This window comes from Octopus sinensis, unplaced genomic scaffold (genome assembly GCF_006345805.1).
Source record: "Octopus sinensis unplaced genomic scaffold, ASM634580v1 Contig15579, whole genome shotgun sequence".
NCBI lineage: Eukaryota > Metazoa > Mollusca > Cephalopoda > Octopoda > Octopodidae > Octopus > Octopus sinensis.
Window position 1 is genome coordinate 5,442 of NW_021833807.1, and position 72,089 is coordinate 77,530.

The 72,089-nt window shown below is 34.7% G+C and overlaps 3 protein-coding genes across 3 annotated transcripts; 2 read left to right on the forward strand and 1 right to left on the reverse strand.

Annotated features, from left to right (window-relative positions):
- Window positions 1-23,383: 23,383 nt before the first annotated feature.
- LOC115230450 lies at window positions 23,384-24,994 on the forward strand. The gene has a single exon (XM_029800637.1). It carries the CDS (start codon window positions 23,384-23,386, stop codon window positions 24,992-24,994), a length of 1,611 nt encoding a protein of 536 aa, XP_029656497.1.
- Window positions 24,995-39,472: 14,478 nt separating this feature from the next.
- Window positions 39,473-40,881, reverse strand: LOC115230451. Its single transcript, XM_029800639.1, has 2 exons — window positions 39,970-40,881; window positions 39,473-39,886 (listed from the first exon to the last, which is right to left on the reverse strand). Exons 1-2 carry the CDS (start codon window positions 40,879-40,881, stop codon window positions 39,473-39,475), a joined length of 1,326 nt encoding a protein of 441 aa, XP_029656499.1.
- A 1,042-nt stretch (window positions 40,882-41,923) lies between these two features.
- LOC115230452 (60S ribosomal protein L30-like) lies at window positions 41,924-42,244 on the forward strand. The gene has a single exon (XM_029800640.1). The coding sequence runs from the start codon at window positions 41,924-41,926 to the stop codon at window positions 42,242-42,244; it is 321 nt and encodes a 106-aa protein (XP_029656500.1).
- The last annotated feature ends 29,845 nt before the right edge of the window (window positions 42,245-72,089 follow it).

Genomic DNA, 72,089 nt, shown 5'->3' on the forward strand with positions numbered 1-72,089 from the left:
AAACATGAAGCAAATAAAAGTGTAAACAATATAATTTTTATGTTTAGATATCTATGAAATCAATAATGAAAAATATTTCCATAGAATGCAGATAAACATATGATGGACTGGTCGCCAAATACCACAAGCAATACCTAAGACAGCTGGGTGTAGATAAGTCTCTACAGGCTTATATGCAGTCAACTGTTCTTAAGATAACTCTGGAGAGTATCTCGTTTGATGCTCGCCGATCCAATCCTTTCCTACATTTACTCAATGAGATGCGCTAGACTGCACTTTCTCGAAGATCTACAGTGCCATATGTCAATTAGCAATCAGAAGCACATCACACCGATTCAATTCTTCTCGAAAATTGTTCCCCGTCCGTTCCGCACTTGCGTTGGGTCCAGAGTCCAACATCGAGAAAATCTGAGAAAGACCTTCAGGATTGTTGGAATCACCTAATTAATTACTCCAATTAACTGTTGGTTATTCTTGGGTTAAATAAAAATAATCAAATCATGCATTTTCAAACAGTGTACTTCCTGTTATCTTCGATGGTCAACGGTGAGTGGGTAAAAACCATTAAAGTAAGCGTTCATTCTTTTGGAAAATTACTATGGAGCTCGTTTCTACATAAATTTTATAAAAATCTCCGGTGTGAGTAAGACACCTGCTTTATATTGGAGTCCGAATAATTGATTTAGTTCAATTTATTTTTAAGGAGTATCATCCTAAAAATGATATTTGTGTGGCCTAATTTATCTGTCAGGTTCGGAGGACTAGATAATATCCTACCTGAACTAATAAAGTACGCGCCAATGAAGCTTGCTAGAACCACCCGGTAAGACTGAGTGATATTTTTCCACTATAGTCGCGAAATCTTCCTCGTTGGCGTTGAGGTTTATGATCTCACATTTTGAAGGGTTCAACTGTAATCCAATTTTGTTCAGACTTACAGTCTGTAAATTATAGTTCACTTACATAATTGTCTGGAAATACTACAATTATTTTCTTGACTATAATCAATTCCATAATTTTGTGTACAAGAATTATTGCAGATGCTTATTGATTATATTATTAGTCAATTATTAAATTTCAATGTATTCTTTAAAAAAGTGATTTTAGCCAAAAACTCAAAAAATCAATTTACTAAACTACTAACTCAATTCGAGCAGATGCAATATAATTACTCATATAATTAAAAATGACTTGTTATGATTGCCATGATTTTGAAAATGAACTTAAGTGATTAACCCAGTTGGTACTATTTACTCTCAAACAGCCCGATTGGAAGACGCCTGTTAAAAACTGTATTTTCAGTGGTTAGATAATCATACTTTGGTTTTAGCTTGGTATTGAGTGGTACTTAAAAGTAGGTTGGATGGTTTGCACTAGGAGTCGGAAATGACTTGTTTTTATTAATCTCAAATATATTTTATTGTATTTGCTAATCTGACTGTACTCCCCTGCGGCGTCGCTAAAAACCGTATCAAAGAGCGATTTTCAGCGTAGACACCGCTCTAACATTCCATTATATAATTAGCGTAGTTATCATTACTGTTTTTAGTTGCTGTCCCCGCATGGAAGGTCAACTGAAATGTACCAAATGTAAAGAAGTAATTTATACAAAAAACCCACATTTGCGTCTTATGGACTCATTTTATCACACTAACTGTCTTCAGTGTTCTTTGTGTTCTCAAGTACTCACAGATCTTTGTTACGTGAGGGACGAGATTTACTGTTTTAACGACTATACAATGTTTTATTAAAATCTTAGTTTGTAGGAACTTTAAGTTTTGTCCGTTGTGTAACGTCCAAATTGAACTAAATACATTGGTGTATACCATCAAGTCACATATGTATCATGTTCAATGTCTCAAGTGTCGGTGTTGTAATAAAGAACTCAAAATTGGGGACTTCTTTTCCTATGCTGATAAATCCACACTTTACTGCATGGACTATTGTCACAAAAATATATGTTTGGTAATCGAGTTATTTTTAGTAAAAACTGAAAACACTGCGGAATCAGAAAGAAAATCAAAGTCTTTTAAATATTGTTCGGAAGCGAATGGGAGTCCTGAAAAGCCTGAATCCATTAGTGGGGAAGTTCAAACCAAGCATGAAGCCAACAATAACCTAAAAAAGGCAAACAACGAGGACGGAGGACATCAATCAAACCACACCAAATTGGGCTTCTTACAGAATTGTACGAAAGTGAAAAAAAGCCATCGCGTTATACATTGGAAGAAATGACCAAATTGACTAGACTACCAATTCGCGTCATCCAAGTCAGGATAGGGGTCTCTAGTGTTAGGTCTGGTTTCAAAACAGGAGGTCCAAGGAACGGAGAAACAACCCGAGCAACTCTAGCCTCCTACCTTCCAATCCACCTCCCAGTAACACAGAATTTGGGGTCTTCAAACATCAGATTAATCAAAGGCCACAAATCCTCCAGAATAACACATCTGGAAATAATTTTTTTTCGTCATTTGTTACAGATGATCAACATTATGGGCATTATCGAAACGAATATTACCCAGAAAGTATGTTGAGGAAGCCAATAAATCCAATGCTGTTTTCTCCCTCAAGGCATTTCCAAACTCCTGATCAGACATTCCAGTACCCTCCCAATATGCATTTCTACAGAAATCTTAATTTTTAACATTCTGCTAGTCTAATAAATATAGTTGTTTAAAATGTTCAGATTGCACTTTTTCTAAGGTTTAGTTTTAGAATTGTCGACCGAAATGGTTCTCATTTCTCTCCTACTTTCCTAAACATCCAAACAGTGATTTCGGGATACGCTTCTTCCAAAAAATCCAAAATACAAAATAATCTTCTTTCCAGAAGTTTTTTTTAGAGATTAAGGCATGATCTGCTAACGAATTCCAAGAGATTTTATTTGAGTTCCTCCGTGGTAATAACATAAGTTGCTTCCTCAACAATTATTTTATTGACTGTTTAATTAAGTACATAGACAAGTCTGAAATCATAAGTGACAATCAAAAACTCATCAAAACGACTAATCTCGGCGTCTTTGGCTAGGCTCCAAAATCTGGAAATTTGGTGAATTTTTTGTATAAAAAACTAGAAATTGACAAAAAATAAAAAAAGAAATTTAATTTAACTAAAATTAGACACGTTTATTAATTTCTCTCTTGTTACTTTGATGTTTGCTCACTTTTTATAGCTAGATAAAAATATATGTTGTACCTTCAGCAGTGTTTATGGTAATCTCCAAGTTTCGACCATTCACTTCGCACTCCTCCAACGCGATACCCACACCAGACCGGGTGTCGACCGAATATGGCAATTTGAGTGGATAGAGTAACCGACTCCTCACCATTCTCCTCAGAAAAAGTTACTTTATCCTGCCTTAGACAGTCCTTCAGTCACAGAGACAGAACTCCGGTCCAAAGATATTGATAGTTACTGACATTCCACGATGAATAATTTGCTATCAATTCAGCAGTCGTCTTTTGGGAATCTCCTGCAAAGTCTACCCCTCCCTCTCCAAAGGCAGGGGAGACAGCTGTAGCCGTAAATACCTTAATTAATCGCGAATGTGAGTGCTAAGGGAAACGCATCTGCGAATCCAGCCAACAAAGCATCGCCAAATTGTTCAATTTTTAAGACCCCATCTGTGTCTATCAAATTAATTTTGAGGTGAATACATTTTTTGATCATTTGTTTCGTTTTTCTTGTTCTTCTAGAACAAATCCACGAAAAAAATTATTGTTGAGATAATGCTCTTTGCAGAAGGAGATTTTTTGTAATCAAGCAAAGCATCATTTGTCAAGTCGTAAGTGAATGCAATATATGAAGTTTGCTCTGCCACTGAAACAGTAGGACGATTCGAGCCATTTACCTAATGAAAGATTTCAACTCGATTTAATTGATCTTAAAGTTTGTTAGTTTTTCTTTTTTTTAACAGAACTAACCAATTTATTTTTTTGAATAAAAATGCAATATAACAAAAAGCGCATATAATTAATTCGCGGCTGACGACATAATCGAATAGGCATTGCCGCGAACAACGGCCAGTTATTATTGTAGAATAAAAATGATTGTCTTTAGGATACACATATTCAAAATTAAATGAATTGGGTCAAAAAAATACACGATTTCATTATAAAAGTTATAAAAACTATCAAAAATAGTGATCATTATAAAACATGTCAAATTAAAAAAAGATAGGCGTTTAAGACTTATTTGCCCCACGGTATTCTATCATAACAAAAATTATGAAAAACAAACAGAACAGACCATTGTCAGACTCTCCAATTTTGATTATGAGCCGGTTTTATTGTCTTTTTTTGATTGCATTTTGCAGCGGTTATTTCTGATTGGCATTGTCGGCATGTCTCCAAACAGATAATGCGACAAACTCTTCCATACGCTACCCTGCCCCGCTGGAACAAGGGTGGGACCAAGCGACCCTACCCGTTAATCTGGGCGGACTGGGAATCCCTTCACCGAAAGATCTAGCTTGCTCCGCATATCTATCCTCTTTTGACTCCAGTCGACTGCTGATCAGGATAATTCTTCAACTTCAAACAGAATCATCTGAAATCACAGACATGAAGCATTCGCGGGGGATGATGCCTGAGCAGAAAGATCGTTAAAGGACCATCTGAGAGGATAAATATGAGAGGCTTCTGAACCAATCAAACCAACACAGACGTCTAGTGACTGGAAGATGCGAATCGAGTGGAGCTTGGATCAACGCACTCCCGTTGGTAGTGTCGGAACCCACCTTGACGACGATACTGTCTGCATCGGAATCAGTACCAGACTTGGACTGGAGATTTGCCGGACTCACAAATGCCGGTGTGGCGTCACCGTCGATTGCTATGCCCTCTCTTGTAGAAGAAGTGCAGGACGATTCCCAAGACACAAGGCGATCAACGAAATTGTCAAGCGAGCCCTGGATCGCAGTTTATAAAATTTTCTCACAAAACCGTTTCATATTCATACCAATGATACGTAATTACCTTTGCATTGTGGATTATTCTCAGTTCACTAGCAAGCATGTCGTACGTATGGCGCTTTTCTACCTCAATTTTCTTTAAAACGATTTATCTCATTTTGTCGTGTCCGGCTTGTTATTCTCAACTTCTTATCTGTATTCATTGTCGTGAAAATACGAATCTCCACATAGTTATTCGCAGCCACTGACTTAACAAAATAAGTTTAAAATTTCCTATATTACTTGTCACGCGCCATAAATGAAACGCGTGCCTAAAGTGAAACGCCGTGACCTTGAATTTAACCTTCAATTAAGCTCTTGACAATTATCAAGTCAATATTAAAGATGATTGCGCACTTTGAGATAATATTATCGAAATGAGATTTGCCAACATTGTAAAGGATGATCAGGAGTATAAGAATATTCTTGATTTTTTAATAAATAATACAATACCAGAAGATTTTTCAAGACTAAAAAGATTTCGTTTTCTCAAAAAATGTAGAAATTTCGTAAATTCTGGAGGTACTATTAAATCTAATGATAGGTGTGCTATATTATAAACAATCTGATGGAAACAAAATATTGGTAATTGCCTCAAATGATTTCGAATCCATGAAACTGCATTGTGAAAGGATTCATTCAATTTATCACTATGGATTTAATAAAATGGAAGAGTATTGCAAAAATAATTTTTGCATAATCAATCGAAACATAATTAGGGATGTAATATCATCATGCCACAAATGTCAGCGAAGTCAGCCCTTAAAGACAAAATATCCACTAGTCAACATAGTAGCCAAAGAACCTCGAGAACGGTTCATTCAATAGCTTATTTTTAGCTATCAAGTTGATTTAGTCGATCTTTCGTTTTATGCAGATATAAATGATTCCTATAAATATCTTATGAATGTCATAGATATTTATTCAAAATTTTGCTTTGCTAAAAAAATAGAAAATAAAAAGAAGCAGTTACAGTTTCGGAATCATTGAAAACTATATTTCTTTCCTATGGTCCACCAAAAATTCTGCAGTCTGACACGGAACAGAACTTTGTTAATTCAGAAATAACGTCATTATGTGAAGAATTTAAAATAATTCATAAAAGGGGACGTCCAAGACATCCAGAATCACAGGGACAAGTGGAGCGTTGCAATCAAACCATTTGCAGATGGATTCAAAAAGAACTCACAGACAAACAGAAAAAATGGGTAGATGTGTTAGAAAAAATTGTATATCAGTACAATATTTCAATTCATTTTTCTATAAATATGTCACCATTTATGGCTTTTTTCCGAACAAGAGGATATAACATTTCTTATTATAATGATGATGAATTAATTGAAGAACATGAAAATCAAACTATCATAAATGACAAATATCTTGAAAGAATGGAACGAAATTTTTCAAAAACATTGAAAGAAATTGCAATTGGAAATAATGTTTTGATGAAAAAAGATTTTGATACAAATCAAAGGACGAAGAAGCGAAAATTAGGCAAGAATTTCATTTTAATCGGAGGTATTTCCCTATCTCATTTCAGGAACACTTTATTTTAATGAAATAAATGGTGAAAATAAGCAAGTAATTTGTTCGAATGATCACGAAACAATGAAATATCATTGTGATCGGATTCATCTTGTTTTGGATTAAACAAGATGGAAGAATACTGCAGAAATAATTTTCTTCTTATAAAAAGATTCATAATCAGAGAAGTAACTTCTATGTGCCCAAAATGCAAACAAACTGATCCATTGATTAAAAATAAGTCTACAATTGTTCATATTGTAGCAAAATCACCACGAGAACGGTTTCTTTAATCATTTATTCTAGGTACCAGATTGATTTGGTTGATCTATCACTTTATTCTTCTTTAAATAATTCATATAAGTATCTAATGAATGTAATCGACATTTATTCCAAATTCTGTTTTGCAAGAGCTATTCTCAATAAGGAAGCTGTTACAGTATCAGAGTCCCTAAGACGTATTTTTGAATCTTATGGCCCCCCAAAATAATCCAAACTGACAATGGAAAAGAATTTGTGAATTCGGAAATAGATTCCTTATGCCAACAATTTAACATAATCCATAAGAGAGGACGACCAAGGCATCCCGAGTCTCAAGGCCAAGTAGAGCGTTGCAACCAAACTCTCTGCAGATGGCTTCAAAAGGAACTATTTGAAAAAGAAAAGATATGGACTGCTGCATTAAGCAATGTAGTATATAGATACAATATTTCTGTACATTCTGCAACTAAACTATCACCATTTATGTCATTTTTTAATACGCGAGGATATAATGTTTCCTACTTTGACAAGGAAGCAAGCTTAGAGGAAACTGAAACAGAAGACATTACTAGGGCAATTTAAGTTAAAAAAGTTAAAATATATGAAAATGTGTATTTTGGCTTAAAAGTAAAAATAAAGTATTTTTTAAATGAAATAGTTACTTATTAAAGAAAAAAATAAAGTTAAAAAGTTAAAAAAAATTTTTTTATAAAGTTAAAAATTTTAACTTTATTTAAAATAGCGCGTGGGTGTTTAGTATGCCAAGAACTGCAAAAACAATGTATTTTAAGGCAAAAAAAATTGTTATTGAATATCCGCTGGAGTTTTTATTACGAGAGAATGGCGAGTTGCAATGTCAACTTTGCTTATGCACAGTCAGGTGTGAGAAAAAGCATTTTGTGAATTCTCACCGAGAATCGAAGAAGCACTCAAATTTATTAAGTTTTTACAAATTAATATAATTTTTAGAGAATAATTTCTATCAGCTTTGTTTGGACGAGTTACCCAATGATGACTGGTCAATGCAAGTCACTAAAGCATTTATTCAATGCGATATACCCTTGCATAAATTGACTATGCCTCCTCTAAAGAATTTATTCAAGAATACTTCTTTGCCTCTTCCTTCCCAATACAAAGCAAGAATGTGCGTTAAACAATTGAAAACTGAATATATTGTATTATTTCAAGAAAAGTTTAGGTTTATGAATATATAATTTTTTAGAAATCAACTTGTATTCGCCATAAGTGACGAGGTCACTATTCGTAGTCAAAAATTTGTTGCAGTTTTAATGGGGATACTTAAAAATCCCAATAAAACTTATTTGATTTCTTTCGTAAAAATTGATAAAACTTCTACCAAAGAAACAATTATTCAAATTGTTGACGATACGATTAAATGCGTTTTAATTGAAAGACAAAATTTCCTTCTCCTAATAACAGATTCCGCTAAATATATGCTAGCAGGTTTTAATTTAACATATAATTATAGCTGGAAAAGTTCTTAAGCTTTTACAGGGTATTTCATTAATATATCCTCTAATTTCATAAATATATCCTCTGATTTCATAAATAAATCTTCTTATTCCATAAATATATCCTCTTATTTCATAAATATATCCTCTTATTCCATAAATATATCGTGTAATTTCATATTTATGAAATAAGAGGATATATTTATGGAATAAGAAGATTTATTTATGAAATCAGAGGATATATTTATGAAATTAGAGGATATATTAATGAAATACCCTGTATATCCAAGGTTATTTCACGTAACTTGTGTTGCTCATCTGATGCATAATTGTTCAATGAAAATCAGGACTATTTATCCTGAAATTGATTCTCTTATTGCATCAATTCAAGCGGCAATAACAAAAAATAACAAGAGAAAACGACTATTTAATGAAATTGGAATTCCACCTCATGTAGTTTTAACTAGATGGGGTACTTGGCTAACTGCTGCATTTTATTATGCAAAAAATTTAATACATGTGATAAACATTTTCAAAACAATTCCTGATGATGGAATCATTGTTCAGGCTGCAAAAAATAGCCTAAGAGATGAATCTCTAGTAAAAAGCTTAAGTTCTATTGTTAGAAATTATTCGACAATTCCAGGTAAAACTAGTTTAATAATAGCAGAATTATTGTGCAATTTTGAAAGTTCTCACTCCTCAATAGAGTTAGCTTACAATGAGCTAAAGAATTTAAAATTTGACGACGAATCAGATATAATTGAAAAATATTTGAATGAACGATTACAAAAAAATGATTTATGTCAAATTATAAGAATGACAAATTCATCAATTTCTCCTGAAGAATATTGTATGCTTTTAAAGTGTCAGCCTTCATCCTCTTCCATAGAACGATGCTTCTCTCAAATTAAAAACTTTATGAGGGATAACAGAAATTTTAATATTGAAAATATAGAGAATTATGTTATATGTTTGTATAATAAATGATTCTTAAGTTAAAATTTGTTAGGTTAAAATTTTTGTTTTATAGGTTAAAATTTGGTTATTTTTAGGTTAAAAAGTTAAAATTTTTAGGTTAAAAAATCGAAGTTTTTAGGTTAAAAAAAAAATTGCCCTAGACATTACAAATGAATCATACATTTCTCGTATGGAAAGAAATAGTTCACTCCAAAATTGCCAAATCGAAAATTTTAAAGTTAGAGATCACGTACTATTAAAAAAAGATTTTGAAAAGAATCAAAAAACTTTTTTTTTTTTAAGACAAAAATTACAGATAGCTAAGATAGTTAAAGGCCTCACGAGACACCCGACCAGCCGCGCGAATGGCGAAGACGTTCCCTCGGATCACAGCAATCGACAGACGTTCCAGGAGCCAAGAAAACTCCCTTGGATCGTGACTAGTCCTTGAAATCCGTCGACCGAGCGAGCGAAGGAAGCGGAGTGTCTTGGGACCGAAGATCCCGGAGGACTCCAAGGCAATTGGAGTAAAGAGCAGCGAGTTGGACAGGTGGCCGTACTTGAGAATCTTTCGCTCCTCGGCCTGCCTGGAAGCGTGCCCAGGATTGGCGGCGGACAGCGCGAGATTTCCCAGCGAGAACGTGTCCGAGCAGGTAGAATCCCAAATAAGGGATTTCCCCTAGAACTAAAAAAAGGAAATTAGAATCAAAAAACTAAAAAAAGGAAATTAGAATCTTTATTCTTCGAAAAAACTTTTACTATCAAAGAATTAATTTCCCAAAATAGAATAATGATAGAAAATGAAGATGGAAACGAAAAAATGATGAGATCCATTAAAACCTTCGAGGCAAAAATCTCACGTATTAAGAATATCCTTGATGAAAACGACAGCGAGAATATTAACAATGATGAACTCCCAATTATTCGCGATAAAGAAATTCAATTCATCCTATGATTTTCTCTTTAAAATTAAATGCATATATCATTATCGACCATAAATCAAAATTAAAGCTATTATCATATTTGACTTTGACAGAATGTGCAATTACAGATTGCACGACCTTGAATAGAATGTGCAATTAACAGATTTTGAAAAACACTTTGATAGTTGAAACCACATTAGCACAATCATTAACACAATTTACCACCAATTGACAGCGCAATCAGAAGAATTTGCGTAAAAATATTAACTATTTAGTTAAGTTTTTCGTAAAGATAGAATTTATTTTCGGTATGCCTCTTTTCCTAAACTTTTTTATTATTCAAAAATAATTTTTTCAATAGATAACCGAAGGAGGAAAAACGAAGCTGAAGAAAAAACGGTCAGCTTAAGGTAATTAATTAAATCTTTTTTGTGTGTCACTTTTTTGGCTGCTGCTACTCTTTCTGCCGCATTTCCGCCTGCCCCATTTCCGCCAGTGGTTTGTCTAATCAAGGTCACTAAGCTAAATCTCCGGACTATAAAGGCTCTTAAGCATTATCTTAATTGGCTGTTAAAAAAATTAGACAGGTTGTTGCCGTGGCGGCAGAGATTTTTTTTGTTTATACTATTTTACAAATTTTTAAAGTTTTTTTTTGTTTTTTTTATTTTTTTTGTTATTTTCTAAAAATTCAACCGGATTGAATTTTTAAACTCCTTAGATCCCTCTGGAATGCCGAATCATCTTTTAAAGTTAAAGAAGGAAAAGAAAATGAAATAACAGTTGACAACAGGTGGGTGGTGCCTTATAATCCACTGTTATGTAAGATTTTGATGCTCATATTAATGTTGAATTTTGTAATTCTATTAGATCAATTAAATATAGAACAGAGGGAACATATAAAACAAAAAAATTTTAAAAATAAAAAAAGAAATAAATAAAAATTAAAATAAAAAAAACAAAAAAAATTAAAATAAAAAAACAAAAAAAAATACAGATAAAGAAATTAAAAAAATAAAAAAACACAAAAAAATTAAACATATTAAGTTAAAGAATAAAAAAAAGAAAATAAAACACAAAAAAAAGAAAAAAAATCAAAAAATAAAACAAAAAAATTTAAAAAAATAAAAAAAAGAAAATAACAAAAAAAAGTTTAAAAATTTGTTCTGCCGCCGTATTAAGATAAGAAAATTTATTCATATATGCCAAGGAAGGACGGACGACAAACATCGTTTATCAACAGGCGATAGAATAGGGTTACATTAAACCAGGTAGTTTTATACATCTACATAAACTTATAGTTGTTTGATGAAACAGGCCCTCCGCAGGAGCTAGGTCGCGGTGAGCGAAGCGAGCTGCCGAGCTAGTATGAAAATAAAAATAGATGAAAAAACCCCAACATGTCACAATGACCTAAAAAAGGAAATTATCCAAATTTGGAGATCAATCCCGATAGAGTTCATACAAAAACTAATTTTATCAATGAAGGATAAAAGCTACGCAGTGTATAATACCAAAGGAGGCAATTCTAGATACTAATTTTTGATTATTTTTATCTGTCCGGTTTCTTTTGTCGCACCTCGTAATTATTTATGCTTTAAATTTAATGTACAAATTGAAAAAAAGATTAAATTAAAAATGTAAAAAATTGTTTTTCGTGTAAATTAATGTACAAAGGGTGATTTATGTGAAAAAAATTTTAAAATGACTTAATAATGGAAATTTTGGCTTGTCCGGTTACTTTTGTCGTGCACTGTACATTATATGTTGTTCATTAGATGTTGTTTCCTTGCTTTTTTTAAATTTTTTTTTGCTTTTTTATTTCAAAGTTTTGTTAATTGCTAATCAAGGTCATTACGCGGTTTTCTCAAGGTCAAAATGTTACACGTCTGACGCCCGTTTCAGTTATGGCGCGCCACAATAATTACTGTGACAGGCACTATGATAAATTGACATCACATATAGACTATTTGATTAATGAAACAATAAATACAATTGAAAAATTAATAAAAATGCAATATAACAAAAATAGGGATAAATAAGATAAAAATTACAAAGAAAATAATAGTAATTCAGAAATTTCAAAGTATTTAACATAAAACAGATCAAGGAAATAAAATAGGACAATATCACAAAAAGGATGGAATTTCAGATAACTTAATCATTAAAAGAAATTACATCACGAATTATTCCCTTTAAATCCAAATTAAATATAAATATAAAAAACGACTAAATAGTGAAAAACGCACAACATGGTAAACCCACAAGTGCTTAACGTGGCTTAATTTATTATATTTTTTATTTATAATTAAGATTAATTAAACAATTATTAATAAAAAAACGTTATTTTAATTAAAACGATTTTAATGATAGGACCCAAATATTTTTTTTATTAATACAGTCTTACCCAGGGGTGGGCACCAAAGTGCCCCAGAAAGCGGAGGTGTCTTTCCAAACAGGGGTTTGGTTCAAACTATTGAATTATAGTTCATTAAATTTAAATTTTGGTTTACTTGCGAACAAAGAAAGTGCCCTATAGTGGGGTTTTGATAATTTCCAAATTTGGAAATTATTTATGAAAAATGTACTAAAAAATAAAATCGCCCCAAAAAGCGAAGGTGCCCCAAGGCGGGGTTGTTGTTGGGGCGGGGTTCGACTGTAATGTGATTTATAAAAGTAAAAAGATAGCTAAGCTAATTAATGGCCTCACGAGACACCCGGCCAGTTTTGTGAATGGCGAAGCCGTTCCCTCGGATCACAGCAATCGACAGACGTTCGAGGAGCCAAGAATACTCTCTTGGATCGTGGCTTGTCCTTGAAATCCGTCGACCGAGCGAGCGAAGGAAGCGGAGTGTCTTGGGGCCGAAGATCCCGGAAGACTCCACGGCAATTGGAGTAAAGAACAGCGAGTTGAAGAGGTGGCCGTACTTGAGAATTTTTCGGTCCTCGGCCTGCCTCGAAGCGTGCCCAGGATTGGCGGCGGACAGAGCGAGATTTCCTGCTTGGTTATCAAGCAATGGAAATTCCGATTCTTGCATGCTTTAAAAAAGCATATGAAGTTTATCTAAGTCCAGTAGTTTTAATAATTGACAATGCTCCATGTCATACAGACATTTTTTTTAACACTAATTAATTTATTTCAAATTAAAAGAGAAATAGTCATTGGCAGATAGCCAGAGTATTGCCTCTGATTATGGCTATAGATATTCTTTCGATTAAATACCGGTGCTCACACGGGTCGCCGGTAACCCTTTCGATTAATGAGGCAATACGCTGGAGTAGGGTCCGAGTAGAAGGCCCCTGTATTCCTGACGTCTCAACAACCAGGGGGACAAACACTCTCCCGTTCCCAATTCCAGCGTATTTCTCAGCTTTTCTTTTCTCAGCCCGTTCAGACGGGGCTCCAGGATTCTCGATGCATAATTTGATGTTCTGTTTAGAAAAGGAGTTCACACACGTGACGTCCCAAACCAGACACTTTCCCCTCTGGAATGGAAATGTGGTCATCCCATCGGGTCTTCTGCCGTCCTCTACGAAAATCCCTGCAGGTTCCAATTGTGTGTGGAATCCAGCAGTTCGAAGAGATCGACAGATGATCTGGTTCAGTTCGGAATGCCGTGAGGAACGTCCAATTCCGTTTCGACAGGAGAGGGAGTGATATCCAAACTCGTCAGTCCACACGCCGCACCGGCATTGGTGTTTTTCATAAACGCGTAGACCGAGGCGCAGACAAACTCCAATTCTTACGGCTTCATCATTAAGAAGGCAGCCAGTTGTATTACAAGGGTAACAGTTTAGCCACGCGCCGCTTAGGGGCTGGCTGCCCGCTTGTAAACAAGCCAACCTTCTCTGGTCCATGGTTTCCTTTAGGCATGAAAAAGTATTGGCGTGAACTTTCGACGTCCACTCCGATTGGCAGGTCACATCAGATGGCAATGGCAATCCCAGCTTTTTCCATACAGCGACGCAATCATCCACAGCAAATGATTTCCTCTGTTCGCTTATTTGAGAAAGAACAGACATTGAAAAAATACTTGAAGAAAATGAATTCACAGAAAACAAAATACTTCGACATGCACCTTACAGTCCAATGTTAAATCCAATCGAACAAATATGGTCTAAAATGAAAGCTTTTGTAAAAAGAAAAATGGCTGAAAATCTTGGGAATATCTTAGATGGAAATGAACCTGACTTGTCAAAAACAGAATTTCGGAAACAGAGATTGGAGGATTTAATTAAACAATCTATAGACGAAGATACTCCAAAGATTTGTGCTAAGTTAATAGCCAGAATCCAAGGACTATTGCCCTCTTTATTAAATTACAAGGACGTAACATTTTAATTTTTTCGTTTGATATAAATGAGTCATGATTTTTTTCAAATATTTTAAAATTAACTTGGAAATCCCATATTGAATTTGGAAATTCCCATATTGAACTTGGAAAGGTATAGATCGTTTGACCACGGTGGAAGTGGAAAAGAAGCGTAAGTACGACCTTCTTGCAAACGAGCTTGGGTTGATGCACAGATGTCAGGTCCTTGTCATTCCTTGCGTGATGACATGGGAAGGAATTGTATCTAAGTACCACAAGGGTTATCTCAGGCAGTTGGGAGTCGATAGGTACATTCAGGCCTATATGCAGTCCACTGTCCTGAAGAGAACTCTAGAGAGTGCATCTGTTGATGCGCGCAGATCCAGCCCCCTAATGCCACATGGGCAGAATTATCGGCTGGAAAATGCTTTCACAGAGCTATTCCTTCGACCAGAAGCAGAAGAGGCTGGTCTCCAGACTTCAGATGCGGACGGGTCGTCGGATTAGTTTAGTTAACTATTTTATCTCGGGGTTTTTTGTTTTCTGGAAGATTTATCTGAATTAATGAATGTGACCGGTTGAATACGAGCCATTATTGATATTTATAAAAATTTACACCTCAAAAATTGATATAGACTTCTTTCCCTTTTAAAGAATATATAATCATTAATAAAAAATTAACTTTATTTTAATTACAAGCGAGCAGAGCAATAAAACTTCGCAGGAACACAGAGAACCTTTTTGTGGAGGAGGTGAAAGGTTTTTGAAATATTTAAGTAGTTGTGAATCTGTTTCTTTGCAAGCATTTATAACTATGATTGCAGATAGTCCCCATTTGTAAAGATCACTGGTAACATTTTTGGACAGTCATTTGACCAAGTTTGTTTATTAGATAATTTCACAGAAATCAAACCAATGAGAAACCCTGAAAATCGAGAAAAATTGTCTTTACCAACTTGTGGTCTACGATAAGATCTCTATCTTTGGTACATTTTGAAGGCCTAGGACTTGGGAAATTAATTAGTTAGTTAATTTCTTTTTATTGATAAAGTTTATTTGTAAAGTAGAAAAAAAAGTAAAGACAAATGTACCCCATCGTGTACTACGTTTGGTGCTAACTTGAAATAATATGTCACAGTCCGAATAAAATACACGCCGAATAATTACATTCTTTAATTTTACTAAAATTAAAAATTTGCACAACAAAATGTTTAATTATTATTAAAAATATGATTTTTAATGTAAAATTCATTAATTTTTTTACGAATACAGAAATGGGTGGATTGAAAGAATAACTGTCAACAGATTGAGGTTTATAATTTAACGATCTTAGAAGAACGTATTAAAACATTAATTCTCAAACTTTTTTGGTTCGTTTATTTGTTAGCATCAAATCATTTTTCGCGTACCCTTTATCGATTTTTAGAAAATTAAAGAACAAAAAATATTTAATTAGTGATATGGATGGTGTTTATTAACGACCAATCTTTCTATTTCTGGATTCTTTAACAAAAGATACACTCAAAAACTGATTTTAAATTAAACAATAATAAAAATTCTTTTCGTCGAGATATGTAGTTACTTACATGACTCGCATCTAATTTTGTTCTTGAACTTTCGTTTACTTAGTTATTAATGAACAAATTTCAAATTAATTAATTTTCTGACACTGTCTCTAACGGATTGACCGACAATTTTTTTTGAAGACGGCAAAAAATCCTTTCGAATTAAAACGATTATTTCTGAAATGTTAATGGGAAAACAATTAAGCGCGAAAATGCTGATGTGGGGAATGGCAAAGTTTTCGTTCCTGTAACAGTCGAGACTTCATAAATACATGGGCCTTCCTCTCGTAGTCTGTTCGAAGTTGCCGAAGTTGCAAATTGGTACTTTCTATATAAAATTTTCTGATTTAATTGAAAATAATACTAAAAACCACTATACACTCAAATTCGCTAGATGCTACAATGTATTATGTCATCACAGTTCAGGAGGATTTATATCTTCTAGAAAACGATAAAGGAAACAATTTAACCGGCGTACATATTTCGAGGCTGAAAAGCTTAATTGATTTTGTTTTTGACATTTTTTGTTTTTAATGTAACTTTTAAAATCTTATAAGCTTTTAAAATTAGGGCTTTGTAAAAGCAAAAGCTTTATAGGCGTTTTTCTCGAGTTAGGGTTAGGCTTTAAAAATAAGGTTTAGTAAAAGTGAATTATTATTGCACATGTCATTTTCGTTACGTCGTGATCTTACACTTTCTCAAAAATTGGAAATAATCAATTTGTTTATTCAAGGAGGCCAAACTCAGGCAACTCTATCTGCAAGAATCAACTGTTCTCAGTCTCAAGTTTCACGGATTTTGAAGAATAGAGAAGAAATTATGTTATTGGCTGAATCAAAAAATTATTGATTTTTTTCAATATCGGATAATTGCATATATCGGTTAATTCCATAAGTTTTTCATATTTTCAATGTTTATTTTTCAATGAGTACAAAATGTCACTGAAAAGTATTATAAATCGTCACGCTCCGGCAGCCAGTATCGCGTGCGTGTTGCCACGAAGAACTGCAATTCCGATACGTTGGCGAAGCCAATACCCCTCGCGACTGTCCCTCCTTCGTTTAGCCAGCATCGCCCCAATTTCCTTGAGAAATTCCGCGGTTTTGGATCCCACTACACCAGACGTCTCTATCGAGATTGGGACAAAACGGAAAAGTTTTCCGATCTCCAAATACTTAGATATCTTCGCCTTTTCTGCTGCATTAGCAGCCCAACCGGGCGAATGAATATTCCGAAGAATCGTGGACTGGGAGAACGTGTCTACGCACGTCGCATCCCATGCGAGTGATTTTCCCTGGGAGTACGGGAAAAGAGTTATCCCATCGGGCCTTCTGCCATCTCCCCGGTCAAGCCCGACGGGTTCCAGGTGTGCTGGAAATCCTGCGCTCTCGAGGGCCCGTCGTATTATGTCGTTGAGTGCGGCATGGCGGGGAGCGCGACCTGCACTCCTCTTGCAAGACAAAGGGTGTAGTCCTTTGGAATCGACTATTCCTCCACACCGGCATCTGTGTTCCTGACAGACGTCAAGACCCAAGCGTTGCGCAACACCGATTCTCACACAATCGTCGTCCATAAGCGTACCGAATGAACTGCATGGAAATGCGTGGAGCCATGCACCACTCCCGTGCTGTGCCCCGGATAGCAAACAGACGAGCCGGTGTTGGTTCAACTCCCGCTTCAGGTCATCAACGACAGCCTTGCATGATATTGCGTCCCAACAATTCTGTCTCGAGACATCATCTGGGATTGAAAGTCCGGCTTCCTTCCATTGCAAGCAAGCCTTGTCAAATACTGTGTCCAAGGAGAGTCCAGTAGTGTTACGTAGGATTTCCTGGACGAGATGACTGCAGCTTGAAAGCGATGACAGATATGCCGGGAAAGCGAAATCCAGCGCCGACCTGAGACCCGTTCCTCCAATGCGTGTAGGAAGCTTGCATTGATTCCAACCAGGTTCGTCAAAGTAGATGTTCAAGAGCGATTCAGCTGAACTTCTCAAAGTCCTATCCAGTGTCTGTAGAATGTCTCGATGTTCCAAGCAGGGAAAACAACGGAGAGCGTATTGGAGTTTAGGCAAGCCAATGCTATTTTTCAAAAGGAAGAATGCAGTATGAGCATTGAGTAAGGAGAGTTTCTCCGTAACTCTAGAAAGACCCTTGTTTTTTTCCAGCAGATGGCACCGCAGTTCCTTTTCGCCAAGTGGGCACCCAAGAAAGTATGCCCTCTCCCGAGGTAAGACAGTAATCCCGGGTAATATCGATTCGAAAGACTTGACCACGTTGATAAAATCACTTTCCGAGTATGTGATATTTATCAGCTCCGATTTCTTTATATTTATATCAAGTCCGAGTTTTCGTAGTACAGGCACGGCTTGTGACAGAACGTCAAAAACTTTTCCCCACGGCCCTCCAATCGTGGCATCATCAAGATACCAGAGGTTCAGTTCCGCGCTGATGGAACGTACAGTTTCGTCGATTGCCAACGCAAAGAGAAGTGGACCAAGCGGGTCCCCTTGCTGGACTCCAGTCTCCGAATAGATAATCTTGTCCGCAAAGACGAGTGAAGACTTGGTTCCGTAGGCCAGGTAGACGAGTGGAATGAGTTCCGGGGCTCGTTTGCTTACAGTCTCGAAAATTTGATCCCTCCGCAGTGAATTAAAGGCATTGCGGATGTCAAGCTTGACTCCCATTTTTGGATTTTGTTCGTTTTTCTGTGTGAAAAAGCACCTTGCGGCATGCACCGCCGCCTCACATCCGTTCTTTACCCCAACTCCGAGTTGGAAGGGGGAGAATTCTTCAGATATTCTCGGACAGACAAGACTGCATGCAATTTTAGCTGTTAGCCTTCTGAAGTAGTTCCCGACCGCGATAGGGCGGGCCCCACCTTCGGGTTTTTTGAAGCCAAGTAGGTGTGCGCTGAAAAGAAGCTCCCTTGCGAGAGGAGGGATATCCCCGTTCAAAATACGCATATTTTATATGGATAGAATTAATGAAAATGACATTTTGATATTGTTTCATTTAAAGGCGTGGTCCGTTCAGCGGACGGTGACATTTAATAAATTTACATTTCCCCGCGTGCCTCATAAAGTTAAAACTTCTTTTTTCATGGACGTAACTCGATTTTCTAGGTATTTTTTCGTATTGATTTCCTTATTGCAAATAATTTTATTTTAAAGCTTTTAAATTTTGTTGTCGGCCACTGCAGATGCCCCAAATTCAAATAATTGTATCTCCAATTAATTAATGTATTTGGCTGCTTTTTTTAATAAATCCGATTTCATCATGTCCAAAAGATGTTCTATACGTTAATGTTTCTTTGGTATAGCGATTAACTGGTTGCATATCAAACAATGTATGTTTGCATCGATCGTTGTCAAAAATAAAGAATTTCTCATTTTTTGAAACACTCTTTTTTCATTTTTCTGACACCGTTTTTTGGTTTAAGAAGAAAAATATTTACAATAAACTAATTATTGTTGCAGATATTTCGGAACAAACTCGAGTTATCATTCTGAGTTTAAATAATTTAAATTTCCATTGGAAACATGAAGGAGAGCGTAGAAAATACATAAGCCTAGTCAGAAATATATACTTTTTAAAAGGAACAGTTCGTCGTGTGCGTCCAGTAAAACAAGAAGATTTTTTCCTACAGAATTTTAATATTGGTGATCACAGCATTTATAGATCTTCCTTTCAAGTTATTTTAACGTCATAATGGTGTGTCCATGCTCATTTATGATAAACCTCAAATCAGCTTGACTAGGGTTCAAATTAGTGATCTCACATTTTGCAGATTAATTTCGAGGCCAACTTTTTCAACGATTAAATCTTTCTCGCATATTCTATTCCTGAGGTTTGCTCCGGAGGTTGAACAAGTGTTTGTACGTATGTGCCTAAGATTTTGCATGTGCCAGCCACACAGTTTTGCAAGAACAAGAGAGAGAACGAGTATGCTAGTAAATCTAATTAATCCGGAATGAATGAAGGTTCTCATTCTTTTTAAATTCTTTTATTTTTATTCATTGGCGTTCGGCTGTTTCTTAGACTAGGATTTCAACACGTTCCATCTGAGATTCATCTAGTACTTAGAATCATGGCGGCGTCACTCGTCAAGATCGAGTTTCCAGTAGAGGCAACCTTTCAACTACGGCGGTGAATCACGTAACGATTATTTCAATGGATATTGAGGAAATTAATGAGCGACTGAGTGAGAAAGTAGCCACCAAGAGACATCAGTGAAACCTGTAGAGTACACAGACGCTGTATTCCAGCCATGAGCCTGGCAGAAATTGGCGGATAAAAAGCCAAGGGGAGATAGCTGGAATCAATATCAATTACATTTTTATTTGGATTTAAATATTTTTGGTAGGATTAAGTGGCGAATTATAGTCTTTTTATTTGAATTTTTTTTCTTGGGATCAGAAACTTGTTCGAGACTTTATTTTTATGTAATGCATGAGAACTAATGATATTTAAAATTGTGTTGTAATTAAAATATAGTTCATTTTTAATTAAATATTGTTTAATTATTTAATTTTCAATGGCAAACCTAATGAATTAAGCCACGTGTGACCACGCTGTTGATCCATTATGTAGCGCTGTTGTCTTTATTTGGTTTACCTTTATTTATATATTTAATTGGATTCAAAGGAATATTTCGGGATGTAGTTTCTTTTAATGGTTAAATTATTTGAAATTTCATCATTTTTGTGATATTTTCCGATTTTATTTCTTTAATCGTTTTTTTACTTATTTTGAATTTTTTAAAACACAATTATTTTCTTTTTCATTTTTATTCATTCAGGTTTCTCTGATTTTTAAAAAATGAATTGCCAGTTTATTGAGATAATTCATTATCCAGTGGGTCAAATTAGTCTTGCGACACTTGTATATTTTTAATAAAATTTTCTTTTCTTAAACATACCTGTTTTTATCTCATTTTTTCCAAAGGCTAAAAAATTAAACAAAGTTTTTTACATAATAAAACATTTAAAAATAATCCAAAGAAAATTTTATTTTAAAAAAATTTTGACATTTTAAACAAACAGTCACAAAATCAAATGCTAATTAGTCTTGGGACAAATTACTTAATACTTTGTAAAGTATCCGTTATTCTCCAAAACTGCATTTAAGCGATTTTTATAATTGTTAACAAGCTTTTTACAAGTTTCAACAGGAATTTTATTCCATTCTTCAAAACAAAATGATTTTAATTCCGCGATATTTTTTGGATTATGCGGCCATACTTTTGCTTTTAATTCCTTCCAAAGGTTTCCAATCGGATTAAGATCTGGGGACTGACTTGGCCATTCAAGGGTATCAATCAAATGTTCTTCTAGCCATTTTTGAGTTTTTTTGCGGTGTGCTTTGGATCATTGTCTTGTTGAAATGTCCAATTTCCTGCAATCATTGAGCGACAACTCGTCTATGAAGAAAAATATTTTAAGGGTAAATAAAATAAAATTTTAAAACAATTACTTTTTATTCTGAACTTTTAAAGCAAATCAAACCATCAATTAGCTTAAAATAGCAATCTACTTCAAATTCATGAAAATTTTCACATGCTATTCTCAGTTCAAGTTCCTTTTTGCAGTCTGTCGCAGACACTTCAAGATACCTTCCTGACTTAATTTGTGTCATTTTCACAAAGTCTTTGTTCTTCCCTGCCCAAAACATTGACAAAAGCTGCCAAATTTGTGTGCGCTCTGTTAAAAGAACTGTTCAACAGCTTATGCCAACCTTCCAATGAATTGGTCGTCCTGGGCATTGACTTTAATACCCGATGAAAACAACTCCAAAAACTGATCTCATAAGATGGGTCAGCAATAAATTGTTTTTTAAAATAAATCAAAAAATTCATTATTTGTTGGTTGTTTTCTTTTCCTGTCGCATCAAGAGAAAATTTTTCAAATTCCAATAAAACATTTTCCACAGGGATGAAAGCTAAATGGTAGCATTTCCTCAATAATTTTCGTTCCGACGATGAAACGTCTTTGTAGGCTCCCACAAGACCAAGACATTTTATTTTCCGCCATATGATTTGGCCGAAATGGAAATTGCAGCCAAATACATTAGACGACAAAAAACTGATTTTGTGGAGTTAATTAACCCCTTTTCAAAATCAATTAAAATACTCATCAAAATTTTTTCCGTTGCCTGACCGTGGAGAGGAGAGCCGAGAATAATAAGGTCTTCCTTTTGGGTTATTCTGATTTCAGGAATGAGTGAGGTAAAGTTTCTGTGGATTTCATCGAAAGAGGCCACGTTAGTTTCTGTGGATTGGGTTGGAAACAATTTCTTGTTGTGGTGGTATCAATCAATTTTTCTTATCGTACATTCTTGTTGTGGTATCGATCTCATTCCATATCAATCTCTTTCCTTATATAATCTTTTTTCTTTTCTGTCTTTTTTTTCACTGTTTAATTTTTGATTATTGTAAATTCTTTCATCCTATACGTTTAATGAGTTCTCTATGCTACTCGTGCAACTGTACCAATTCGCGCAAGAGGGGAAGGGTATGCTCCTCCTGCGGCAATTTTTACCACCTATCGTGTGTAGGTCTATCTAAGGCCTCATCTTCTCGTATTTCTCTATGGAGATGTCTCAATTGTCTAGAGGGTGTTGTTTTATCTAACACTTGCCTAATCGACCCTCCTAAGCCTACTCCCAGCACTCCTGCTGACGATTCCTCGTTCAATAGTTATACATCTGTTGTCATTTTGCAATTTCTTTCGAATTTCCGCCTCTTAAAGAAGATCCCCATCAGACTGCCAAAAGGCTCACGTGCTACAGCCGCTGAATCCCTATGCACATTGATCCGTAAAGCCATAAATACCAACCAAAACGAGGACTGGGCCAAACTTTTCTGTTTCCCCGTATTCGCCCTGAACCTACACACTAGCAAAGGCTCTTCCGAATCCCTGACTTCGAGGCTTAAGAACTCCATCCTCTTATATCGGAATCATACTATTTCCTTTTTTCTTTCCCAGAAATATGTTTTTCCCAAAACATCGAATAACACCTTCGAATGCAATTTCAGTAAAGAATCCATTCCAAACTATTGGAAGGTGACTTCACTGCCGCTCTAAGAATTCTTTGCAGTAACGACTCATTTGCCTCTATTGGGACAGGACTCTCGAGCTGTTAAGGAAAAACATCCCGACGTTAAAAATGATCTAGAATTCCTTTCTCGTCCTCATTTTACCGAAGTTAAAAAAGTGAGCAAAGAAGAGCTCCTTTATAATCTCAAATCATTCCGACCCTCCAGTAGTGGGGGGTTAGACGGCCTTTGTCCCGGTCACATTCGCGACCTTTTATCACTCAATTCGTCTGATGCAGGTGTGAACCTAATTGATTCATTATGCGACCTGATAACCCTTTTCATCAGTGGCCATATCTTTGATTTCGCACGTTCTCTCTTCATGTCTGGAAGCCTCACCGCCCTTAATAAAAAGGACGGCGGAATTAGACCGATTTCTGTTGGGTGCACTTTTAGACGCCTTGCAGCCAAAATATTATGCAGTCGTAGCTCCCATTCCTACCCGAGCATCTTTAAAAACATCCAATTGGGTGTCGGTGTCAGAGGAGGTTGTGAAGCATCAGCCTATTCAGTCAGAGAGTTTATTGCTTCCAAGAATGTGTCTGACAATTGTGTCATCTTGAAAATTGACATGCGAAATGCGTTCAATTCGATCGACCGTTCCTGTTTCCTTGGAGAGTGTATGACTCAGTTACCTGAAATCATGCCGTTCGCTAAACTTTGTTACGAGCACAGTTCCAGCCTCCTTTTCGAGGGTTCAAGTATCCTCTCGTCCACCGGGGTACAACAGGGTGATCCTCTCGGACCACTCCTTTTCGCATTGGGTATCAACCCTATAGCAATGTCAGTCAAATCTCCCCTAAACATTTGGTACTTGGACGATGTCACAATCGGTGGCCCGGCAGATCAGGTTCTCAAAGACGCCCTTATGATATCCTCTTGGCTCGGCCACATCGGGTTATCCTTGGATCCGTCAAAGTGTGAGCTGACTAATCTTAACGTGGCCTCTTTTGATGAAATCCACAGAAACTTTACCTCACTCATTCCTGAAATCAGAATAACCCAAAAGGAAGACCTTATTATTCTCGGCTCTCCTCTCCACGGTCAGGCAACGGAAAAAATTTTGATGGAAAAGACATCAAATATGGAACAAGCAGCGAGTCGGTTATCCCAGCTAGATGCACATGAAGGCTTGTTCCTCTTGAAGAATTTTTTATCCATTCCAAAAATTCTGTATATCCTCCGTTCATCTCCATGTTTCCTTCATCCTAAACATCTTGGGTCAATAGACTCTATCATTCGTCGTCATGCCGAACTTATTTGTAATGTGCAACTTGATGATCTCGCATGGAAACAAGCTTCCCTACCTATTCGTATGGGAGGTATCGGTCTCCGTTCACCTACCGACTTGGCTCTTCCAGCCTATTTGGCCTCACGATCATTTTGTGGTCCCCTCATCGGCGTCATTCTCAAGTCTTTAAATGAATGTACCCCGTGTCGGTGGATGCAAAACGGCCTCGAGTCTTGGAGCAGTCATGGTCTGAGATTCCCCGAAGTGGAATCTTTACAGAGACATTGGGACGAAATCTGGTGTAGGGAGACTTACAGAGTTATCGAACTGTGCATGGACCAAGAACGGATCATATGTCTCAGATCGGGTGCACAACCCACTTCTGGCTCCTGGATAAGCGCTTGTCCTATTGAGTCTACCGGTTGTAAACTGGACGACGATACCATTAGGATCGGCCTATGTCTACGTCTCGGCTTACCGATGTGCACCCCACACCCCTGCAAATGTGGAAAGAGGATTGGTCCATTGGGAAGGCACCCACTTTCTTGCACTCGTAGCGCCGGTCGTTTTCCCCGACATTCCGCCGCCAATGACATCATCAAAAGGGCCATGGACGCTGCCGGATTCCACTCTCAACTCGAACCAGCTGGTCTCGATAGAGGGGATGGCAAACGCCCAGACGGCGTAACCATCTACCCGTAAACGAGAGGGAAAGCACTTGTTTGGGATTTTACCTGCCCTGACACGTTTGGACCTTCTTCATTCGGAAGTTCGGCATTCTTTCCTGGCTCTGCTGCAAAACGTTCTGAAGAGTTGAAGAAAAAGAAATACTCTTTCCCGGCAGACAAATATCTTTTCCAGCCGATCGCTGTGGAGACTTCCGGAGTCTTTGGATCAGAGAGTTTTTCGTTCATTCGAAGATTGGGTGGTCTAATCACCAAAAAAACAGGTGATCCGCGGGAGACGTCGTGGCTCTTCCAAAGGATTTCGTGTGCAATTGTCCGCGGAAATTCACACGCTATCCTAGGGTCATTCTAAAATAATTGATTAAAACAATTTTGACATGTTACAAAAAATTAAAATACTTGCTGGTGAAGTAACAAGTGTCTTTATTTCTTCAAATAATGCACAGTAGGGATTTTCTGTTTTGTTGAGCAAAAGAGCGTGCGAAAGAGGCCAGAATTTACCTAAGTATTTTCCTTGTATTGTAATCATTTGTTCGAATTGATTAGGCACGCTTTTAAAGGTACCATCGATAACCCAGACATCTGATTTTCTTAAAATGTCAACCTGATAATCCGAACAAAAAATGACGTAACGATTTACATCATTAATTCCAGAATCCTTGCGATAAAAAATTTCGTCCCGATCATTATACCACAAACTTTCAGGAATTTCAGGAATGGTCGCAACAAAATTTGGTATCAGTGTTTCTCTATCCCGTTGAACGAGACGAGTCAATGAACGTTTTTTTGGCAAGATTTTAATGACGTCAACATTGGCGCCAATGAGGCTTATTGACACCACATTCATAGTTCTGTCTTCTGTTTCAGGTCAGAAACTAGTTTCATGCTTTTTATCTCATGATCCTCAAATTTTAATTAATTTAGACTTAATCTGGTAAAAATAAAATTTTTTATTTATTTTAAGTAGGCGAGTTGTCGCATAGCCGTTCTTCTAGCCATTTTTGATTTTTTTGCGGTGTGCTTTGGATCATTGTCTTGTTGAAATGTCCAATTTCCTGCAATACCACATTTCTCAATTGACGAAAATAGATTTTTTTCCAAAATATCACAGTATTTAGAAGCATTCAATATTCCGTCAATCACATGAAGTTCTCCAACGCCCCAAGAAGAAAAACACCTGTTTCATCAAACAACTATAAGTTTAGGTAAATATATTAAACTATCTGGTTTGTTGTAACCCAATTCTAACGCCTGTTGATAAACGATTTTTGTTGTCCGTTTGTCCTTGGCATATATTGAATAAATTTTCTTTTTCTGCCTACCTTTGAACATCCCACATACAGCTGTCCTTTGAAAAAGCACTCGCTCTGTAAAATAAGTCAAAATTCGTAAGATATAAACATCCTCAACTCTATACTTACCTGTTAATATCGTCGTTTCTATTACGTTAGCCATCAAATTTTTGACAACTAACCTCGTTCCGTTGCATAATTTAGGCGGCGCATGATTTTTTATTTTTTGAGTTTTCTTTTTTAGATTTTGTCGTATCTTCTTTCCTGTTTAGTTTTTATTTTGTTATTGCTGAACAGTAAAAGTTTTTGATAGACAAATACATTGATAAAATTATTTTTGAATAATTAAGAAGATTAAGAAAAGAGGAATACCGAAAATAAATTCTATCTTAACGAAAAACTTAACTTTTCAAATTAAAAAGTAGATAAAATATGATCAAGTAAAATAAAAATTTCAATTTGAACACAAAATAAACATGCTCCCCTATTTAACAAACCCTAACGTAATTATCTCGTTAGTAAATTTTAGGGATCTCCTGAACTATATGAATTATGTTCAGTTATTGTTCAGTAAGGCTATTCTAATATCAAAGGGCATTACATTTGTTATGTAATGTCCGAAACTGGTGAATGGCTAATTATTAATGACCATCGAGTTTTATTTATAATATTTTTCTAACTGATACAAATAACAACGCTGAGTGCCGTGTTAGAGTCTTGTCTATATTTGCTATTTTACAAAAGAATAGAAAAGCCAATGGCTGATGATGACGAAACTGAGGTAACGCTGCTTCTCCAATTTTCGAACAAACTGAATTCTTGATCAAACTTTTGTCAGGGAAAAGAAAGATTAAATGTGAAAGCGCTAGGGGATGCAAAGTTCATATTAGAGTGATATAAACCTCACTTTTGTTCAGAATTTTTTTGTTTTGAATTCTATTTTTTGTGTTGATTTATTTTTATCAGTTTAATAAAATTTATTCCTGTTAATTAGAGCGTAACTTAAGCCATTATTAATGCATTTTATTAAAAAGTATTTAGAGAACATTGTTCTACTTTACGCCTTTTATTCAATTTATTGAATAGTTTATAACAAGAAATTTCATCTAAAATATCTGCCTAATCGGAAAATTGTCATCTCCGTAACTTTAACCTATCAAAATAAGCTGTAATTTTCATTTTTTAATAAAACACTGTTATCAAAATGATGATTGCTGTCTCTAACAAATAATTTTTTATTACGTACAGTAGGACTTCGGTTTGAGAGATAAAATAGGTTTACTTTCGCAAAGAGATACCGGACATAAAGTAAAGGGCCAGTAGGAGGCCTACACACTAAGTTGTCCATGGCTATTTCCTTCTAGCTAATCTCCTCGTTTTTACAGCAGTTTAATAATTCTTGCCTTAGAAGGGGACAAGATCCATCCTTCCAGCCCATACATCACTACTGGAAGAATATCTACCCGGAAAATGAATAGCACTGTCTCAGGGGGTAGGCGAAATTTGATTAGGCACATGATCATTTTTTTACACCGTTTTTTCCTCACACTTTCCATTTTCAAATAATTGGACTTCTAGGTACAAAAACATTTGCCGAGATGCACAAAGGTTTTGGAACGTCTGCTAAATACACGTTAAACAATCATGGGCTGAGTACTGAGTTTTGAGATAGTCTCCTTTTTGGAGAATGGCTTTCGAATCTTGACCAAGATACTTGACAAAAGAGATCCTTCCTTTCAGAAAACTCGCTACCCATCCAAAGGTTTCTGCTTCAATGTCAGAATTTTCCAGCAAGACGGAGTGGAAGACACTCGACACATCCAGACAGACAATACTGGTCGACAAGCCAGAATCTCGTGCCTTAGATACTATCGAATTCAGTAGAGTCAGCACAGGATCGGTCCGGACAAAAACCCCACTGATCGTGAAAAAGCCAGTGATTCTTTTCCATATGCAGTACTAGCCTATGCAGTATCACCGTCGCATTGATTCAGGAACGTAAATTTTTGTACAAGCATCGATACCCATTCCTTATTAAAATTGTCAAGTGCATTTCAAATTTGGCTGATCATCATCTCAGACCGTTTGATTTTTGGAGATGGCTTGCTTATCTAAATAAATTCGATTTTAATTTGTAAAACTAGAATAACGAATGACATCTGACTAGTAATACTAGGTGGCTTGTATGGGTTTATTAAAACAAAGAAAGTTTGGCGAGAGTGGTGAAGGACTGAGAGGAAACAAGTGGGATTTGACTGCTGCGTCCGGCAAGGAAGATAGAGTGTGGGAGGAGATGAGCAAAGTTGTAGATAACAGGAAGAGGAGTGCAAGAAGAGAGGAGTTTTCCAGCCATATCCCATACATTGAGGGCAGTGCCGGCCGAATAAACCCAAATGTGAGTGAGAAAGTACTTTTCCGTCTTCTGTAATGTTAAGAGCGAAGATTTGGTGGTCGGTGTGATAGGTTTGGGCGTGCTTCCAGAAGCGGGTGCTCCACAAGGAAGGGGGAGTGTCTCCCGCAAAGACAAGCCAGTGGTTGGAGGGGTGTAGGGCGACAGAAGTCAGGGTGGATGACTGTTGGAAGAGATGGACACACTGGCCGGTCTTGTAGTCTGTGAATGAGAGGAGTGGGTAACCCCACATTGCAGCCTGGCCATCCTGGAGACGGAGACGGCAAAGTCTGGAGAGACAGCAATATCCATGACAGGCCCAGAATGGAAGGAGAGAGTATTCTAGGATTGAGGGCAGCCAAGTACGAGAAAGGAGGCTGTGTGGAGGTCCATGATATGAATGGAGTGGTCTCGGCAGCCAATAAAGAGTAGATTGTCATTCTAAAACACTACACTCAATTCTGAACTGTGGTCATGCTCACTATGTCCTTCTCCTTTCGGCAATATCTACATATCTCCTACACACTCACGTGGATGACTCAATCTGTCTTTCCCAGTCCTTCCTCCCATCACTCCACAAGTGCGCCATCACTCGATCACCAGCTCCACTGACAGTCACTCCACATATTACATCAACACATGTCGCTCAGTGCATGCCAGCCCTGATATTCCCTCTTCCCACGCTGCTTGTCATTCCACACAGTCACCTTGGATGACCACTCCACTCTCTCCCACTCGCGATATCCCCAATTGCCCGTAGTTGTTCGACGCGGCCATGTATTCCCCGCACGGGGATATTGACACAGCCAATATTGTCATAAACTTGCACGCCTCCACCTTCATCACTTAATATTTAGTACAATTATTCACACTATTTATATTTTTTATACTTCCTTATTACATAATTAATCTCTCATGGTCCAACCGCCTTAAAATTGAGACTACACTATGCCGAGCTGCGGCTAACATAATGCAAATTTCCAATTTGAACAATATTAAGTCCGCTTGACCACCTAATTAAGAAAGATAGAAAGGGCTTCTTAGCATTTTAACAGAACCAACTGTCAAAAGACCATCATATGTCAATTAGCAACCAAAAGCACATCATCCCGATTCAATTCCTTTCGAAAACAGTTCCCCACCCGTTCCGCACTTGCGTTGGGTCCAGAGTTCAATATCGGGAAAAGCTGAGAAAGATTTTCAGGATTGTTGGAATCACTTAATTAATTACTCTAATTAACTGTTGGTGATTTTTGGGTTAAAAAAACATATTCCCCCTTCGATAAAATCAAACAAGCTTCCCTACTCCCCTCTCACCATCCCAGTTTACTCACCACATTGGTCCTGTGAGGTCATCCTTTTGAGGCAACTGCCTGCTTTTTGGATGAATCTTTGAAAATCCGAGTCTGCCGCGGGCTACCCCTTTCGGCCAAATCAAATGTACGGACCGACGAGTTTGGCTATCTCTCCGTCGCATTTTCACGAAATTAGACGTTCCGAACTAAACGGATTATCCGTTGGTCTCTCAGAACTGCTGGATTTTACTTTCTATTGGAACCTGCAAGGATTTTTAGCGAAAGATGGCCAGATGGGATCAACTTTCCTTTTTAGGAGAGAAAGTGTCTGGTTTGGGACGTCCATGCATGAATCTTTTTTGCAATCTTTTTTGCAAGAAATGTAGATCAAAAATCCTGTACTTTTATCTGAACGTTCCGAACAAAAAAATCTGAGAAATAAGCTGGAATTCAGAATTGCAAAGTATTGTACCCTGTGAGCTGAAACGTCAAACATATCGGGACCTTCTAATCGAAATCTGCATCGACATATTAGGTCACTTATGGAGGAGGTTACATGTCTCTCATCTGAGCACATAACCGAACATAAAATTATTGTTAATCTTCTCGTCTTCCTTTAAAAAATTATAATTATTATAAAATCAGAAAAATTACAAATAAAATTCCATAATGTGGTATTTCGTTCTTGCTTGGTTGCTTACTTACTGATTAATTGATATACATATTTTCTATTACTTACACTAATGATGGCATACAATTCAATTGATTCTATTAAGTTCCTTATTAATATCAGTTTATTTTTAAAATAATTTTTTATGATGACTAACGATGGTCTACTTATGATAATGATGACCTATAATTGTACTGAAATTATTAAGTATTATTTTTTCAATAATTTAAATACTTGACATTGTGAAAATACTGTAAGTGAATTAGTGTTAAATCAAATTTGAAATCAGTTTTTGTAAAATTATAAAGTTTTACTATATGTTTCTGGACTGTCCTTATCGTCTGGTTTCGTTGATTTAGCAAGGTTATGCACCTTCTGTGTTTGTTAAAGCTGTAAAGAGTTTGTAGAGTAGATTAGTATTTTGCAGATATAGCTTTCTGTCAATAAGAATGAAATTTTCAGCTTTCTTTTTTAGTCAGAAGTTTTTAACTTTTGAGATATTTACGTTTTACTCTTCAACTTTACTATTAGCATATTAAATGATGTACAGTAAAGCCTATCGAATCTACTTATTTTAATTAAAAATTTGAAGATTGGCAAATTATGATAAAAAATCTATTGCTGATTTTAATGACAAAATCAGTTTAAAAATCGAAAAATATGGATTGAACAATGTTTATAATGCAGATAAAACCGGTGTTTTTACATGGAGATTTCTTCTAAATGTGTACACTAAATTAAGGAGTGGAATAAAATTATAGGGATAGATTTTTTTTACTATTATGCGCAAATTGTTCCGGTCAAATAAAAGAAGATCGGCAATAATAAAAAGATTCGAAATTCCAAGGTGTTTTAAAAATTTTAACATTGAAAATTAAGTTACCTACACCCATTTCAATAAACCATAGATGAACCGTAAATTATTAATAAATGGCTAGGTGATTTTGATTGCGAATTTGCAAAGACAAATTATACTTGAAAAAGATCAATGCACATCTCATCAAATTATTATCACGTTAAATTTTATTGAAATTATTTTTGTCTCTTTTTGACGGTTAAAAAAGTTCAATAAGTTATTGATTTAATTAAATATAAAACTTGGGATTATGGCGAAGGAATCGAATGAGAAAAGAGTTAATCTTTCAAAAGCTTTCAGAGCTCTAGAGATTATTAAAACTTATGCTTTTTAGGAAAATGGAGATATAGATGATTACGAAAATATTATGAAAATAGGGAAAATGTTAACAAATCAAATTAAAAACATAAAATTTATGATTTTTATCAATAAAAATAATTTTTTGACCACTCATGTCTAAAACGGAAAAATATAGAACGATTCGCGATCCCATGTATTTTTTATTATATTACCTTATTGTGTTTTAAAACTGCAACATTCGTGCACATGGTCGAGATTGTCTATACTTAGAATGTGATTAATATTTGTATCGATAAATATAAAAGGATATTTAATGTGAGCATCACGAATTTTTGAAAAATTTACGCTTGCAATCCGAGCAGATGCCGGGTCCAGTCAAAAACCGGTCACAGAAAATAATAAAAGTCTTGATAATATGATGATTTGATGGTACCTGCTTTACATTTACCTTGCCGAGTTCCTCGATGGCTTATCGTGTCCATTAATAGACTCAGAGTGCTTGAACACACTGAAAAATGATTGAAACATTTTTTTAGTTTTTTATGGATATTAAACTCTTTTTAAAAAACTCAACTGATTGGCCCTACAAATTCCTCTATGCGGCCTTCGCTAAAATGCTTCGTTTTAGTTAGAAAAATCAGTATTTTTTATTTAGATAATCTTGATATTTGTATATTTATGAGTTCTTTCTTAGTTTCTTTATGTTTGACAGAATAGAAATGATCATTTTATTAGGTAATGATATATGTTTTCGAGATATTCCGTCATATAATGAGAACTTTCTGTTATTTGCATGGATGTCGTTTTTTAATATTATTGAGTCTTCCACATTATTTTTTCGTCATATTTTATCTTTTTATTTTGGTCATTTTTTTCAAGCATTTTGAGATTTTCAATAACTTTATAATATATCTCCGCGTTCTTGCCATCCCCTTTGAATTGATTAAGTGCTTCAATTTGATCTGCACTTTTTAAATCATTATGTCCAACTAGCATAAAAATTTCAGAAGGTATTTGTCGAGTTGTTTCATGTACGGCCATGTTATAGTCGGAACATTTTTTTTCAATATTTTAAGATAGTGTTTAAAGTGATTGTTTTATTCGCTAGTGGAGTATATCCATCTCTTAATGGATTGGTTGAATCTTTGAAATTAAATAAGTAGCTTTCGAGTTGATCTTGCTGCTTGGTTGGTTGCTTGGTTTGGTTTTGAACAGTTCACAAAAAGAGGAGTAAATACAATAATGATCTGTAAATTAATCAAATTATTTTACATTACACGGAATCAAAAATAAATTACCTTTTTTAAAAGAGATATTCGGAACGAAGAAGAGCTAACAGATATCGACAATTATCTCAAGTGGTTTAGGGAAAATATGATATAGCAAAAGAAAATGCCATTGTATACTCTAACGTCGTCAATCAAAAAATGTTAAAAAAGCAAATCTGAAATAATGACATTCCAATTTTTAAAATTGGAGACTAAGTTATTAGAAGGAAACAATAAAAAAACACGTACGGGTGCTTTAAATTAACGTTTGAACGTTCAAATTGATCGCATTATTGAAATATTACCCAATGGAATGATTTCTATTGGAGGAGATGACTATACAGGATATATAGTCTAGATCAGTGGTTCTCAATGGTGGGCGTTTCGCCTTCAAAGGCGATTTATTCTGTCAGGGGGGCGATAGTTGATTGCTAATATTTAAAAAATCAAAATCCTATATTAAAAGTCGATAATCTTTAAAAAATAAAGATCTATAATCGATTCAAATAATTTTTATTAATAATATGATATTTTTATTATATTGTATCTTCTTCGGACTCGCACAGTTGGATTTACTGGATTTGTTAGCTCTCTCTTTCTAAATAAAGTGCGTTTCCGGCCTAATGGAGAAATTTGGTAATGGTAACATTGCCAAGTCAATCCACAAAAGGCTCTTAATAATAATAATTTCTAGTCATCTTTATGGGTCGCGTTCAAAAAAGTCGCGAGGGGTATTGTCTTTGTCAAAAAAGGTCAGAATGTATTAAGATGAATATATTTCTCTTAGATTTATTTAAGATTCCCAAGATCCTAATAAACCACTTTTTCTTCAATGTGGTACAATCTTTTCGAATGAGGCAATGAAACCGTTTCGTTTGATTAAACATTTAAAGCGAAAACATCATAGTACAATTGGAAAAATTGTCGCAAAACTGGTTGCATTACTATTTTAAATTATAGGTAGTGGCCATTTGATTGCAGAAAATTTTATCCGTGCTTTTTTAAATTTATTCATAAACGATATCTTATAAAAAGATTTTTTAAATATTATAAAGACTATTCCATTAAGCAACGACACTATATGAAAAAGAATTGATGAAATTTACAATGAAATTGAACAATCATTAATTTTAGTTGTCAGAGAACGCAAATTTTCAGTTCAACTTGACGAATCAGTTGTCGTTAATAACCACTCAATTATGATGGCATATGTAAGGGCTATCTGACAAGCCCCTTCAACACGGATTTAAAAAAGGAAGATCTATTTTGAGTCCCGTGGTTGACAGAGTCCCTACACATTCCTCCACCACATGATCATCAGCTCTCGTCAGTGTCTTATAAACTGGACACACGTACAAGAGGTTGTCATAATTTTTATTTTCTGTCGGAATCAGCCAGATTGAAGGCATTTCCACATTCAGTTCCTTTGTTATCGACTCCACCAGACGTCCCCCATCTTATCAACCCCCTTACGACTTTTAGCATTAAATATAAGAAAAATTAAATTTTCAACAAATTGATTAACAGATTTTTGGGAATGTGTAATATCTAAGTATTTGAAGATCGGAAAACTTTCTGTTTTGTCCCAATTTCGATAGAGACATCTGATGTAGTTAAATCAAAAACTGGGGAATTTCTTAAGAAAATTTGGGCGATTCTGGCTAAACGAAGGAGGGACAGTCGCGAGGGGTATTGGTTTCGTCGACGTATTGGAATTGCAGTTCTTCGTGGCAACACCCACGCGATACTTGCTGCCAGACCGTGATTATTTGTATGTTATATTCAATTCAAATAATGGTCTGATCTAAAAAAATAATAGTACAATTGATTAACATTTTTGGTATGACATTGTAGCTCAGCAGTCACAGTCAATTTTAGGCAATTGCCATCTTCTTACTATTTGTTACTTTTTATATTTTTTTCGTATGCAGTCTTTTCATTGGTTTACATTCCTTTTCGCATGATGTAGTGTGATGTCGTGTTCGATCTGTGGTCCTCCCTTATAAATCTACTCTCTCGGTATCAAAAAATTCAGTTACCAACATAAAACGATTTTAAAAATGTCGAATACTATCAAGGATTTTTAACTGGTAAATGAGAATTGAAAATAAGCGTTTGGAAAGTTCTAGAGAGCACTGGGGATTAGGTAATATTTGACTGGACGTTATTGAGTGCATGCCGGTCCTTGACAATTTACAGTTTGTAAGTGAAGTACCACTTTAGACATTAAATTAGTATTACTTCGATTTTTCTGGCAATCAAGATTATTTTTGTCGGACGGTAAGAGACAACTCGGCCAAAAAAATATTAATATTTAATGATAATTTATTCATTTGATTTTAAGATCATAGTTCGATTAAATTTTGAAAAAGCAACCAAATAGTCAGTTTTTAATCAAACTTATAAAAATGAATTTCTTTTTAAAGTTTAAACTAGCAACTTCAAATACCAAATTTTTGTACTTCTCTGCATATAATTTGTGAATAGTAAAAATTACACCCGGTGATGTGTACTAATAGATATGGTTTTTGTGAAAAATGAAGTAAGATTTTCTCAAAATCAATAATATATTTCTGGACTGGAGTTGACAATATTTTTAATTTATAAAAAAAATTGGTCCTGTTTAGTAAAAGTGTTTATACACAAACTTAAAATTTTCTAAAAAAACTTTCACATAATGATTACTAATGGATTAAAACCACGTGGAACGCTGTTAAAAAATCCACGAATATCTACGTTTCAGATTTGTGCAGAACTGGCAATTGAAAATCTAATGAAAACCGATTTTTATTTTATATAGTAGAATCTTTAAGTAAAAATGTTGTCCAAATATTTAATGTTTAGTAGTTTAATAAAGTTGTGGTTTTAAACAAATAACTATAATAGATTTCTGTTAATTTGGATCGGAGACTAAAATGTGTAACCTAAATCTGATTTGACAATCTACGACTGGGACAACGTAGACAATAAACTAAAATTCAAGAACATTAAACCATCCGACGATTCTCTGACATCTCTCAATAAGGAACTAAAATATTTTACTACAAAGACAAACTGTTTGCTTTAAAAAGAAAAAACTGTCTGCAAAAATACACTTTTTATTACAAAATCAGAAATGATGATGATTTAATCAAACAATGTCATATTATCAAGAAAAATTCGCGCCTTTATAAGATTTTTAATTCTGTTATTCTATCTAATTGCCCTTTTTGAAACAATTAGATATCTAAAAATACAAAAATAATGGAGAATTTAATTTATAAATAAATCAGCGTTGTTTAGACATGGCAAGACGTCGTTTCTTTTCAACCATTTTAGCATTATATTTATCACCCATTATTTCTAATATTTTTAATCTGCCCAATTTTTTAGTTTGTGGTCGCAGCTTTTCTCCAATATCACAAACAAGTGATGGATTCTCAACATAAGCAAACATTTCCTCCAATCTGATCATTTCATCAAGTCGATTCATCACTTCCAACTTTTTTTCCATCGTCTTTCTTTTATTTTCCTGCAAACTCTAAAACATCCCCAAACCTCAAATAACAAATTAGCGTCTCTTTCTTCTCCCCAACGAACAAATGTCTCATTCATTGAAAGGATTTCCTCTTTCTCATGCTTCCAAATACGGGATGTGACGTAATCTTCTACCTGATTTTCCAAACTAACAGTTGATATTTTATTTTTAAAATTATCCTCAAGTGTCTTCAAATTAAAGGATAACTCAAAAAACCGTCAGAATATTCAAAAATTCATCCCGACGAGCAGGAGTAATGAATCTCTTTTGTGCATAAATTGGAATTCCCTCTTTGTAGTCATCACGGACGTGAGCATTGTTAAGACATATCCTCACCAGTCCAAACTTTTGAATATAAAAAACAAATTAAACAAAATCTGACGGAAAAGTGTCCTCCATCTTTGAAATCGATTCAAAAAACGTTTCAAAATGTTCATAACAGGCTAATCCGACAAGCCTAAGGACAGAACAGACGGAATCATCACTCTCCAAATTGTCAGTCACATACAAAAGTGTCTTTCCACATGCAAGACGGGGATTTTTTACATCAAAATGATCATCGTAGAATTCATTTTCCATAAATTTGACCCTTTCATAAACTACTGGCTCCTCCTCTTCTATCACATCTTTCTCAGTAAGAGAAAGTTTAAAAAATGGAATAAATTTGACACAGGCAAGTAGTGTCAAAAGTTGTACGACAGGAGAAGTCATGTCTTCTTGAAGCATTCCTTCGACGGCAACATCAAAAGCATCTTCATTGTTTTTTAAAACGACATACCTTTGATATTTCCTTCGACCAAGTGATGATCAATAAGAAGAGCCATTCCCCATTGATCGGGGAATATTCCAAATTCTATTTTCTGGACACACATGTCAGTAAGGGAAAAAGATTTCGATAATTTTAGAAGTGACCTCACTACGGCATGATGGAGAGATGGAAGTTGAATTTGACCGACAGTGGACTTTCGGTGTCTGGAAATAACTTATTTCGAGGTACCGTTTGAGAATATCCACAAAAAGATCAAATACCTTCATATCTTTAAGGAAGTACATTTTGCAGGCTAACTAAGACAGTAATGATAGTCACAAACAATACTAGTTCTAATGTATGGATACTATAAGGCTCATTCTTCTCCATACATTCTTGTATTTGGACTGACAATTCCTCTTTAAGGTTTACTTAGATATTAAACCAGCAGATTTGTTTGGGACGTTAGGATAGTTGAGACTTCGTAACCAAGATTGGTCATCCTTGTATTCGTTGGTAAGGTAAAGTCGAGTTGGGCACTCTTTAAAACTGTATTAAAAAGATTTACTTAAATAATGAAATATATTATAAGAAAATGAGCAGAGTCGTGATCTATACATGTGACTATTATTATTAGCACTGTCATAGGAACATAATGTAATTTAAACTAATTAAGTTCCCACATGTGCCACATATGAGACTATCTTTTCGGTCATAATTTCCATGATGTGCGGTTGTATGCTATACTCCTGAGAGTATCTAGGTCGTCTCCATTTTTCAGTTGTCTTTTAACGCGTTGTAGTTCTTTTGAGATTACAATAGGTAATGTATTTCGTGGGCGTCCTCGGGACGCAGATCTTTCGTCCTTTGCGTAATATGATTCCATTGCCCAGTTAGCATAAACATCCTGGTCGAGTCTTAGAATGTGGCCCAATAGGCGCCAACGTGCTTCGGTAATGTCCACACTGACGGGTCTGCTGTTGCAGATATTGTATAGGGTGGAGTTCTTGATTTTCTTTGGCCAGTTGATGCCAATAAGAATTCTTAACTGTCTTCTATGGAATGCATCAAGAGATTTTGATTCAGACTCAGATATTCCCCATGTTCCTCCGTTGTACAAAAGTATGGGTTTAATAAAAGCATTGTATAATTTGGCACGTAAGGCCGTTCCAACCTCGCGGTTTCGTAGCCAAGTGGTCCGCAGTTTGTTAAGTGCAACAGTCGATAGCATCTTTCTCCTCATAATGTCTTCACTATCTCCTAAAAGAGTTCCAACTTTTTTCGAGTTTCGCCATTTTTCGTCTGTTCTATTTGCCTCCCGGTTGATTGTTACATATTCGGTTTTTTCTATGTTCACTTTTAAGAACCATTTTTCCAGTGCCTGAGGAGCAATGTTCAGCAGTTCTTCGAGAGTCGACTTATCATGAGACAAAAAGTCTACATCGTCGGCATATATCACTTCAGTTATTGAAGTAGACTTCACTAGTTTTCTCAGATCTCTTAGTGCCGCTTCAAGATAGACAATGAATAGTACAGGTGATATTGAATCACCTTGGGGCGTTCCAATGCTTGTTTTGAAAGATCTTGATTGTACGGGTCCGATCTTCACCGTTAACTCGGTGTCTATAAGTAGTGCTCGAACCATTCTGATCGAGTCATTGTCAAGAATAGTTTTGAGGATCTCCATTAGCTTGTCTCTGCGGATTGTATCAAATGCCCTGCTCATATCAATGCCCAATATTGTGGTCGCCATTTTAAATTTCTGAGATATGGCACAGATCCATCTATGTCCCCATACTACATCTGCAGTTGATCGCCCAGGCCTGAATCCACTTTGGCTAGCCGACAGATATTCATTAACAGGGTCCTTAATACGTTCCAGTGTTACGAGCGAGAAGATTTTCCTTATTGTGTTCAAGAGTATGATTGGGCGAATGTTGTTAAGAGGACCTTGCGGCTTGTTGGGTTTTTGGAGAGGAATTAGCGTTCCTTTCCCAATAGGCGGTATGGTATTTCCATGGAACATCTCGTTCAGGAGATTTGTGATTATAGTTGAGATCTCCATTGGGGAGTACTTTATCAATTCACCGTTGATGTTGTCTGGACCCGCCGCACGGTTGTTTTTTATTTTTTTATAGCCTTCAAAACTTCAAGGTGTGTTATTTGTTGTTTAGATAACGTTCTTCACCCTCATCGAGAGCATCGGCCCTGCCATTGAATAGTATTTCGAAGTGGTCGGCGATTGTATTTACCATTTCGATTGGGTTTCCAATTGTTTTCCCATGTTCATCGTGCACAACCAGTTTTGTTTTCTGTTGTCGTCGGCGTAGTAGTCTGATGGCTGCGTACATTTGCGCACCATCCTTTAAGTCTTCAACTTCTGATATTCGAGAGTTTAATAAAGCTTTCACGTATTTAAGATTTTCCTTCTTGATTGTTCTCGATATTTTCCTACGTTCTCTTTTGAGTTTTTCCTTTGCCTCCTTGTCGTTGGTGTTTTCAATTTTCAGTTGGATGGCTTTTGTTTTGTTGCCATTTCGGCAACATTTGGATTCAATGGGTTTGAGTGGTTTCTGAATGCAGTCGTTCCAATGTTTCCGTTGCAGCTTTGTGAATAAGTTTTTCTAATATCCCAGCTTTTGTTTGGGTCTTTTACCGTTTCTGTTACTTTTAGGTTTTCGATGATTGCCTGGGAGTATTTTTCCTTGGTAACATCTGATGTAATCAGTTTTTCCACTGAGTATCTAATTCGGTTTGATTCATTTTCTTTTGAAAGAGGCGATCCAAAAATTCTTTTCAGTCTCAATCGTGCCACAATGACTTTGTGATCGCTCAGTGTAAGTGCCCCGCCATATGACCTGGCATCCAGCAATCGATGTTTTTCTTCTTGTCTACAGATGATATAATCGATTTGATTATAGATGTTGACGTACTCCCCATTTTTGTTTCTTCTAGTCCCGGTCCACGTGGTTTTATGACGTGCCGCATGAGGAAAGACCGTATTGCATAGCAGTAGCTTGAATATGCTGCAGAAGTTCACAAGCATTTCACCTGGTGCATTTCTTATCCCCCGTCCGTGTCTGCCCATGAACACTTCTTCACCACGGCCTTTGCCTGCCTTAGCATTCCAATCACCGGCAATTAGTATAAGGAAGGATGTTTTTATACTCGTGTAGGTCTTTGATAGCATGTGATAGAAAGAGTCTAGTTCATCCACGTTCTTCTTCAGTCTTCCACTTTGTGGGGCGTAGACATTTATAATGCTGATTATTCGATCCGTGTTGGTCAAAGTTTTTTGTCTCAGTTGTAGTACACATATGCGGTCGTTCACACGGTAGTATTTGTGAATTGAATTCCCCTGCCCATAATGACGTGATTCTGATGGAAGGAGAATGATTCGATACTCGTTGTGTATCTCATCTAGCCCGCCTTTGACCTTCGTTTCTTGAAAGCATCCGATAGTTGCACCATATGCATTCAGATCCCGGCATAGGATTTTTCGCTTGGATAGGTCAGATAGTCCTCTGACATTGAATGATAGCAAAGTAAAATCTCTTTGTAGCCTCATATGTGATTAAGACTTTGTGCAATAGAGTTGCGTCACTAACTCAACCAGAAAACTGAACGTGCGTGGGTTTCAACCCACGTTTGGTAAATGTGACTAAATTTAAATTATTACATCAAATAATAAATATTTATATCATTTAATTAAATATATTTATATAGTTTTTTGAGTGAATGTTGTAATGCGACTAGAAAACATATATTTTCAAGAATTACAACAAAATGAACGAAATATAAAGACCCTAGTGAAGGTGGCTTTAATCCACGAGAGTTATAGCAAATATCAACTCAGAATATAAGCCGAGAAGAGCTAAATAACATCAACACTGAGGTAACCCGATTATTATGCTCAAGTAATGAAATAATAAATGTATTTCAACTTATTTACAATTGCAGGGCCTCAAAAACACAATTCCAGTTCACGTCGATTTAAAAAGTGATAAAAATGATAAATTAAAAATCTTTTCAGAAACTTTAAAAATGTATAAATATATCACAATTCTAGTCTCTCTGGACATTTCAGAAAAGCAAATTTTGACTACAACCGAGAAACACAGTCGGGGACAAGGAAGGAGGTGCCCGATGACGTCGCCGTACGAATGAGGAGGTATAAGTTATTGGTGAACAGGGAAGGATAAGGGAGATACCTGAACGGAAGAGTACAGTGAGAATAATTGATAATTTAAATAATCTAAAATCGCTTATTTCTACACGTGTTGAGCAAAATGACAAAATAAACGAAATTTTATTGTCGACTTCGAATTTGCTTGATAAAAATGTCACTTTATTGGAACAGATTGGCCACAGAGTTACTATAGCCAGAAGATTGGTCTATAAATATATTCTCAGAGACAGGACTCTCGTTGTCCTACTTATTTTCGGATATATTTCATTTTTCCTGTCAGTATTTTACGTTCTTAAAGTTCGATTGTCTAAATTGTAAATTGAATTATAATTAAAATTTATTGAATAAAAATATTACTTTAATTAAATAGTCACGTTTTTTACTTGTGGTGATTTTTGTGTTATTTAAAAATTAATAAGAAATGGGACGGAAGAAGGTTGGAGCAGATAATACAAATGCTAATCTTGCTATGGCTGTGAGAAGTGGTAAGTGCTCTCTTGGTCGACGGCAAACACTTCGGTTGATGACGGCAGGAAAGGCCAAATTGGTTGTGATTGCAAACAATGCTGATCATCTACACAAATCAGAGTTAGAATACAATGGATTCATGGGGAAAATTCCAATTCTTCATTATAAGGGGAATAATAACGAGTTGGGGACTGCTTGCGGAAAGAGATTTAAAGTCACCATTATGGCCATCCAAGATCCCGGAGATTCGGATATTATTAAATCCAAGTCTTAATTTTGTGTCTCGTTCTATACTTTAATTTGTTGATTAGCACATATTTTTTGTTTGATTTAACTTTCCTTGGATAATCATTCTCTGAACATCCCTTTTCACTTTCCTTCTGTAAAATATAAATTAGGTCAGGGGTGGCCGAGCATTCGATCGCAGCGTATTTTTTTGTTGTTGAAAATTTTAGCTATTTTCAAACATTGAAGATGAATTCTTAAAACAACTTGCCGATAAAAATCATTATCTTAATGAAACCAAAATGTTTCAAAATTTAGAAAGATTTTTAACACTGAACCAAGAAAAATTGAAATAGAAATTATGAATCTAAAAAATATCGCATTTTAAAATCATATTCAAATGTGAACATGTGGAGATTTATGTATCCAGAAAAATATCGAATTTTTATTGATTCGTATAAACGATTTCTTTCATGCTTAGGAAGAAAAAATTGTTGTCCGAAACATCATTTTAAAGCATGAAAATGATAAAGGCTCAATACAGGACCCGTTTAACGGATGACCATCATGGGGTTTGTATGAGAATAGCAATAAGTTTATACGAGCTAGAATTTGAAATAATCGCAAGAGAATTACAATCCTAAAAATCCCATTAACTTTTAATTACAAATAAATTTTTCTTATTAAGTCGATTGATAAAAATCGCAATCGCCGGTAAAAAAAGTTGGCCACCCCTGAACTAGGGTTTTGAGTTCTATTCAACTCTTCCATCATTTTTTATCTACTGAATTCACTACTTCGTACTTGTATTCAACAGCCATATTTTTAAAGTTTGTATTTATGCTCTCAAAAAGACTTTATAAAAGGCTTTTTATTCCCGACATTCCTACTTTAATTTTGACTTTTAAAGAAATTATATACCACTGGAAAATATGAGCTCAAAATGATTTGTAAGAATTACCAAATTGACTACTTTAATTCATGTCACCGGCTGGATAATGCCCTGGTTGGATAATGCCCTCTCAACATTATTTTAAAAAATAAATATTTTTCAAATTAATTTTGATTAGATTTTTTAATTTTCTTAATTATTTTAGTAATTATCAAAGTTTTTTTTCAAATTAATCTAGCGTGAAAATTTGTTTTGGTTATTTAAGTTTTCAAATTTGAAAAATAATAAGTATATTCGATCAAATCTATATTTCAGAAATGGTTTTACTCAACCTTACAAAGATGAACTTGAAGTAATCAAAAATATTCAAATAGATGTTTATATATTGACCGATTTCAGAAATCTGAAAAAAAAGATACAGAAAATTCAGAACAGTTAATTTTTGAGGAGGAAGGGATAGTATACATAAAATACAAAAACCAGAGGTTACGCTTTTTTCCCAAGAAGAAAAGGAACTTAAACTAAAAACTATCGAGGTGATCGTGATCGTTACATAATTATTATAGATTGAACATATGAGGACACATTTTGGAAGAGATAGTTTTTTCGATATTGAGAAAGGAAATTTATGCAGTAAACCGAGACGAAATTACTGCTGTGATCTCAAAATGCGTTCACTGTCAGGTGCATATGTATTGAATTATTTTTAGTCAAAAAAGTTGATGGCGACTAAGCCAACAATCACTCCTATTATTGCAAGAGGGCCTCAAGATCGCTATATTGCAGATTTAGTGGATTTAGAAGGTATGCTAGCCTTAATAGCGAGAATGGATGGGTATTTTTTTGTATAAATTGTAGTTGGTTGTGGGTATAGACTCATTTTCTAATTCGCAGTTGTAAAACTTGCCAGCGGAAATCAGCGAGGAAATTACTAGAAATTAAAGAACATTTTTTACTTGCCAGGCGGAAAATCAGTCGAAGCATGAAACGACCAAGAGGACACCTTTCGAAATTTTTATGCGAGGAAATCATTTAATCTCGGAGGAAATTAGATTGCGTTGTTGTCTTTGATGGAAATGAAGCGGTTGAATCAAGTCAATCGGAGATAATTGGATTCGATTATTTGGAAAACGAGGACGATTGTTTGAATCAACAAAGTGTGTAGAAAGCCATGTTCTCGCCGGAGAAAAAATGAAAAGGAGGCGGAAATGGAAATTGATGAAGATTTAGCAGTAGGAGATAATGTCCTGCTGAGACATGATATTGATGCGAATCCAAATAACCGAAAATACCCCCTATACGATCAGATGATTCCACTATATATGAAACATCGGAGGTTGATAAGACCAGTGCGTACTTAAAGATCTTAATGACGAATCATCAAAATATGTACACAAAAGTCGTATAAAAAAATATGACTCTTATAAAAAAAATTTTATATAATAAAAATTCATGAATTTTAATATTTATTTTTAATGGTAGACCTAAAAAATTGTATAATTATAATAAAATACGTTATTGATTCGGAAAAATTGGTGATGCCGGTTTTTTCCGACTCTTTGAAAAATTCTTTCAATCAAAAAATTGAATAAATCGACTTAATTCCATTATCAAGTTATTTTTAATTAATTATCAGGTTATTTTCGTTTGATTTAAAAAAAATTTTAAGGGGGTATTATCCAACCCAGGGCATTATCCAGCCTGTGACAATTCATATTCGTAATTTGAGGTTACGAAATAACAAAATCAAGAAGGGATTTAGTAGATCAAAAGTATTATTACGACGATTAGCAAGGATCTTTACTTTGCCTCTCTCCATACTCATGCAACATTTGATGTATAAATGCTTTTGTGTATAAATAAATCTACTGCCTTCAGATAGAAAATGAATTTTAACTATAAATTTTTGCCAAAATGTTTTTAAAGTATGCAGGAACTTGTTTCTAATAATTTATAATCTTATCGAAATTTATGATACGAATTTTGAGAAAACTACATTGAAATTAATTATTTGGGAATACAAAATTACAGGAACGGTAATATGGTACAAAACTGACATGGGATATGAATTCATAACAAAGTTTTTTTTATTATCAGAAAAATTTAGATAAAATAATCACCTAAATGTGCTTGTAGATTATGTATTTTTACTCATATTATAAGTTAAAGAATTCAATACGTTTTCCCATCAAGACTAATATAAGATCGTTAGCTGATGATGAACGTTGCCAGTTTGTTGTAAGAAAATTTCTAAAGGGATTTCAAGCTCCTAAAGTGACAGGAGTCAGTGGGAAAACATTAAAAGGACGTCATTGCTAAATTAAGAAGGACTAAGTAATTTACAATTAAATAGTTATTTACAATAAGGATTCAACTTTACTTAATTTTCTAGTCAACTTTGCCTATATAAATTCAGCACCGAACCAATTTTTAGAACAAATGAAAATCACATACATGTCTTCTTAGCACATTCAACTTTTTTGTACTTCTGCGAATTTAGATTACTATCCCAACTTTACAAAGACATTCTATACATTCCCTCACTGCCAAAATCTTGTATTCGTAGATCCATTTATCATTCAGATTATAATATTTGCCATCATGAAAACATCCTTCAAAACTGATGTCATCGTCGATTACGTAATCTTTTTATTATTAACAAAACATTTAAACTTCTTATAGAGATACAGCATCCTCTCTTTATAAAGCTCGGATCGTTTGGCTCGTACCCCTCCGGACAGGGCTTATTTGTACAATAAAAGTCATAAGGACTCTAATAATTAGAAAGAAAAAAGATACCGTGCAATAACAGAGAATACATGGTTTATACCCTTCTCCGAATATATAGGGATGCCAAGCACTCCCAATTGAGTACATCCTCCTGTCTCCGTCATAATAACACATCCCTCGATAAATATGAACTATAAAACATTTGAAGGGTAATAGAGGACAACCAGGGCATTCGGGACAACACCGTTCGTCAGATTGGCGATATGACTGGCAGGAGGGGCATAGAATTTTATCACATTTCGCTTTGCCTCTCTAAAATTAAGGGATAAATTAATGTCATTACGTCACACGAGCAGGTTTTACATGAAATTGTCCAAATATCTCCATCATTGTGAACTATTCCTCGGTTAAAGTCATAGCATTTGTCTCGTTCCACTAATTGGTTGATGTCTGGGATGACAAAATCATCTTGTGCTATGAAAGTTACCGCGTGGCAAATAATATTCAACATAATCTACAAATTTAAAATTATATTAAGAACAGGACGACTTGAGATTTGATTTGATTTTTTTGAAAGAATAAACACGACTTTCCCTTGGCTTAGTTTGAGAGCGAAATCAGGAGTTATCTGTGAAAATACCCCCTTTTAGCTTTATATTTTATTTGATCACTTGGGAAAATGTCTGCAGTTCAAATTTTAATAATTGTCGAAGACTTATGTTATTGTCAATTTCTTTCATTTCAATTTCAATCTTGCTTATTTTTTGGTTTATTATGTTTGGAAAATGAACCAGAAAGTCTATTTGACATTCTTTGGAAAGCTTGATATAAATAACACATAAAAATTGGTTTTTAGTATATTTTTCACGGTCATATACAATGATCGGACTTTTAGCTGAATTTTAGAATTTTATAATACAAATACATAAATATCCTGTTATTGGTACTGATTCAACCATGCCGGTGATAGAACCACTCATCCCAGTTAGGGATAATACAATCTCTTCATCAGCAATTGCCTGAGCTAAGGGAATGTCGATTGGAAGGTTGGAGCATTCAATCTGACTGTTCATAAAAGTCGTTTTACTTTGCAGTGAAGACGACAATGATCTGTACATTCATTCTTCAAGTTGTACTCTAATCCTAAAATTCCATAATATAAATGAATTCTTATTATTTCATCTTTTAAAAAATAGGCTTTAATCTATTGATTTAAAAATTGTTTTTACGTAGAAATCTATTTCCGTAGGACCAACGTTGAGCGTGACTACTCCAACATCCCCAGGTCTGCTTCGAGACTCAAGTACTCCACTAAAGCCTAAAAACTATTCAATTGAGTTAACTTTGACAAGTCGGCTTCAATTTTAAAGAACCAGTAAACACAAGCCCGTCTTGATCGACAAACTTTAAATGGAGACTGAATAAAAGTAAATTTATGACAGGAAGAGTTAATGTCCCATTTATAGTGTTAGACTGTTTGATGTATAAAGAGAAATCGAATTATACTTTGTTATTGACTAATTGGCTGTCATTTGCTATTAAGTGAAAATTTTCGTACAGAAATATGTCACATTTTGTTTCTGTTTTTTCTTCTATTAATGATTAAAATATTTATTAAACCTTTAAATTGAATGGAATATACTAATTTATTATCAATTAATTCAAATAAGCAGAATATATGGTCACTTTTATTTCTTAAAACAGAAAAAAGAGAAACTAAACTATATAAAAATAAATAACCTTGACGAATGTTTAAAGACTTTATAAGTTGTCCAGTAAATGTCTTTTCATTCTCAATCATGTGAATTACAATCGAGGCTGATTGATTTAAACTCAAAGTTGATTCAGAAGAAACACAAAACAATAATTATTTATTAATAGTAATACAATATTCGAAGTATTCTGAAATTTAGCTGCAGGCTTTTCAAATAAAATCTCGTCGCCGTATACGAGAGATGTAATAATCTGATCATTTTCAAGATCAGCGAAATCTCTAACAGTAATCTTCAAAAATTACTCTGAAAAATATATTGACAAGATTGTAGTTTTATTCAATATTCGAATATTAACTACTCCATAAATATCACCCGTCTGGTCTTTAATCAACGAATACAATTCATTTTTAGGGGTACCATCCTTTTTTCTACTTTGTTTCTGTATTGAGTAATCCATTTGTAGTGAGTCTGTGGTAATATTTTAAAATTTATGTTGTTTACCATTGTCGTAAACGTCAATCTCATCAATACAAACCTTACAACACTTTCCTGTATCATATTTCACCTTCTGACAGTTAAGAGGCTCACATTTGAGATGCAAATAGTCACAAATTATGTCACCGAGCGAAGAGCACTCGCACAAAAGACAATAGTTTTTGTTCAAGTCTTCAGATTTAGGATAAAATTTTTCTCCAATACCAATAAATTCCCCATCATATACACAGCCTATGGAAGATATATTATCTTAATAATACCTCCCTCCACCGGATAACTTATAGACTTTCCATCTTGAAAGGGTAAAAAGTGAGTCGGAAAAATATTACTAATATATAAAAGTATTCCAATCATTGTGTTTGTTTGCGTAAAATAGTTTATTTATTTACATAATAAATTAACACTCTTGGTTAATTGTCTAGAAATTAGAATTTAATAAAAATTATAAAAATAAAAACAATTCTTTTGTTAATTTTTAGATATATTAATTAGAATTTTAATATATATAGCGCTTTTCGACAATTGCTGTGTGATGGTTTGTAACAATATATAATGAGTATTACAGGACGATAGTAGTTCAAGTGATTTTTCTATTGAAGAAATTGATGAATATTTTCGTAATTATCAAGAAGACGATGTAATAACTTCCAATGTAGATCAGTTTAAGGAAATGTTGCAATCCACTAATCAACAAATTCAGGCGTATTTTCTTCATTTGTTAAAATTTAAGTATTACTGGAAAGCCCCATAAAATCTATTATGAAAGTATACTTACAACTCCAGCTAAACACTCGTAAGAAAAATTCTATATAAAACACACAGAATCTCAAAAACTGACAAGAATTCTTCTAAATCCAAAATAATGGCAATTGGGACTTATCAGGACTCAGTTAATTACCAGAAAGTCTCATCTCCTGATTTGTTTGTAGAACAGAACACTGTAGAAGAGGTAGGTCATTTGTCTTATTGTCAGTCAATGACTTCGAAGGCAGTTCCCGGCAAGCTTTTGAATCCGATTTTTTCAACTCCTACTCAAAAAATAATAGTTTTCGTTATATTATCTTAAAATAGAATCGAGAGTGTTTTTCGACTAATAAGCAGAATTCAAAACTGACTAAAATTGTTAAAGCCGTCAAATCTGTAACTAAAAAACAAGAATTTAGTCACAAAAAAGTACAAAATATTTAAAATATGAAAGGCATGGCAGCAGTTTGACAACAAACCAGTGGAGACTGATAGACATTTGGAGAAACGTAAGGCAGAACTAGAAAGAAAGGTGTTGGAGATGAAAAAGAGTCGAGAATTGAGACAAAAGTTGGTTCAGGAAAGAAGAAATGAAATACAAGCAAAAATCAATAAAAAGGAAATTACAAAAACGCCGGCAAAAAAGCATGTTGAAGTGATCCAGGTCCAAGAAAAGCGCGAAGAAAGTTATGACATTAGCAATTTAAAGGAGGATTATTTTGATGATGAGACTTGTCCTGAGAATGAGATCCCTGAATGGGCCCGATCCAGTTGTGAACTGTAAGTTATGTGTAGAGGAGCTAATTTTGGAGCAATGTCGTCACCAATTGAAGGAAAATATAGACCCTGTCCGTATTTTTGGAAAATTGGATCTGTCAAAGGTCAATGAGATGTTTGCATCGTTCGGAGTTCAAGATTATGGACACGACGATACAGTGTGGGACAAAGAACCAGTTTGTCAAAGCTGAAGAATATTTGACAGATAACAAAAATATGTTGTTTTCTATGCTATATTATATACAAAATAGTGAGAAGTAACAATCAAATAATTTTTCTAAGGATTAATTAGTTTTAGCATTCTTTTGTGGAATTTTCAATTCTGCTTTATCCAAAATATCATCGTCACATTCTTGTATTAGTTCAAGCTTTTTTGTGCCTGATTTTTGTGATTTTGACACTGCATTATTGCTACAATTCATTTACCTGAATATTGATAAACCCTACTTCCTCTGGCTTTTTTCAATATTTTTTCTGAATATTCAGAACTCCTTTCTACTTCTATATTAAATCCACTTTCACATGTCATAATGAGTTTACAGATATCTTTGTAACTTTTATTTTTAAAATTTATATTGTTGATTTTTAAAATGACGTCGTTAACTTGTAAACCAGCTCTTTCAGCAGGCGAATTGGGGATTATCTCATTTATTATGTGAGTTTTTTGACCCGGAATCGAATCCAAGACCATTCCGTATATACAGTCTGGGCGTTTCAATATTATTCTGCGTTCATTCATTAGAGCACAAAGGTTAAAATTTATTCATAGACTTAAAAAAATAACTTTAAATTTATTGTGTTAATTAATAAAAATAATAAATTATCTCGAATTTACAAAAATTATCAATTTATAATCAGTCAAACTGAGGCTTTTACTTGGTAAAGAATTCATTTCAACAAATCCGTCTGAAACAACATAATTCATACTAGTTTGGGTCTTTGGCTTCCTTACACTGATCGACAAATCAACTTCCAGCGATTTCTGCATAATACTTAACCGCTACGAGCATCAAAAAAGTGTTTGCACTAGTAAAGATATTTCACAATAATTTTTATCGTGTATTTGTTTTGCATGACTTCTTAAATTTTGTTCTACAATAAATGGATCATTGTAATTCTACTAACATCGACAGCAAATCAATTCATAATCCATTCTAGATTGCATTTTTTACTCTCTCTATTTAGATATCAAAAAGAAGAACGAAAAAAATTTGGAATTCAAAGCTTTGATTACTTGGAAATGAAAACTATGCTCTGTCATATTTTTAATTCTTTTTTGATTTGGTAAACAGTTTGAATAAAAAATTATAGGATTTTTTATGTTCTGTTAATAATGGTAGAACTTTAGTACAACATTATGATTAAAAACAGAAATCAGTCATATGAATTATTCTAATGTATTAGTGTTGCTTATATCCAGTCAATCGTGATCAAGAGAACATTAGAAAGCATGCGCCTGGAGTATAAACTCTTTTCTACAGCGGCGAAGCATGCAATTAAATCGGACTCGAGAACTACTACAAAAGTGGCCTGCCCTGTAAAATGGATAAGTGTACCCGTCGAAGACATTTGTTCGGGCTCGAAGAGGAGAATCGACTGAAAGCAGACACAATAATTAAAAATCAATTTTATCTGGACTTTTCGAATTATAAAACAGCCAGCGAGATCCTCTGAATAAGGAATATAAACTCCCTCGTATCTCTGCGCGATAGGTGCACAGACAATCAAGTTTCTTAAGATGAGCAAGCGTCTTGGCCCCAAAAACACAGGAAGTCTCGACGGCAATTGTCCAAAAGCAAAATCGATTGCGTAAATCCTCGTATTTCGTTAGTTTCGCAAATTCGGCCTTCTCGGCCAACGAACCGGGTCGACAAGCCGTGGAATTCAAGGCTCCATTGGCGAAAGAGTCAGCACAGGTGACGTCCCAAACAAGCTGGTTCTCGGATTCAAAAGCGAAAAGCGTATAGCCGTCAAGACGTTTTGCATCTTCAAGGTCGAGGCCCGTCGGTTCCAGAACTGAAGGGAAACCAGCTCTTTCCAGAGCTTTTTGAATCTTTCCAGAGTCTATAAGGCGGAGAGAGATTATACAGAAGGTGGTGTATATATACAACATAACTTGTCATCGCGCAACTGGAGAGTCATCATTTTGGTTAGTCTCTTTATTTACTCACTCTATTGTACGGAATAACAAGTTTTAATATTTTGACACGTGGAGCCGCAGAAGAAGAGATTAACTCAGAATCGAAAGAAACGGAATTATCCTTAGAAGTAAAAATTCATAATGAAAAGTATAAAAGCAAAGTTACAGAAGACGCAAATGAAAATTGTCAAAAAAGATATCAAAATTGGAAATAATGTTACAATTAAAATTGATTTCAATAAAAAATGACGAACTTATTGTTAATAAACGAAAAGAGTTAAAATGCGCAGCGAATCGACTGGCAATTCCCGCGCAATAAAAATATAAAAACAAGAAAATGTAGTTATGTGTGGTTATAGATTCTGTGACAGGTAAGAGGCGGAACCACGCCGGAGGCGGAACCTGGAGGCGGAATTTTTAATAAACAATAATTTTTTGATTTAATTTTCATTGGAAAAGCATTTAGGGTTAGGGTTAGTTTTTCACTTGGGGAAAAAGTGAAATAAAGTTGAGCAAAAAATGTATATTTGAGTGTTTTAATAAATATTTTAGTGTACAATTTTAATTTTAAAAAAAATTTGAAAAATTCCGCCTCCAGGTTCCGCCTCCGGCGTGGTTCCGTCTCTTACCTGTGACAGATTCATTTTCAAAATTCGCAGCCGTAAAATTAGCTATACGGAAATCCGCGGCGAAAATTACGAAAAAATTAATGAATGTTTTTATGATGATTGACCCCCCATTCATTCTACATATGTTTTTAAACGGAGAACCTGAAAAATGTAGAATGTAACAAAATACGTTATTGATTAAAAAAATTGATGATGTGGATTTTTCCCAAGTCTTGGTTTCAAATATCCGAACTATGATGTCAAATATCCACATTGCGATATTAATGTAAAAATTAAGTATTTAAAAAATATAAATGGATTTTTGTTCGTTCGGAATGAATACTTTTGTTAAAACTATGAATACTTCTTCAAACAAGGGACAAAATATTCACATAATTGGAGCCATTAATGAGAACAAATTAATATATTTGGAACGAAAACGCAAACATTTTAAAAAAGAGGATTGTCAGTAAAGGTTCAGAAATATGATCAAAAGTACAAATGAAAAATATTCAGAAATTGGTATTGATAGACAACGCACTGGCACATTCACAGTTAGAGAAAATGATAGAAGAATTTCGAGATATTGAAATTATAAGATTGGGACCTTACAGTAGACCATTAAATCCAATAGAGGAATGCTGAAGCGTGCATACGAGTGAACTAAAAAGAAAAATGGCGATTAACTACATTCAACTTTGAGCAGGGAAAAACTCTTATATGGGATTCTACATGCTGTGACACATTCTCCAGCGGGAACCTAGCCATGTCGGCCGTCAACCCAGACTTTGCTTCCAATCGCGCTGAACATATCTAAATAATCACAAAAATTGTTCCGCGTAGCCCCTGGATCTTTACGCGTACCCCTAGGCACATGTACCCCCGGTTAAGAAACCCTGCTGTAGAGCCAAATGTATGATCGGAAAATTTTCTGGAGTTTTGTTAAAAATAAACACATGGGTCCAAATTGTACTAGTAATCGTTGTATTCTTTCACTGCCATTCTCTGATGTCAAAGAATCCTTTTTGGTTATAATGAAATTAAATTTTCAATAATTTAATTGAAAGTTCTCATCAGAAAAAAATTAAAATAAAAGGGTTTCGCACCACTTTAATGTTGGGAGCTGCTGCTTTAAAATATTGAATTTTAAAAGAAACTTTGAAAAATAAATTTCCGAGAGATTTTTTAGGCAAGTTAAATATAGACCCAAAGCTTGTCATTACTTTGGTAGCCCCTGAATCTAGACTGCGCGTTGACATGAATCTGCCCATCCATGCACTATACGTGGGCCCTAAGAGGTTGAGGTTGATGGAGTAAAACAATACAAATAACGAAAACGGAAATTGAATAACTAACATGTTCTTTCCAGAGTTAAACTTTATTGCAAATATAGTTACTTTTTACTTATTTTCCGAGGCGTGGTGACAACAATATTTTTTTAGATTAAATAGTATAAATTTTTTCAAGATAAAACCATAAATTTGAAATAGCAATGACGACTGAAATCACTTGCACCGCAAAAGATAAATTGACTGCTAATTCTGGTAGTTGTGTCACCAGGGAGGATTGATATACAAAGAATGAATTGACGATTTCGGACTCGCAACCGTTGGCGATCCCCACCCGGAGTAGGTAAGGTGCAAATTCTGAGATGAGGCGGGAACATACACTTCTCGCTGCCAATTTAGCGAAAGTAGTTTCCAATTGCTATAACCAAGATTAATTGATTTAAAATCACCTTTTCAATAATCTGGCTATTATTGGATACTTGCTCTCTGAAAAAGTAGGAATTACTGACATTTTTTTAATTTAACTCAAGAATCACTAACAGTTAATTAGGGTAATTAATTAGGTGATTCCAACAATCCTTAAGATTTTTCTCAGCTTTTCCCAATGTTAAACTCTGGACCCAATGCAAGTGCGGAACGGAAGGGGAACAGTTTTAGTAAGGATTTGAATCGGGGTAATGTGCTTCAGACATTTCTGATACGCCGTCTTGAATTGTTGCCTTGAAATCATCCGTGGAGTCCGTATGGTGCAAACCGTTTTTGATAATGAACAGAAGGCCCCCGCCAAGTCGGTTAAACCGGCCTAAGCGGATACAGTTATATCCCGGAAATGAGGGAGTAATAGAGGAAGGTGTTAATCTGGTTTCTTGCAAGGCAGCTACATAGATGTTATGTTTTTTGAGGGATGTCCGTAATTCAAGAACTTTCCCTCTTATTCCATTGATGTTTTGTTGGAGTATGATTAGATAGGGTCTCGATTTTCCTCCACATCGCCCGAAAGCAGAATGCTCAGGCCTTTCGTCCATCGGGGGCTGAGATCATGGGATTTTCGTCTGGATAATTCCAGCTGGGAAGAGTGCTTTCTCGAATTCTGTGCGCCTTCAGAGTTGTTGTTGTTGTTGCATAACCCCGGTCTCACATTAGGGTATGAGACCGGCGGCTAGCAGAAACAACAGCGCCTTCGCGGGTTGTTTGTCGATGTGGGTCACCTTCTCGTGGTGGCAAATGATAGTTTCTCATGGAATTAACTACCAAAAGACCCACAACCTCCCCCCTGTCGGATCGGATACCTTCCGTGACGTTGGTGGCAGCAGAGCAGGCGCCTTCAGAGTCGTAACAACTGGTGAACTACATGATGCAACGTGACAAAATTACTATAATTACTGACATTCAAAACTGGTTTGTAATAAAAAATGAAGTTTTTTTCATTAATTTTTGTCAATTATCTTAATTTTTAATGGCAAACCTAATACCTAATAAAATAAGCCACATGTGAACACGCTGTTGATTTACTTTGTGGTGCTCTCTCAATTATTTGCTACACTTTATTTTTTTATCTGGATTCAGAAGGAATAATTCAAGATGTATTTTCCTTTAATGATTTAATTATCTGAAAGTTCATCATTTTTGTGATATTTTCGATTTTATTCCTTTAATCTACTTTTTTACTTATTTATACTTTTTGTGATATTTTTCTTTAATATCTATTTTTACTTTTTTTTTTATTTTATTTCTATTTTTACTTATTTCTTATTTATAATTTTTGTGGTATTTTTTGATTTTGTTCTTTTAATCTCCTTTTTTACTTATTTATACTTTTTGTGATATTTTTATAAAAAAATAATTTTAATATATTTTTTTTTAGAAATCAATGTAATTAAATGTGATAAAGTTAGTTAGAGGACTTCCCCGCTTCGTAGATGGAGAAACAGTTTCCTCGTACGATGGCAAGGGAAATCTTCTGAAGGAGCCAGCCCGTCTCGCGTGTGTCATTTCTCTTCAGAGAGATCAGACGTCCGAGCTTATAGAGGAAAGTCAAAGACTTTTCCCCAATGACCCCTGAAGTCTCGACAGCAACAGGGGCGAATAGATATCGCTCCGAGAGTTCTCTATATTTCGCAATCTTAAGCTTTTCTGTTCTAAGGGACACCGAACCGGCTGCGACGGCTGACAAGGGAAGATTAGGTTCAGAGAAAGTATCTGAGCATGTCGCGTCCCAAATCAGCGACTTGCCGAACTCAAAGGGGAAGGTGGATAGACCGTCAGGTCTTTTTCCGTCTCCCCTAGCAAGCCCAGCCGGTTCTAGGATTGATGGAATACCGGCAGCATTGAGACCCCTCAAGACAACGTCATTTAAGCCTGTGTGGCGTGGTGCCCGCCCAGCACTGCGTCTGCAGGAAAGAGGGTGTAGACCGTACTGGTCGATCATGGCCCCACAGCGGCACAGTATTTTAATGTTGCAAATTTATTATGTCGCGAGCCGACCGAGCGCTAGACGCGACCAATCAAATTTACTCAATGTCAATCAATGTCAAAATAACCTATTTTATTGATAGATCAAGGACAATTATTATTTCTGACTGTTATCTAACTTCTTGAGTCGTTTGGCATGTACTTTCATTACTGATCCATCACTATTTTCCACATTGACAAAATTGTTAGACAGTTTTGCAACAATAGTGAATGGATCCCCGTATGGATGTTCAAACCTGGTTAATCTCAAGGAAGGATTCGTCCCATAATCTTTTTGAATGCGAACCTTTTAAGAAGTAAAAGTAAAAAGATAGCCAAGCTAATTAAAGGCCTCACGAGACACCCGGCCAGCCTCGCCAATCCGTTCCCTCGGATCACAGAAATCGACAGACGTTCCAGGAGCCAAGAATACTCTCTTGGATCGTGGCTAGTCCTTGAAATCCGTCGAGCGAGCGAAGGAAGCGGAGTGTCTTGGGGCCGAAGATCCCGGAGGACTCCACGGCAATTGGAGTAAAGAACAGCGATTTGGAGAGGTGGCCGTACTTGAGAATCTTTCGCTCCTCGGCCTGCCTCGAAGCGTGCCCAGGATAGGCGGCGGACAGAGCGAGATTTCCCAGCGAGAACGTGTCCGAACAGGTAGAATCCCAAATAAGGGATTTCCCCTGCTCGTATGGGAAGGTGGACATGCCGTCTGGGCGTTTGCCATCCCCTCTATCCAATCCAACAGGTTCAAGGATTGACGCGATGCCAGCTGAAGCGAGGGCTCTCTGTATGATCGAGTTGAGTTCACTGTGACGGGGGGCACGACCGGCACTCCGCCGGCAAGCGAGGGGATGCAAACCGTATTCGTCAACAATTCCCCCACAACGGCATTTGTGCGTCTGGCAGATTTTCAGCCCGACACGGAGGGAGATTGCAATTCTTAGGCATTCCTTGTCCACCAGGTTCCCGATGGAAGGGAGAGCCTTTAACCAGACACCGCTGCCTTCGCAGCGACCTGCACGGAGGCAAGCGATATATTTCCGGTGTTTCTTTTCGGTTGATATATATTTCCTCCAGTGCTGAAAACTCTTTCGCTTTCTACAGACGAAGCAGGAGCTGTTAAATATTTCAACGCCATTTTACTTAAGCGGGGAAATATATTCGTGAAGTTCTTCCACCACGTAAATATATTATCAGTTCGTGGTATTAAATCTAGCTCTAAATAATTTTGAAGTTCCGTCAAATAGCAATGTTGGTAATTTTTCTCCATAGACATAATTCGGTTAGAAGATGAAATTTGAGAAAATATTTCTTCAAATGTTAATGTTTCCGAATTTTGTATTTTTGTCAAAGAAATGGCATTTTCAGATAACTTCGTGTCAGGAGAATTACTATCCTTCATATATTTAACAATCAATTTTTTAATTCTTTCAATCATACAAGTCTTATGAAATCTTGTTTTAAATCTGGGATCCAATGTTGTTGTAATACATAGTGATTCGTTTTCAAAATAAAAGGTAAATCTTTTATCAATAGAGGACATTAATTTTTCAATTGTTTCTTTGATTTCATAAAATTCACAAGATTCTTTTGCCTTTTCAAGAAATAAGAGAATTGTTTTGATTGAAGGAATAATCATGGAAGCAGTAGCACTCCTTTTGCTCGCTTCAATTGTTATTTCCTCAAATGGTTTCAAAATTTTAACAATTTTTTCTGCTGTTATTCACTGTATATCTGATAATATTGAAAGATTATTATCAATTGCAAATGTTACGAGAGCTTTTCGTTGTTCGATCACTCTCGATAACATGTAATAAGTAGAATTCCATCTGATATTAATATCTCGAGTAGAATTCCATCGAAAATTTCCATACAACGCTCGAAATGTTAAACAAAATATTTAATTACATTTTTAATAAAATAAATTATATGTCACAGTCCAGACGTGCGTCACGCCGGACGTGAGTCACTTGTTAAAAATTTATAAAAATAAATAAAAAATAACTAAATAGATATACCTTACTCCAATTATACCACATTAGTGTTTTTTATGTCTTTTTTTGGATAAAAGTTCATATTATTCACCCACAAAAAACAAACATAACGCATTTTTGACCCGACATAACGTTTTATCGATTAACTTGAATTTTTTTTATTTAAAAAAAATTTTAAAATATTAAAAATTATTTTTATCTCTTGGGCCTCTTGCAATAATAGGAGTGATAACCGGCCTTGTAGCTAGCAATTTTTTGGACTGAAATCGAATAATTTAACTAATACCTGACAATAAGCACATTTTTCAATTATTTTGCTAATCTCTTCACGAGTTGCACCATATATCTTTCCCTTAAGCATAGAAAACATTTTATCTCTTCCAAAATGTACATAATTGTGTTCACACTAATCATAATTAAATAAATTGATACTTCTATATATTTCAGCTTTAACTCTTGTTCTTCTATGCAGAATAATCTGACTTTTTTATTCTTTTGGTATATGTAGGCTATATTTTCCTCAATAAGTATTCGGTTAGCAATCCTACGTAATCTAAAACGTTCTCTTCTACTGATTCCGTCATCAAATGATCCAAATTGTTTAAAAGTTTTTATTTTCAATAAATCCTCTTGTGATAGTGTAATTAGAAACATTTGATAACGTGCAAAATTTAAAAATAAAATACAATAATATATAATATTAATTAAGAAATTGTGATTTTTGAATGATTTTATTATATAGAAAATATAAAAATATCCAAAATCTGACCAAGTGACTCACGTCCGGCGTGACTCACGTCTGGACTGTGACATTTAATTATTTTTATTTTATATATTTTATCGTTTATTTCAAAGAATTTTTTCCTTGTCACGTTGTTATCTTTGTTGAAGTATTTTCCACTGTTCTATGTTTTCTAGATGCCTAAAATGAAAATTGATCACGAAAAAAAACTCGAAATAGCCCAATATATTAAACGGAACCAGCTTTCAGAGCGCAGAATTGCGGAAAATTTCAAAGTTAGCAGGGGGCTACAATTTCACGTATAAAAAAAGAATTTCTATTTTCTTGAATGGAACTATTTATTCTGATTTATCCGAGCAAACTAGTGATTCCGAAAAGCTTAAAAATTTCGATCTTAAAGTTTTCGAAATTTTTCACAAATTGCGACTTGAAAAAGTTTCCTTATCTGGACCGACCATTAAGAAAATTGGGTCGATGGTCGCTTCAAAATTATCATTGAATAATTTCAAATCGTCTAATGGTTGGCTTCAAAGATTCATGAAACGACATAATTTTACAATATAAAACATTGTGTGGTGAAAAGGGTTCCGCAGATACATCCATGCTCCCTCATTTTTTCCAAGAACTAGATACAAAAGTTGTTTATTATGGTAAAGAAAATGTATTTAATTGCGACGAAACTGCACTTTATTTCTAAAATACACCAACTAAGTCATTTGTACAATGTGGTGAAAATTCGTTTGGTTTTAAGCAGCACAAGGAAAGGGTTAGCCTGCTTCTATGCTGCAGTTATCTTGGAGAGAAACTCGAGCCTTTAATTATCGGCAAATATCGAAACCCTCGGTGCTTAAAACAATTCAATCCTGATGTTTTTAACGTCATGTTCTTTTCTTCTAAAAATTCGTGGATGACAACTGAAATTTTTAACAGAAAGTAATATTGACAAAAGAATGACTTTCTCTTTAACGGTATCTGGATTTAGAACCAGAAACTTGTTATTTCTGGATGAATTCGGATTTAATTTGCATACCTCAACAAATTATGAATATGCAGAAGTAAATCATGATCCGATTCTATATCAACCTGTATCAAAGGGAAAAATATATCGTTGTGTTCAATAATATCCATAATGGGAATAGAACTTTCTAAAATAATTGATGGTGCGTACAACACAATTATTTTTTCTGAGTTTATCAATGAATGTTTTACAAAAGGAATTTTCACTGATGATTCTGTGATAATTTTAGATAATGTTAAATTTCATCATTCTTCAAATGAGGATATATTAATGAAATACCCTGTAAGAAAATTTCATGGAGACAGTGGATCAGTAAATCATGATGAAAAATATATTGCTGATTTTAATTAAACAATTAGTTTAAAAATTGAACAATATGGATTGGACAATGCTTATAATGCAGATAAAACCGGTGAAATTTTTAACAAGTGGTCAGTAATTTTGATTGTGAACTTGCGAAGAAAAAAAAAAATTTACTTGGAATAGATCAATGCCCATCTCATAAAATTATTGTCACGTTAAACTCTATTGAAATTCTTTTTTGCCTCCTAGAACTTCCTTGTCTTGCAACCAATGGATCAAGGAATTATAAAATGCTTTAAAGCCGAATTTACCAATTTGAAAATAAATAATATGTCACCGTCCAGACGGCCGGGGCGCCAGATCGGTCAGGTCAATTATTAAATACAAAACAAATATTTTTCCTACAAAACATTTCATTGCAAAAAAATATTGATAATAAAAAAAAAATCTTATTAATAAAAAAGTTCTAAAAAGTTGAAAAGATTAGCATTAATCAATGGTTTTAGTTGAATTAACTCGAGACACCCTCGAAAAAATTAGGGAGTATGGAATCAGGCCACCTTGATGATTTCTTGAGTTCGGAAGAAAGGGCACGAATACGGAGATATGCCAAAAAATTTAGTTTCAAGGAGAACAACACCTACATTTCTAAAAATGGCTCAAAGTTGCGTTTTTTTTGTATTGAAGACACTGAACTTAAGTTAAAATTTATTGAAGTAGTGTATTTGTTTATTTAAATTAGGCTCCACGAGTGCATCAAATGGAAATTTTGATGCTATAAAACATGCGTGAAGAAAATAGCAATGACGAAGTTGAAAGTGGCGATGAAATTTTAATACGCCATGATGGGGATGCAAACCGGGTTATAGAAAATACCCATTATACGACGAGATATCTTCACAAAAATATATTGTGAAAAATAGGGATCGAGAACTCGTAACGATAATTAATGAAGAGGATGAAAAAGATCAAAGGATACATATTAACAGAGTAAAAATAAATTTAACTGCAAATATTCATGGGGTTCGTTCTGTGTTTTTCTCGTGTCATATTACTTAATTGTGAAATATTGTGCCATTGTTACAAATTCGACGCGGCCGAAGCGCCGCATAGGAAAAAATATTCACATTGAATCATCCGGCCGTAGGCCGGATTGTATTTTAGAGTTTTAATGATAAAAATAGAAATTTACAACATTTTTAAAAATTAAAAATGGATTTTTCTAATAAACTTTATTGTTGAGAATTGTTTGGCTAACCTTGGTTAAAGCGTTTTTAAATAAAATGCAAAATCAATACGGTAATTATCCGGAAATGACTGGATGTTGGTTTTTATGAATTCAGTAACTTCAATATTTTGGCAAAAATAATATTAAAATCAACAAAAGAATGAACAAAAAAGAAAATAACTTTCGAAAGGTAGTTTTTATTAAAAATTTTATACATAACCGATCTGGCGCCCCGACCTATCTGGACGTGACATAATATAATCGAAAAGGTTGAGACAGGGGAAAATTGACAGAAAAGTTTCGGAAACACTTGTTTAAAGTAAAGATTTCGAGAAGGACAATTAACGATATTCCGAAGATGCGTGAAAGGATTTTCGCACAATATAAAATCGTCAATTTCTCTACAAAAACTTTCCGGTGTTTCTTTTCGGTTGATATATATTCCTCCAGTGCTGAAAACTCTTTCGCTTTCTACAGACGAAGCAGGAGCTGTTAAATATTTCAACGCCATTTTACTTAAGCGGGGAAATATATTTGTGAAGTTCTTCCACCACGTAAAATATTATCAGTTCGTGGTATTAAATCTAGCTCTAAATAATTTTGAAGTTCCGTCAAATAGCAATGTTAGTAATTTTTCTCCATAGACATAATTCGGTTAGAAGATGAATTTGAGAAAATATTTCTTCAAATGTAATGTTTCCGAATTTTGTATTTTTGTCAAAGAAATGGCATTTTCAGATAACTTCGTGTCAGGAGAATTACTATCCTTCATATATTTAACAATCAATTTTTAATTCTTTCAATCATACAAGTCTTATGAAATCTTGTTTTAAATCTGGGATCCAATGTTGTTGTAATACATAGTGATTCGTTTTCAAAATAAAAGGTAAATCTTTTATCAATAGAGGACATTAATTTTTCAATTGTTTCTTTGATTTCATAAAATTCACAAGATTCTTTTGCCTTTTCAAGAAATAAGAGAATTGTTTTGATTGAAGGAATAATCATGGAAGCAGTAGCACTCCTTTTGCTCGCTTCAATTGTTATTTCCTCAAATGGTTTCAAAATTTTAACAATTTTTTCTGCTGTTATTCACTGTATATCTGATAATATTGAAAGATTATTATCAATTGCAAATGTTACGAGAGCTTTTCGTTGTTCGATCACTCTCGATAACATGTAATAAGTAGAATTCCATCTGATATTAATATCTCGAGTAGAATTCCATCGAAAATTCCATACAACGCTCGAAATGTTAAACAAAATATTTAATTACATTTTAATAAATAAATTATATGTCACAGTCCAGACGTGCGTCACGCCGGACGTGAGTCACTTGTTAAAAATTTATAAAAATAAATAAAAAATAACTAAATAGATATACCTTACTCCAATTATACCACATTAGTGTTTTTTATGTCTTTTTTTGGATAAAAGTTCATATTATTCACCCACAAAAAACAAACATAACGCATTTTTGACCCGACATAACGTTTTTATCGATTAACTTGAATTTTTTTTATTTAAAAAAAATTTTAAAATATTAAAAATTATTTTTATCTCTTGGACCTCTTGCAATAATAGGAGTGATAACCGGCCTTGTAGCTAGCAATTTTTTGGACTGAAATCGAATAATTTAACTAATACCTGACAATAAGCACATTTTTCAATTATTTTGCTAATCTCTTCACGAGTTGCACCATATATCTTTCCCTTAAGCATAGAAAACATTATCTCTTCCAAAATGTACATAATGTGTTCACACTAATCATAATTAAATAAATTGATACTTCTATATATTTCAGCTTTACTCTTGTTCTTCTATGCAGAATAATCTGACTTTTTTATTCTTTTGGTATATGTAGGCTATATTTTCCTCAATAAGTATTCGTTAGCAATCCTACGTGGTCTAAAACGTTCTCTTCTACTGATTCCGTCATCAAATGATCCAAATTGTTTAAAAGTTTTTATTTTCAATAAATCCTCTTGTGATAGTGTAATTAGAAACATTTGATAACGTGCAAAATTTAAAAATAAAATACAATAATATATAATATTAATTAAGAAATTGTGATTTTTGAATGATTTTATTATATAGAAAATATAAAAATATCCAAAATCTGACCAAGTGACTCACGTCCGGCGTGACTCACGTCTGGACTGTGACATTTAATTATTTTTATTTTATATATTTTATCGTTTATTTCAAAGAATTTTTTCCTTGTCACGTTGTTATCTTTGTTGAAGTATTTTCCACTGTTCTATGTTTTCTAGATGCCTAAAATGAAAATTGATCACGAAAAAAAACTCGAAATAGCCCAATATATTAAACGGAACCAGCTTTCAGAGCGCAGAATTGCGGAAAATTTCAAAGTTAGCAGGGCTACAATTTCACGTATAAAAAAAGATTTCTATTTTCTTGATAATGGAACTATTTATTCTGATTTATCCGAGCAAACTAGTGATTCCGAAAAGCTTAAAAATTTCGATCTTAAAGTTTTCGAAATTTTTCACAAATTGCGACTTGAAAAAGTTTCCTTATCTGGACCGACCATTAAGAAAATTGGGTCGATGGTCGCTTCAAAATTATCATTGAATAATTTCAAATCGTCTAATGGTTGGCTTCAAAGATTCATGAAACGACATAATTTTACAATACAAAACATTGTGTGGTGAAAAGGGTTCCGCAGATACATCCATGCTCCCTCATTTTTTCCAAGAACTAGATACAAAAGTTGTTTATATGGTAAAGAAAATGTATTTAATTGCGACGAAACTGCACTTTATTTCTAAAATACACCAACTAAGTCATTTGTACAATGTGGTGAAAATTCGTTTGGTTTTAAGAAGCACAAGGAAAGGATTAGCCTGCTTCTATGCTGCAGTTAACTTGGAGAGAACTCGAGCCTTAATTATCGGCAAATATCGAAACCCTCGGTGCTTAAACAATTCAATCCTGATGTTTTTAACGTCATGTTCTTTTCTTCTAAAAATTCGTGGATGACACACTGAAATTTTTAACAGAAAGTAATATTGACAAAAGAATGACTTTCTCTTTAACGGTATCTGGATTTAGAACCAGAAACTTGTTATTTCTGGATGAATTCGGATTTAATTTGCATACCTCAACAAATTATGAATATGCAGAAGTAAATTATGATCCGATTCTATATCAACCTTTATCAAAGGGAAAAAATATATCGTTGTGTTCAATAATATCCATAATGGGAATAGAACTTTCTAAAATAATTGATGGTGCGTACAACACAATTATTTTTTCTGAGTTTATCAATGAATGTTTTACAAAAGGAATTTTCACTGATGATTCTGTGATAATTTTAGATAATGTTAAATTTCATCATTCTTCAAATGAGGATATATTAATGAAATACCCTGTAAGAAAATTTCATGGAGACAGTGGATCAGTAAATCATGATGAAAAATATATTGCTGATTTTAATTAAACAATTAGTTTAAAAATTGAACAATATGGATTGGACAATGCTTATAATGCAGATAAAACCGGTGTTTTTACAAGGCGATTCCTTCTAAAATGTGTGCACTAAATCACGGCCTGGAATAAAGTTGTCGAAGGATCGATTTTCTTTACTATTATGCGCAAATTGTTCTGGTTCCGATAAAAGAAGGCCTAAAAGTCCAAAGTTTTTTAAAATTTTCAACATTGGAAAATATGTTACCTACACCAATTCCAATAAGGCAGTGGTTCCCAACCTGGGGTTCCGCGGAGCCAGTTTTGGGGTTCCGCGAAATTTATTATATTTATTTAATAATAGTTTTTAATTATTAAAATATATTAAACATCCACGCTTATATCTTGTTTCTCTTTTGAGTTAGTTGGTCAATTTTATAAGATTTTTAATGAGAAACAATAATTGCATAGGAGATTCCAAAAAATATTCAAAAAAGGTTTTTCTTATAATTATAATTTAGAAAAGAAAATATGATGAAATACAGTTCTTCAGGACATCAAAGATCATTTGATGATTTTGGACGATAACATTGCGAAATATTTTCCGGGTAAATTTGATGACGATTGGGTTCAAAACCCATTCAAAGTTAAAGTAATACCAGCAAATCTAACATCAATTGAATATGAACATCTTATTGATTTGACATCAGAATCAGCGTCATATCAGTTATATAAAAATGAATCCCTTTTTAATTTTTGGAGGGGATACATTTCAAAATATCCAGATATCTCAGAAAAGGCTATACGTAAACTATTACCTTTTCCAACGACTTACTTATGCGAGTCTGGGTTTTCAATATATACTTCCACCAAAACAAAATATAGAAATAAACTTAATGCTTCCGCTGATATGAGGATACAGTTGTCAACAATAACTCCTAACGTTACACAACTATGCTATGATAAAAAATTACCTCGATGTTCACATTAAAATTGTTTTTGGTTATTACTATTATGTTTTAAGTGAAATTATAATAATTGAATTGGAGGGGTTCCGCAAAAAATTAATTAGCCCAAAAGGGTTCCGCGAGCACCTTAAGGTTGGGAACCACTGCAATAAGGCATTGATGAACCATGAAATTTTTAACAAGTGGCTCAGTAATTTTGATTGTGAACTTGCAAAGAAAAAAAGAAAAATTCTACTAGGAATAGATCAATGCCCATCTCATCAAATTATTGTCACGTTAAACTCTATTGAAATTCTTTTTTTGCCTCCTAGAACTTCCTCTGTCTTGCAACCAATGGATCAAGGAATTATAAAATGCTTTAAAGCCGAATTTACCAATTTGAAAATAAATAATATAATCGAAAAGGTTGAGACAGGGGAAAATTGACAGAAAAGTTTTGGAAACACTTGTTTAAAGTAAAGATTTCGAGAAGGACAATTAACGATATTCCGAAGATGTGTGAAAGGATTTTCGCACAATATAAAATCGTCAATTTTTCTACAAAAACTTTAAAACAGCTGAAATATCCGGAACTTGATGAAAAGCTCGTCGAGTGGATGGATCTTATGGAATCGAAAGGTATTTTTAATATTTTAAAGTTTTAAGGTGCTATACCTCGATGAAGTTTAAAACCGACACTGGCGTACCTCAGGGCGACTCGTTATCTCCGGTTCTATTCATAATCTACCTGGAGGCAGCCCTAAGACCTCTTCGGAGGAATAAATGCTTCACCAACGTGATGGAAGTAATTTACGCCGACGATATTGATTTCGTCTCCCGAGATCAGGACTCACTGGAAAACTTATTAAAAGTGATCCCTCATTCGTTGAAGGACTGGTCCCTTGTAATAAACCCGGACAAAACGGAAAAAACTACCATATCCCGCCTGGGGACGAGAAACGAGGAGAAGTGGAGAACATGCAAGAAAGTTGGATCTCTCCTTGGGGACTCGGAGGACGTTATTCGAAGGAAAGTGCTGGCTGTTGCATCCTTCAAAAAAATGTGGACGATCTGGATGAGGCGCAAGTACATAGGAACCCGCCTTCAAATTCGGCTGTACAACTCCTTTGTCGAACCAATCTTGCTTTACAACGCGGGGACCTGGGGCCTAACCGCTAAAGAACTGGAGCAGCCTAACTCTTTCCACAGAAAACAATTACGACTACTCCTGGGAATTCACTGGCCAAAAAAGATGACCAATAATGAACTCAACAGAATCACCCATACATCCGAGATTGCAAAGAGAGTGATGTCCACGAAGTGGATGCTCTTTGGACATGTCCTAAGAGCCTCGGAAATGACGCCGGCCAATCAGAACATGGAATCCTACTTCTGCTCATTAAATAAAACGGCATATAGGAACCGACAAAGAACAACATTACCGACTCGCTCGACCATGATCTCACGTCGATTGGAAGGAAACTGAAATCGGCCGATGATCTGGACGAACTGAGATACCTCGCACGTAACAGGGGAGCGTGGATACGACTGACAGAGCGTATCCTGAGTCGGATGGCAAAAGTGGAATCTTAATTAACTTTTTGATTCCGCGAGATTGCTTTAATAATAATAAATAAGGTGCATTACCAAATGATGCCTTATTATCCACCAAGGCCGAAATTGTTGGTCGAGATCTTTCTCTCGATAATTTTACAAACTCTCCGGATTCTTGTTAAAGTTTAAAAAAAGACATGAATTCGGTCTGAGAAAATTGCATGGTTAGATGAAAACTGATAAAAAATTTTACATCGAAGGATTTTAAAGGCCGGGTCGTGCAGTGCTCGAAGAATTTGGCAGTTTCGCGAAGCTCTGGGTTCGAATCTCACTGCAACCATTCAGGCCGAAGGTTTCATGCATATTACATGCACCCCGGATTGACGAGTAACGCCGTCATCAGTGATTTCACTGAGGAACCGGATGTCTACATCGGCCACAGCACGAGAGAAAAATAGATGCGGGGGGACAGTTCGTCTGGTTTCGTTCGTTTGGATTAGTTAGTTCCTAATAACATGTTCTCTCTTTCTATCTTGATCTTATGTGGCTGGCCAGTGCGAGATTTCAACATTAAGTTGCGATCTCGCGGAACGGCTGTATTGATTGATTATTGATTGTTTCTTTCATATTTAAGCATCGTTGCTCCGACAGCCTTGATTTTTTGTATTTTTGAAATTTGTTTAAAATGTTTGATGTTAAATTATATTTTTAATGAGGAAATTGTAATTAATTAGATTAATTTTCCCTGCTGAATTGATTGATTACATGTCTAGACAATATTTTTTGAGTTGGGACCAGTATAATGTGACTCCCAGATAAAGCACGTTAATTAATTTACTCGGTCGATTAATTCATATTACATTTCAAAAAGGGTTTGGATGACTGGTCAAATTTCTAGTAAATGGCTGATTAATTAATATTAAAAATTTATTGTTTATTTTGTAAAAGCCTTCCTTTGGAACTGTGGGAGAACTTATCCGCCAGGGGTAGAGACCCTTTACAAGCAGTATATCGAGCCAAAAATAGGCTATGCATGTGCTGCTTGGGGCTGTAACCTGGCGGCAACAAACCGGCTAAAAATCGAAAAAATTCAAGAAAGATCTATCAACCTACTGAAGGACCATACCGATAGGGAAATTGTCCATAGAACACTGGAGTCTCTCGTAGAGGCAAATGGGGGGGATCGTGGAAATGGACCACAAACCATTCACCGTACATACAGAAAGTGTGTGGGGTGACAGTCGAAACATCGTGAAAAGATGGCTCGAATGTTGAGAAGTGTCGGAATCACCTGAACGTGTTAGTTAATTGGTTAAGACGGTGATTTTGTTTGGTTTAAATAATAATAATAATGAACGATAACAACAAAAACAAACGACAAAATACCAAAAAAGATCAAAATAAACAATAATGTACTAAAAAAATAATTTTAAAATCTATATGAATGAAGATTAAATAATTGATGAAATGAATATAAATACACTTGCAAAATAAACTTTATTCAAGATATTTTACTAGTAATCAATTTAATTAATCTTTAAACAAATAAAAAACGAAAATATTTAAAAATAAAACATTGATAGCAAGTAGAATTAAATAAGAATTAGCAACATAACACACAACACAAGAAAATAATATAACGTGGACTTCATGTAAATAATTTGTTGCATTTAATTCGATAAATTAAAAACATTTAAAAAATTAAATAAATAACATTAAATTTCACCGTCTATTAATGGACCACGCAGTTGAATGGACCGACTACTTTGTATTAAAATAAAAATGTACTTTTTATAAATAAATGACGATCGAATTATTTTAAAAATCCGGGATTTTCCGAACAAAAAATTTTCACAGTAAAACAAGAAAATATCTTTAGTTAAAATGATGACACATTTCTTTAAATGTAATTGTTATTTACTAGAAGTTAACAAAGCCATCTATCCGAAGTGGACCCCGCCAACATAATTGACGTTGTGTTGCCTCTCAAAATTGTCAAGCGAGCTCTGGAGTCTCCAAGATACCCAGCCATACTTGAACCGGTCGGGCTTGACCTAGGAGATGGAAAACGTCCTAATGGGATCACAATTTTCCCATTTGAAGAGGGGAAACCCCTAGTCTGGGACGCAATCTGTATGGACACTCTCTGCCCGTCTAACATTGCCGGGAGCGCAGTGGACAGACTGTATGCCGCGAAAAAAACGATGAGGGCAAAGGAGAGAAAATATGAAGCGCTGCGAGACCGATTCGTCTTCTGTCCGATTGTGGTCGAGACAACTGGAGGAATAAGTGGGAAATCGCTTCGCTTCCTAAAGAAGCTTGGACGCTTAGCCACATTAAAAAGCCACGAAACACGTGAGACCCGGTGGCTTCTCCAGTTGATCTCCGTTGCTATCTTGAGAGGCAACGCAACGTCAATTATGTTGGCGGGGTCCACTTCGGATAGATGGCTTTAGTTAAAATTATATAAGAAATTGGATTATATTTTTAAACTGAATGAACTTCATTTAGAAACTTTCGATTATTTTTGATTTTTTCGATGCACGGAATGTCAATGTTCAATTTTAAACTCAATACAGTACGACCCCGGTTTGGGGCAGCATTTTTATCATAGTGCCCCAAAAAGCGGGGGTGCCCCAAATGCGAGGGTAAAGATTTTTTGCTTTTATTTTCTCCTCAATAGATTTTTATTGCATTTTAGACTATAAATTAAAATTATTTAATATAATAAAAATTCTAACATAGTCCTTTCTTAATAAAATTTAAAAATTTTAATAAATTCAACAAAAAATACTATTAAAAGTAATCAGTAATTTTCTCACCGAATTGGTTTTTTTTCAGTTCTCCTGATAGGTTTTTTCTAAATTCGTAGTAGATTTTCAAAATTGTGGACATGTACTGAAAATATATCTTCTAGAGAATTCACGATGTTTATGATTTCTTTAATTGATGATTTTTTAGATTCATATCCATCATAAGTAATTTTGTCCTCAATAATATCTGTCGAATCCATTGAAATAACATCTGAAATCACGTCATCTATTATTCTTCGTCCAACTGTACATTATCCGAATTTTTGATCTGTTTTCATTTATTTTCTGCCAGCAATTAATTATCGTTGTCTCTGACATCATTTTCCATGCCTCCCCGACAACTGTAATGACTTGTCTAAGATTGACATTATTCAAATTCAAATCAGAAGCTGTTCTTTTTCAAATATAAGAGTAAAATCAATCAGTTTATTGAAATAGAGGGACTTGAAGGATTTTATTATTCCCATATCTAGGGGTTGAATTAAAGCGGTCGTATTTTGGGAAGAAAAAGTAAATAAACATTGGAATAATCTGTATTTCTGTGACAGCTCGCATTATCCAGTATTAAGACAATTTTTCTCTTTTCATTGATCATATCTTGATTTACTTTCCATGACCATTTCCCAAAAATATCACTAGTCATCCACGAATTTTTTGATGCAGCATATAGTACTCCGTGATCCTCAGCGTTAAAATTTTTTAAACACCTAGGAGATTTGAATTTTCCAATTAATAGAGGTTTTAACTTTTCACCAAGTGCATTACAACAAAGGAGAAGGGTAACTTTCTCTTTGCTCTTTTTTGCAATCAGTTTTAAGATAGTTCCAGAAATTGGAAGAAATTCATCTCTCAGACGTAGAAAAGTTTCAAAACTAATCTATCTAATTCATTATTTGGATCATGTGATTCCTTGATTCTATCGGATTCAGTTAATCCCGCGTCAAAATAATAAACAAAATTTTGTTTAATGCGAGAAATAGTACCTGTAATTAATAATTAGTTAAAAAAGATACCTTTGCTCGTTTTATACTTTTTAGCAAGATCTCTTTCTGAAAATTGACCATGTTTTATATCTTTAGCGATTTAATTTTTGTTTCATAATTAATCTTTGAATTCTTTTTACGAACCATACTAAAGTCAAAATAAACACGTGAAATAATAGTATTAATTAAATTAATAAATAAACTAACATTTTGTAATTAAATAAATAAATAAGTGCCCCAAACCGGGTCATCAAAAATAAATAATAGAATGAAAAATTTACTGTTTTCAAAAACTGCCCCTAAAAGCGGGGGTGCCCCAAAACCCGAGGGTGCCCCACCCATGGGGTCTGCCCCAAACCGGGGTCGTACTGTAGTGATTTGAAGGTTTCTTCTTTTATTCGATCCAATAGAATTCATAATTGAAAATATTTTTTCTACAGGAGCAGTAGTGCCGGGTAAGCATAAAACATATTCGATAATTTTAACAAAATTTGGAATTTGAATACTTTTCTCATTAAAATATTTACAAACATGCATCCAATTTAATTCGTAATTATCATGATTAGTTTTTCATTCCTTATTTTTTGCTGCCCAGAACGATTTAACATTAACAAATTCATCAAATGAATCGTCGACATTTATATCTTTGAATAGAATAGATTATGTTTTTCCAAATTAGAATATAACTTCTGAGGTTTCACAAAAAGTGAACAAAAATCAAGAAGTTGAACCTTTACAAAACAATTTCTAAAGAACTAGCTTTATTAAATTTCAAAAAATTAATATTATTTTCATAATTGTATAATTTTTATAATTTTATAGTTGATCACAATCCCACATTACTAAATAATAATACATATGATACTCCAGGACAAGGCCCCATTATCCGAGACGGATCTTAAGCCTAGTTATTCCCGATGTTGATCTGTTATACATCAGGACCGAAACAACAAACGTGTTATGGACCTTGCTTGGAAGACCGCTTAATGCTATATGGACGATCAGATGAAGAAATGAAGACAAGGCCCTCACGACCAC

Excerpts from the sequence above, each read along its gene's own strand:
- LOC115230450 (XM_029800637.1), top strand. The coding sequence starts at position 23,384 with ATGTCTGGAAGCCTCACCGCCCTTAATAAAAAGGACGGCGGAATTAGA.
- LOC115230451 (XM_029800639.1), bottom strand. The coding sequence starts at position 40,881 with ATGAGGCTACAAAGAGATTTTACTTTGCTATCATTCAATGTCAGAGGA. Across the intron at positions 39,887-39,969 it reads ACCTAAAAGTAACAGAAACG|AAACCACTCAAACCCATTGA; the intron begins GTAAAAGACCCA and ends GACTGCATTCAG.
- LOC115230452 (XM_029800640.1), top strand. The coding sequence starts at position 41,924 with ATGGGACGGAAGAAGGTTGGAGCAGATAATACAAATGCTAATCTTGCT.